Here is a 72,089-nt window from a genome sequence, read left to right as displayed (position 1 = left end):
TAGTCACAGTTCTTCAAAGGAGATTTTGGGACTTGCAAGAAGCTTCAGAGTAAGAGAGAATATGTTGCACCATTATGACTATTCTACTGTTTGACACACAAAATTGAATTTTACTCCTGGTTTCTGTTCATATATTACAACTAAAGGAGTCAGAGCAAATTAATATTCAACTATGTATATTACTATGTAAAAGCAAAATATTGAGGCAGCGTGTTATTACCTTATTCTATCGCACTAAAAAGAGTTGAAACCAATGCTTTTCTTTCTCCCCCCCCCTTTCCCCTACACGAGTGTTTCTCAGTCTTGGGAGCTTGAAGATATGTAGACTTCAACTCCCAGAATTCCCCAGCCAGCCAAGTTGGCTGAGGAGTTCTGGGAGTTGAAGTCCACAGATCTTCAAGCTACCAAGGTTGAGAAACACTGCCTTACATTTTTTCCTGTTCCCCTTTTTCCTTCCTTACTTTCCTATTATTTTCATTTTTCTTTGTATTTTGTATGTTGATAAACTAATAAAAAATTTAAAACAGGAGAGCAAATTAACATTCAGATAAAAATTAGACACTGGTATACAAACCTAGGGACGTGGTGGCTCAGTGGGTTATGACGCTGAGCTTGTCGATCAGAAGGTCGGCAGTTTGGCGGTTCGAATCCCGAGTGCCGCGTAACAGAGTGAGCGCCTGTTACTCGTCCCAGCTTCTGCCAACCTAGCATTTCGAAAGCACGTAAAAATGCAAGTAGAAAAATATGACCACTACAGTGGGAAGGTAACAGCATTCCGTGCGCCTTTGGCATCTAGTCATGCCGGCCACATGACCACGGAGTCATCCTCGGACAAGCACTGGCTCTTGGGCTTTGAAATGGAGATGAGCACTGGCCCCTAGAGTCGGAAACGACTAGCACGCATGTGCGGGGGAACCTTTACCTTTTTTTTATACAAACCTAGATCCTGTTGCAATCTAGGGGATATATGGACAATGTGCTAAAGAAACAACTTTTTCAGAACAGGCTGTGGATCTGGGATAAACTTAGAATACATTTGGTAGCATAATGCACATTTATCGTGTATGTTTAAAGGGTAATTGAAAGGACTGGCAGACTATTCTTATTCAAACTAGTTTTAATTATCATATGCTTTTTGTTAGCAAAATGCACAATAACAGCACTTCAGGGCAATGAAGGCAATAAGAGCACAGCAAGAGAATGCAAGATTACATACCACAAAAAAAAGTCAAGAGAATTAGATGTCTATTGCCTGCCATGCTTTAAGCTGAAACCTTTTGAGAGAGACGGTGATTCAGAAAAAATAAAATAGCGGGGGTGGCAGAGTCTTAAAATTCATTTGTCTGGAGATACTAACAATTTGCTTCTTATGCAAAGGCATTCTGGGGGAAAAAGTAGACAAGGGAATTGAACAAATATGAAATCTCATATAAATGAGGAACAGCAAATTGAGCAAAAGAGGATTTAGAGCTAAATCTTTTGTTCAAAGAGTGATTAAAAAGCATTATGTTGGATGAAGTCGATCAGAAGCTTAGCTAGACAAATTTCCTGTTCTGCTGATTTCTCTGCATCTCTTTGTTTGGTTGCCCAAGAAAGGAAGAGAAGAGCAGGGGACTTTGGTGTCTTGAGGCTGAGAAGGACACCACAACAGCCGGCAAAGATGACAGCACGTGAATTTTAGGTTTATTTCCTATCACCTTTGTTCCAGACCGTTACCTCATCCCTGTGGTTCCTTCCTCTCTCCTGTTAATGAGAGAAGAAAACATCAGGTAAAGGCAGGGCTTTTTTTTCTCATAGAACGCTCAGAACGGAGTTCCGGCACTTTTTTTGGATGGAACCTTGTAGGGTAGGCAAGGCGGGTTGTATGACACGTGTGAGTTCCGGCACCTTTTTCTTTTACAAAAAAAGCACTGGGTAAAGGTAACGGTAAAGGTTCCCCCGCACATGCGTGCTAGTTGTTTCCACCTCTAGGGGCCGGTGCTCATCTCCGTTTCAAAGCCAAAGAGCCAGCGCTTGTCTGAGGACGTCTCCATGGTCATGTGGCCGGCATGACTAGATGCCAAAGGTGCACGGAATGCTGTTACCTTCCCACCGGAGTGGTCCCTATTTTTCTACTTGCATTTTTACGTGCTTTCGAACTGCTAGGTTGGCAGAAGCTGAGACGAGTAACAGGCGCTCACTCTGTTACACGGCACTCGGGATTCAACCCGCCAAACTGCTGACCTTCTGATCGACAAGCTCAGCGTCCTAACCAACTGAGCCACCGCGTCCTCTCTCCTGTTAATGAGAGAAGAAAACATCAACCCAGATGCTAAAAACTAGATCTGCATGAAGGCAACTTAAATTCACTTTGACAGCTTTCTCCTTACAAAGGCAACGTGATTTCCTTTGTCAAAGCAAAGATGCAGCACAATTTCTCTTAACACATGGTCCCTATCACCCTGAACATGCTGCAGGTCTCCTACCTGTCACTTGCAAAAGCCAGTGCTTGGACAGAAGCTATTCCAGTTTTGGCAAATGCTTCTGGAGAAGGCTGATAGGGGAACACTTCCTCAGCATCTTTCTTCCATTCTCTATCAGCACTTACAAAAGAGGCCTCCATGCAGGTGCTCTGCTGAGAAGGAGCAAGAAACTTAAGGAAACTCACAAGAAATCCAGGAACTTCAGTTAAGTGATGTTAACTGCATTCCTTGTTAGCAAATATGAATACAATATATGAAATACTAGCAAATGGTGAGACTTAAGAGCAAGGCCTATATAGAGACACAACACCCAGTCTTTCTTATACTGGGGTTCCTTCCTGCTCTGTGCAACAGACTATTTGATTCTTCTTTTCTGTGGACAACTCTTCTGTTTCAATCTGTGGTATCTTTCTGTAGCTCCAAAAAGCAAAGTATCGTGGTCTCTTTACCTTTCCTCTTTGAAATGGATTTCTAGCTTGTTTCTTGAAGCAGCTTTGAGGAAGTGCTACGTTTGAATTCTCAGCAGTATTATGTCTGTTGAGGATGTGCACAGCCCTGCTAAGAGTCCAGCCCAAGAGTCCAGCTTGAGTACTATAATAATTGTCTTATGAAAGCCAAGACCTTAAAACTAGCACAGTGATAGAGCCACTGCAGGAAAAGCCCACTTCAATTGTTAAAAACAATTTAATATTATACCATATTCTGGTTTCCAGTTTGCACAATATCTGCCAGAATTGATTGTACACAATCGAGTCAAAGTCCAAAACATGTGTGAAATAAAGTTAAAGTCACCTTGGATTCTTCTGTTGAAGTTAATGGATCCTAAAACTGTTTCAGGATTGTTTTCTATTTATTTCAATATATGAAACGTAACTTTTATTATGAAAGCCAACCCATACCCAAGTTAGCAGCTTCTAGTCAGTGGATATTGTGAGCTATTTTACTTTTCCACAGGATTCCCAGATTTTGGAATTTCCAATAAGGTGGTGATGAGGTTAATTTTCCCTTTCTCTTGCTCTGCAAAAGCAACACTTATGGGTTATTTCTGAAGAGTATTGGAAGGCAGACAATTCCTTTCCTTCTGAAAAGGTTATGCAGCGTTTCCATTTGTGAAAGAAGAGATACAAATGTCTGCGTACAAATATTCCAACCCGTAGGAATATGGCATTTTTTAAAATTAAAATTAAGACATTCTGCATCCCAAATACAATATTGTAGGCATATTTGTCATCATATTTGTGGCACATACTGAACTTGTAATAGTGAGAAACCCAACAGTGGGACAGCTGTAAATAAATTACAAGTAGATACACCACTGTTTTGCTCATATATCATTGTGTATTCCCTATGGCTGCTCTTTCTTCAAGGGATGAGTAATAGGGATTCTGGTTAGTGAAAGTACAAGAGAGAATTATCATGGTGACAAAAGCAGAGCGTGAATGGAGCAAAATAGGAGCCCCCTTATAATATTACATATTTACCACCACTTCCATTGCAGCCTTCATCACTGCTGCCAATTCACAGCTTGTCCTTTCACTTGTCTCTTTGTTTTGAAAACTATTAGCTTGGGGGCATGGGGAGTGCTTTTTCCCAAGCTGTTTGGATTTGGACATAGTTATAGTTGAAGTAGACTGAATGAAATCAGTTTAGGAGATCAGTAGAAAGGTTTGTGATAAGTCACTTTTGACTGATTGACTGTCAGTCCTCAAAGAAAAAAATTCTCCACCATTTCAATATCTTCATTGACATTGCTGTAGCTGTTCTCATTAGTTTTTTCCTCAAATTTTAAAACCACTCTCATCTTCCTCTGCACAGAGATGTAGTTTGCCATGGAACTATGAGTAGGTGTATTTCTTGTTTCCGATTTAATTGAAGAAAAGTTTAATAAATTGATCAAGGTAAATGGAGCAAAATACTTCCTAATCTGTTCAGTTTTAGTCTTCAGAACGTAGAGCTTATTCAGATCTTGCTCTTCTGGGCGAGTATGTGGGCCCAAACCAATCAGTGGCATCTCAGCCACCTACCTTCTCATATCAGCCACTTTCCTTGCATGGACTGCCACCTTTGCCTTCATCAGGTCTCTGCTAACACAATCTTCCTTTACACCCCCTTATTGATGAAGGGATTCCTGGAAGAGGTGAACGAAGAACACCAAGGGTATATATAACCAGCAACGTCACCATGAATACAGGTGTCCAGCTAAAGCAAGCAGACACCTATATTGGGCAGCAATATAGGAAGATGAGGGAAGCAGAAAATCACTTGTGTAACAATGGCAAAGACACCACTTCATACTGCATAAAACATAAAGAATAGATGGGAATACAGATTTATACCGAGAGCAGTTAGCTGTGACAGTGAAATTTAAATTTTCCTGGTCATCTCCAACCTGGCCTTTGCTATTTGGAGCATCATAAGAGGATCCTTAGATGTTTATGTTAATAGGTACACAGGCTCATAAAGAAAATTATTCACAACATGAGAACATACCCCATCAATCAACCTAAATCTTCAAAAAAAAAATTTCAGGAGCTCAGAATTCAGTTTCAAACATTATGGGACACACATGATGCACACCTTTCTTACCTGGAATTAAAATCTAGTTTTGGACCCTCATTTGAAGCAGAGCATATCAATGGGCTAATCAGTGTTCCTGATTGCTTTCTTTACATACCTATTGCCTACCACATATTAATTAAGTCTCCCTTCGAAACTAATTACAATTTTGAAATGACTCACCTATTTTGAGAAGGATGAAACAGAAAACAAAGAATTAGATCCAGAGAACTTTGATGTGATTATGGGCTTCTTTTGTATACTATTTTTCCTTCTTCACCAGGCCCAAGGTCTATAATAGGAAAGAGATAGCACAGGAGCAAAATCTTAAAAGACTCACAATGGAACAGTAGTAGCTATCCCATTAAAATCTAAAAGGTATTGTATAGGGTGCATAAGCAATAGGTAGTTTGTTTGCCTTATCTTTCCCTTATTCTTCTTTCCCTGTACTTCTAAACTTTGTAGGTTATGTCAAAAGAGCAAAACCCGCTTTCAGGTAGTTTTTGCAGACCAACAGTATTTGTTATATTCCGAAATATAATAGGAATTGGAGATATGTAGGCCAATATGAGCGATTTATTAATTTTAAATTTATAGCCCCAAAGGAATCAGCAGCAATCCTAATACAAATATACCAAGAAGAAAAGTTACGAAAAGTTAAAGTAGAACTCAAATTCAACTCCAGAGGGAGTGAATTATAGTTCAGGAACTATGCAGGTTTCCTATGGCCAAATCTCCACAGTGTTTGTGTGTCTGCATACCTAAGTGTTCAACCTAGGTCATAGCTTGCTCATAGGACACTGTTGAGTACCTACCTTCAAGCACAATAACTTATAAGACATATTTCTAGGTATCATTGTTTTTTTGTTTTTTTTGACATGAGCAGAACTCAGATATGTTTAACTAGATAGTACCAGGGTCAAGCTTCCGAATGATGTTAAAACTATAGTGCTGAGCTGTTAAGCACAGCAGCCTCACTTTTTATGATCAGAGTCTTTGCAGAATATGAACCCAGGCCTTGACTATAAGGAAAGAGCTTTCTGAAGCTGCTCCTCAGCCATAAAGCAACTTCAGCTTCTAGAAGGCTCAGTTCCTGAAGTTTCTGTGTACACATGGGCCACCATGTTTTGCCAGATTGAGTGCTTATAGCAATAGCAATAGCACTTAGACTTATATACTGCTCCAAAGTGCTTTACAGTACTCTCTGAGCAGTTTACAAAGTCAGCATATTGCCCCCAACAATCTGGGTTTTCATTTTGCCAACCTCGGAAGGATGGAAGGCTGAGTCAACTTTGAGCCTCATCAGGATCAAACTCCAGGCTGTGGGCAGAATTTGCCTGCAATACTGCATTCTAGCCACTGCGTCATCATAGCTCCAATGCTTATGCTCTATGGCTTTGATAGGTAGAGCGGAGTTTCATACTCAAGAGAAGCAATTTTTCAAGCCATTTTTCTGCACCTCTTATTGGTGTTCCATACAATATTAATTTGGACACTTTACTACAGAATCATAGAAGGTATCTATGCATAGAAGTAAAGTGTTGGACTGCAACTGGGGATCCCTAGATTCAGATGTAAATTTAGCCATGAAGTTTGTACCTCTACTTTTGAATTGCTTATATTTGGCATGAGAATAAATAATGTCTCAGAAGCAATATTATTTATAGTTTAACAATATTTTCTAGACAACCACTTGCACATACAGTTGTCTCAAAAATGTTGTAGAATTTCATATTACACTGTTAACCTATTCATTCGTTATTTTAGCTCTGCTTTCTGCAGACATTCATTACATATTTGCCATCTAAAAAACATAGATGGCAAAACTCTGTGAGACTGGTGGGCTATATAAATATTATGACTAAATAAAAAGTTAAATCAATAAAACTTTTTGCAGACTGCCCAGGAGAAAAACTGCTTTGAAAGGTACTACATACATTTTAAAATAATTATAAGAATAAAAAGAAAACCGATGCTTGGAGAACTTACTAGATATTATGGCTCTGTTAGCTGGGAATTCTACGATTTATATTCCTACTGTATCTGGTGAGTACCAAGTCGTAATAGCCTGTGATAAAGAATATATTTGTAACAATAATATATTCAAAGCTAATACTTGCTTTACACTTCAAACTAAGTAAACCAGTTACATTAGTATTCCTTCTATCAAAACAAAACAAACACGGCTTACTTAGTGTGATGTAGGACTCCAGTCAAAGACTCATTCATTTGAACTCTGCGCTGTGAACTATTTGATATAATAATGCTATGACATAGCTCTGCTCATAGATAAAACTACGCCACTAAGTTAACCATGGTTTGTTGAAGCATTAACTAAACTATGATTAGGGATTCATACATCATGACAAGCCATAAACAAATAAACCTTATTATAAATTATACTAAGTGTTGCCTGAGTACTGGTGTCACAGTCATTCTTAAAAATTATGCAAGTGTAACAGTAACACAATGTGTAGCATATAAAGTAAACATTTGTAGAGTGTCCTTTTTTAAGCGCTACACTCACTTTCTATCATTTTACAGCTTCCCGAATAACTGCAGGAGTACTGTTTTCTTTTTCAGCAAAACAAATGCTGTGCTGTGTAATTTATTGATTTGTTTTCAAAAAGTGTTTTTGCTAAAGGACTCTAGCTTGTGAAGGAGATGACTGTGGGTGTTGTGCTGTCATCTTCATTTTCTTCCCAGGCTGCAATTATATTTGCTAGCATGTTTTACTTTCACCGCACACTAATGCTTTTAAAGATTTTTCGTGAGCACTGTAAATAGCTTGATAATGTACAGAGAAACAACTGGATGGAACTATAGTAGAATAGATAAGACCCAATTAATGGGATGAAGTGGGTTTTTATGTTAGTTGGCCTGGAACTCAGGTATGATTCTAGGATGAATAACTGCACACTTCAATACACTGCCTGAACAGTAGGCTATGCCATCTGTGACACTTTGTTGTGCCATCACAGTAGTTTATTTTCATTCTCTCTTGAACAGACATGGGTGTTTGTAAGTAAGTTGTACAACTCGAGAACATATGGCAAGAAGGTCCAAGGAGTCCTAGGAAACATGAGAAATCATGCTTGGGATGAACTTAAAGACCAGAATGATTGACCTTGCCTGATTTGAATTCAGTCAAGCTAGACAGCAGCACCTAGCCAACCTTGGCTGATTTTTGAAAAGCTTAATCAGAACAGGCTCGGTGTTTGGACTAGAGACCATGAGAAAAATACCAAAAATATAGATATACCAGGAAAATCAAAATAACCTCCTGAAAGCAGGCAATGGCAAATCATTGCCATACAGTTTAAAAAAAAATACATGGATGTACCTGTGAAATTAAGATTGGCTTGAAAAATTGCTTATTTAGGATTGGCATGGCTTTTTTGGTATCTGTGTTTATTTGGTGACAACCCCCCCCCAATTATTCTAGAGGGGTAGTGCATTATCTTGAGCTCATCTGGGATTGGGGGTAGAAGGAGATGTAAGGGGAATGAAGGAGGCTTCTTTGTCTTAGTAAAAAATCAGCATGTCTGCTATAGCCAATTTATTCAATGTATAGTTTTCAAAGAAACTAGAAGCTTGAGTCAGAATTATAAAAGGATCACAGACTCACAACTAAACTAAACCAATGAAGAACAGGACACACATCACCTCAATAAATGACATGCTATTTGGGCAGCAGTTATTGCTGTGCAGAGTGTGCATCTTTTTAAAGGATCTTGGTGCTATGAGTGTTAGTGTTAGTGGCATGAATATTATTGAAAGTGAAAAGTCCACCTTTTTATTATGCTAGCACTGAATATGAAAGGTCCTATTGTGTGTTTTTTATTTTTTATTTGAAGCTCTGTAACACCACATATTTATTTATTATTTATTTATTAATTTAATTTCTATACCGCCCTTCTCCCGAAGGACTCAGGGCAATGTACAGGGCAATAAAAATACAATAAAAATACAATATACAAAAGTTAAAAATAAGATTAAATAGAACTAGCTCATTACAATAAATAATTAAAAATTACTAATTAAAATACCCCAAACCCATTAGACCAGGCCGGCTTGTTCAAATAGGTAAGTTTTCAGATCACGGCGGAAAGAGCGAAGGTCAGGAGACATCCGGAGCTCAACCGGTAATTGATTCCAAAGGGCTGGCGTGCCCACAGAGAATGCTCTCCCCCTGGGGGCCGCCAGCCGGCACTCTCTGACCAGCGGCACCCTGAGGAGGCCCTCTCTGTGGGAGCACACAGGACAAAGGGAAGTTGACGCCGGCAGCAGGTGCTCCCATAAGTAATCCGGACCCATGCCATTTAGGGCTTTATAGGTCATCACCAGCACCTTGAATCTCACCCGGAGGGAAATGTACATATGGCATGTACATTAAGGGAGGGGACCCCAACCTGTGGGTTGCAGCTCACTAGTGGGCTGTGCGGGTTTGCAACTGGGAGGTGGAAATGGACAGCAAGCATGCATGTGCATGCACACTCCATTTGCAGGAGCAGAAGATATTCGTGAAAATGGAGCTGCGCGCATGTGCTTGCTAGCCACTTGCACAAATAATCTCATACACACAAACACACACACACACACACACACACACACAGAAATCAAACCCTAAATCAGCAGATAGCTATGAAAATCTCTTACCTGAAACCTTGTTGCTTAGTGTGATCTGAAATCCTGCTACTTAGTGTTCAATAAGCGGACCAATGGTCTGATTTGACATAGAACAACTTCTTACGTTGTTTCTTAAATGTTCATGTCCTTTCCTCCAAAATTACTCTATATTGTGGGGTCCTTGGTGCTTTCTGAACTTGGTTGTTTTCTTGTAGATATTTCATTATGCAACTAGGTAACATTATCAGTGCTGGAAAAGAAGTGGGCTTTGCTCTTCAGAGGGAGATCCAAGATCCCAAGGTTCAACCCTGAGTTACAAATATTCTTTTTCATTGATCAAATATATCTGTTAAATAGGGACGCGGTGGCTCAGTGGGTTAGGACGCTGAGCTTGTCGATCAGAAGGTTGGCAGTTTGGCGGGTCAAATCCCGAGTGCCGCGTAACAGAGTGAGCGCCTGTTACTCGTCCCAGCTTCTGCCAACCTAGCAGTTCGAAAGCACGTAAAAATGCAAGTAGAAAAATAGGGACCACTCCGGTGGGAAGGTAACAGCGTTCCGTGTGCCTTTGGCGTGTAGTCATGCTGGCCACATGACCACGGAGACGTCCTCGGACAAGCACTGGCTCTTCGGCTTTGAAACGGAGATGAGCACCGGCCCCTAGAGTCGGAAACGACTAGCACGCATGTGCGGGGGAACCTTTACCTTTACCTTTTATCTGTTAAATATTGAAGAAACTGCCTGAAAGAACCTTTATTATTTATCTCTAAGGAGTTGTGGAGAACTGAAGAAGTTCCAGAGGTCTGAATAAGAGCAAATCTGACACTTATCTTGGGGGGGGAGAGAGAGAATCCCAATAATTGTCCAATAATAATTATCTAACATCAATACCTGAAAAATATTAGAGCAAATAATAATGCAACTTATATGTAAACATCCTGAAGACTCAATATTGCTGAGTCAGCATGTTTTCGTCAAAAATAGGTTGTGTGCTGTGAAATGCTATAGATATCATCTATCTTGATTTTAGCAAAACTTTTGACAAGTTTCAACACAACAGTCTTATTGATAAACTTAATATGTAATTGGATGGTAAGGTTGATCCATAATTATACTCAGATCAAATCAAATCTTCATTATGCTCATAAACCAGCATAAACTACACTCAAAGTATCAGCACTGATAGCTGTTGTGATTCAGGGTCAGCCTGTGGGTTCGGCAGTTGGGTCGGACGATTCAGAGGAGGAGGAGGAGGGTGTTGGAGAGCCTGCAGAGAAAAGCCCTGAGGCTTTGCAGAGCCCTCAGCCAGGCCCCTCCCATCTGGTTACGATGCAGACACAGCTGTGGGAGCCTGACAGCGTGGATGAAGATGACCCACAGCTGGCCCTGTTCAAGGACGCCCAACACAGGAGGCAGTCAATCAGGAGTAAACAGAGGAAGGCAATGGGGCACATCGGAAGGAGGCAGAGAGAAGCCACGCCTTGAACTGTTTAAAAGGGGAATATGTGGGAGGGCTGGTTTGCTGAAGGCAACCGTTTGAATAGCTCCTGTTTCATGGTTCGTGTTTTTGTTTTGCTCTGTTTGCTCTGTTTTGTGTCAATAAATTTGGCAGGCTTAGTTCCAGCCTCTTGCCTTTTTGTAAAGGGGTTGTCCCTGCCTTTTCTGCAGGGCCAGTAGTAGGCTGGTACAGAACAGTTTGCCTTCAGCCTCCCACCCCTTATTATTATTATGGAGCAGCTATATGCTGAGAATGCCCAGTTCACCCAGCAACTCGCTTTGTTGGCAGCTCAGGTGGCTCAAATGCAAGCTCAGGTCCATGCTGCACCCCCACCATCACCCCCACCCAGGTGAAAATGCCAAGTTGCGATGCCGGATAAATTTACTGGCAATCCAGAACTGTTTCCTGCTTTCCTGGGACAATGCCAGCTCTTTATCAGCGTGAGAGCAGCTGATTTCCCCACTGACCGGGAAAAGGTGGGGTTTGTGTTAAGCCTTCTTTCGGAAGATGCAGCTCGTTGGGGCACACCTCTGCTGGCTCAACCTAGTCCATTGTTGGACAACTTTGTGGGGTTTTGTGATCATATGCATCTGATGTATGAGGACCCTATAAAGACACAGACTGCTACTCGACGCTTGAAAGCTCTGAGGCAGGGTCAACGCCCCCTACAGGGCTATATCAGCGATTTTCGGCTGCTTAGCCAGGATTCTGCCTGGAATGAGACTGCGCTTGTGGATGCCTTCCAAGATGGATTGTCGGAGGAGATGTTGGATGAGCTGGCCCGTGTGGATATTCCCTCAGACCTGAATGGGCTGATCCATCTCTGCCTGCGGATCGATGCTTGGTTGCAGCAGCGAAGGAGTCACCATGCCACCCCACAGACCCCTGCAGCCCCTATTGTGCGTGAGACCCCAGTTCAAAGGGAGGAGCCAATGGAGCTAGGTGCCGCCAGGTCTCGTTTATTGGTGACTGAAATGAACAGACGATGATCGGGGGGGGTTGTGTTTTTACTGCGGGGACCCTGGGCATTTGGCTGCTTTTTGCCCAAAGAAGCGACAGCGGGCATCAGTGACCGAGTCTGCCCTGAGAAAGTCCCCTACTTTTCTGTCGGGAAACACCCCAAGCCCGATGTAGACGGTGTGATAGATCGGGCATCCCACAACAACACTGAGCGACATCTTTCCGATGCTGCCTGTGGACCTCCACAGCATCTGATATTGGAGGCACGTCTGATCCTTCCTGGCAAGCCAAAGGGGATTCCAGTCCATGCCTTAATTGACTCTGGGGCCACCACAAATTTTATGGACTCAGCATTTGTGGCCAAATGGGCTGTTCCCCAGTGCCCGGTGGATCTGCCCATGTTAGTAGAGACTATCGATGGTCGAGTGGTCGAGTGGTCACCTTCCCAAGCTTGCAGTGCGTGGACCACACCCGCCATATCTGTGCCGGCCAGGTGGAGGGTTCCCCAGGGGTTTCCTTGCCTCCCGAACTGTCCGACTTTGCTGTAAGACAGAGGCGGATCAATTACCCCCACACAGGCCCTATGACTGCCCCATTGATTTAGTCCCTGATACGCCTCTCCCAGTGGGGCATTTGTACTCCATGTCGGACCCCGAGTTGGCTGCATTGCGGGACTTTCTGGAGAAGAATTTGGCTCGAGGTTTCATCTGGCCCTCGTCCTTGCCAGTGTCTGCACCCGTGCTCTTCGTTAAAAATAAGTCCGGCGAATTGCGGCTTTGCTGCAATTATAGGAAACTCAATGCCATCACGGTGCACAATCGTTACCCACTGCCCCTCACCCCCGAACTCTTGGACCAACTCCGGGAGGCTAAGATCTTCACAAAACTGGACCTGCGTGGAGCTTACAACCTCGTCAGGGTTCGGCCGGGTGATGAGTGGAAGATGGCATTTGGTACTCATTATAGACATTTTGAGTACACGGTGATGCCGTTTGGCCTGACCAACACCCCCGCCATGTTTCAGCATTTCATGAACGATATTTTCCGGGATTTTTTGAATCATTTTGTTGTGATCTACTTGGACGACATCCTGATCTACTCCCCGTCGTGTGAGGTGCACCATCAACATCTCCATCAGGTCCTGCAGTGACTCCGAGAACATCGGCTGTTTGCCAAGTTGGAGAAGTGCCAGTTCTACCGAGTGACCATCGATTTCCTGGGTTACCGCATTTCTCCTGAGGGCATCACCATGGAGCCGAGTAAGGTTGAGTCTTTGCAGAGTTGGCAACCCACACGTCGTGTGAAGGATGTTCAGCGACTTCTTGGGTTCGCCAACTATTACTGAGCTTTCATCTCTGGGTTTGCTGCCTTGACAGCCCCCCTCACCCGGCTCCTGCAGAAGAAGACTTGGTTTCAGTGGAACGCTCCAGAACAACGGGCTTTCCAGACTTTGAAGGAAGCCTTCATGAAGTAGCCCATCTTGAAGCATCCTGACCCGCAACGGCCATTTGTCGTGGAGGCAGACGCCTCCAACATTGCCATTGGGGCGGTGTTACTCCAGGCAATGACGCCCAGTGGTACCCTCTTCTCTTGCGTGTACCATTCACGAAAACTGAACCTGTCGGAGCGCAATTATACAATCTGGGAGAAGGAGCTGCTGGCCATCAAAGTGGCGTTCGAGGCCTGGAGGCATCATCTGGAGGGAGCGCGGCATCAAATCGAGGTCCGGACGGACCATCAGAATTTGGAAAGCCTGCAGACCGCTCGGAATTTGAACCAACGCCAGATCCGGTGGTCTCTTTTCTTTGCAAGGTTCGACTTCTGAGTTAAGTACTTTACCTAGTGGGCACAATCAAAGAGCGGATGCTCTGTCCAGGAAGCCCGAATATTCCCGAGTGGAAGACAAGCTTCTGCCCAGGACAGTGATCCCCGTCAAGTCTTTTGCTGCAGTGCGGGAGCCGGTTGATATACAGGCTCAGATCCGGGAGGCACAGCAGCAGGAGGTGTGGGTGGCTCAGCGGAAGGAGGAGGTGGGGCCAGATTCTCCTTGGACAGTCACAGATGGACTCTTGTATTATTGTGACTGGCTCTACGTTCCGGGAGGGCCACTTAGGGGACTCATCCTCAGCCAGTGTCACGATAACCTGGCAGCGGGGCATTTTGGCCTGTTCAAGACCCTGAACCTGGTCTCCCGTACCTTCTGGTGGTCCCGAGTCCAACACGACGTCCAGTCCTATGTCACTTCCTGCATCCCATGCAGGCAGGCCAAGTCAGCGACAGGGCCCCCGCCTGGATTACTGCAGCCCTTGCCGACACCCAAAAGACCCTGGGGGGCTGTGTCCATGGACTTTCTGACGGATTTACCCCCGTCCTCTGGTTTTACAACAGTGTATGTGGTGGTAGACATGCTGACCAAGATGGCGCATTTCATCCCCTGACGTGGCTTACCGTCAGCCCGCGCCACTAGTCGTATTTTCATTCAGCAGGTGTTTCGGCTGCACGGCCTCCAAGATAGAGTTGTCTCTGATGGGGGGGCAGTTTACAGCCCGCTTCTGGCAGGAGTTGATGCATGCATTGGATATCAAGATTTGCCTCTCGTCCGCGCATGATCCTCAAACTGACGGGGGAACCGAGAAGGTCATAGGTATTCTGGAACAATATCTGCGCTGCTACGTCAATCTGCAGCAAAACAATTGGGTGGACTATCTGGCCATAGCTGAGTTTGCATTCAACAATTCGCAGCACACCTCCACACCGTTCTTGGCCAATGTGGGATATCACCCCCGGTTTTTCCCCCTTTCTCCCGTGGACTCACCGGAGCTGGCAGCGAACGACTACATGGCAGAGTTACAGGTGATCCATCGATTGGTGCAACGTCAGTTAGAGAAGGCCAAGGCCGATTACAAAAGGTTTGCTGATTGGTCAAGGCGGGATACGCCTCCACTATCGGTGGGAGATCGGGTCTGGTTGTCCACCAGGAACCTACCATCAACACGGCCGGTGAGAAAGTTAGATCACCGATATTTAGGACCGTTCCCAATTGAGGCTGTCATCAATCCGGTTGCCTATCGCTTACCTCTGCCACGTTCCCTGCGTGTGCATCCAGTTTTTCATCGGTCTCTGTTGGTCCCTGAGCAACCGGCGTGTCCACTCCACCGAGCGGAACCTCCCCCATCAGGACCTCGTGATGGAGACAGCACCCCTGAATACGAGGTGGGCAGCATCAGGGACTCCCGTTGGCTGAAAGGTCATTTTTAGTACCTGATTGAATGGAAAGGCTATGGACCAGAGGAGTTCACCGGGGAGGACGCGACCGCCATTCATACCCCTGCTTTGGTGTCCGCTTTTCATGAACAATTTCCTTCCCAACCGCATCCGGATCAGCAGACCCAGGGGAAGGGCCCTGCGGTGTGGGATAGTGTTGTGATTCAGGGTCAGCCTGTGGGTTCGGCAGTTGGGTCGGACGATTCAGAGGAGGAGGAGGGGGGTGTTGGAGAGCCTGCAGAGAACAGCCTTGAGGCTTTGCAGAGCCCTCAGCCAGGCCCCTCCCATCTGGTTACGATGCAGACACAGCTATGGGAGCCTGACAGCGTGGATGAAGATGACCCACATCTGGCCCTGTTCAAGGACGCCCAACGCAGGAGGCAGTCAATCAGGAGTAAACAGAGGAAGGCAATGGGGTACCTCGGAAGGAGGCAGAGAGAAGCCACGCCTTGAACTGTTTAAAAGGGGAATATGTGGGAGGGCTGGTTTGCTGAAGGCAACCGTTTGAATACCTCCTGTTTCATGGTTCGTGGTTTTTTTTTGCTCTGTTTGCTCTGTTTTGTGTCAATAAATTTGGCAGGCTTAGTTCCAGCCTCTTGCCTTTTTGTAAAAGGGGTTGTCCCTGCCTTTTCTGCAGGGCCGGTAGCAGGCTGGTACAGAACAATAGCTCTTTATTAAGCTGGATAATAGTGTTATAATGTTTTGTATCTCTTTGATGTCATCTAGAGGTCATCCAGATTTCTGAGACCAGATATGAAAATGTATAAAGGGTCGTACAATTTAGAGTTCCTACTCATCTCCAAAAATATGACCAAGCTACCATATTGAAAGTTCTTGATGATCTGGTCTCTTTAGTAGCCTTGTCAACTTAGGTTATAAAAGTTGTTTTTTCTTGTTGTTCAGTCACTAAGTCATGTCTGAATCTCCGCGGCTCCATGGACCACAGCACAAGTCCCCTGTCCTCCACTGTCTCCCAGAGTTTGCCCAAATTCATGTTCATTGCATCCATGATACTATCTAACCATCTCATTGTCTGCCGTCCCCTTCTCCCTTTGCCTTTAATATTTCCCAACATCAGGAACTTTTCCAATGAGTCCTCTATTCTCATTTGGTGGCCAAAGTATTTGACCTTCAGCTTCAGTAATTTGTCCTTCCAAAGAACAGTCAGGGCTGATTATCTTCAGCATTGATTGATTTGATCTCCTTGCAGTCCAAGGGACTCTCAAGACGAGTCTTCTCCAAAACCACAATAACAGTACCCTTAAATTTATATCTATTCATTTACAAAGCATGAGCTTCAACAACCCTCCCTCTCTTTTTAGCTAATTACAGTCTCTCTCTCTCTCGCTCTCTCTTTTTCCCAATTTTATCACAATTAGCTAGTTTTCAGTTCTGTTCCCTAACATAAATTGTTGGGTAATAGTGCTGAGGGGTCTTAAACAGCTGTTAGATTTCACTCCAGAGCATGTAGCACCTCTGTGTAAGGTGAAGTGGTTTTCACATTTCAAGACTCTGAGGTGTTTGAAAAATGCAATATATATTCAAACTTCTTATATGACTTGTGGTAAAAATATATTATGCAATCAATGAAAACATCTGCTGTATTTTAAGACTCAGTGCACTTTATAGACATAGAAGCTGAAAAATAGTTACAGCTGGTGAAGAATTCTGTTAAAAATCTAAGGGTTTATATATGTGTGTGTGTGTGTGTGTGTGTTTGTGTATATGTATATGCATTCTTCCTCACCCTCTCAAAAAATGGTTTTACCTGAGGAAAATTTAATATTTAAATGGCTTCCTACAGATTGGCAATATTATTAAAATAATATTAAAACACTGAAAAAGTCTTTGCCAATAGAAGCAGACCAATAAAAATAAAAGTGCCATGCTTGATATGTAGCTTTGAAAAAATAAATAAATAAAGCAAGCCAATAAACATATCTAGATTTTATGCATTAAAATGCATAAAAGGCTGGACATTGAAGTTCTCTTTGTGTTGTGCACACATGTGAGTGTTCCAGAGAACAGGAATCTGATTTGAGAAATTATTAGAGAATCAGGTTTTATAACTAGGAGAAAAGAAATTTATATGCAGGACATACACAATAGGTAAAGTCTAATATCTACACCCCACCCAATGGGGTTAGAGTCCAAACTGCATGTGCTTTATTGGTGCCTGGAAAAGTAGGCAGGTCATGATCTCATCTTTTAGAATATGTGGAGTGATAAACAAGAGTACAGACTAGCCTTTTTTGGTCAGTAGATCATGAGATGCTAAGGAGTCATCATTGACTAAGTGCTATCATTGGATTTGGAAATCCAAACATAAATGAATAAATAAATATTTCATATTGCTTTATGTGCCTCATCTATTTGTAAATCTCTAAAACTGACATCTTAAACCAGTCTCCAGACTAGGGCTGGGCAATATTTCTGTGGGCTGGGATCAGCTATTCACTGATAGCTTTTCAGTGACATAGTGGTGTTGCCTCAAAATGAGCCTGGCATTTTTCATCCTGTTGCTTGGATATTTGGGGAAATGTTTTAAGGGGAGGGACTTCCCTCATCCTAAGAATTTCATCTCTTGGAAGCACTAAACTCCTATTTCAAAATATAGAATAATAGATTTGGAAGGGACCTTGGAGGTCTTCTAGTCCAATTCCTTGTTCAAGCAGGAAACCTAAATCATTTCAGACCAGACAGTATAACTCAATGAAAATGATTTTAAAACAAATATTTATTATCCAAGAATTTTAAGGAAAGACTTATGTTTGCACTAGATACGTCTGATCATAGCAACATATTCATGCCCATATTTGTTCATTCTCATAGAGTAAAAAAGGAATAACTTCTCCATCTCAGCTAAGCATTGTTACAGATGCTAATCGATGCATGCATGATGGTTGATTAAAACAAAGGGCCTTTTTCAACCTGGCACGTAGCCAGGATCTCCTGCAATAAACTTTGAAGCTCTTTCCACTGACTAGATAAGATATAGGACTGACTAACAACTAGACTACATTTCCCAAAAGCCATCTCTTAAGGAAACAGCATTTAACCCTTTAAATGCTAAATGTTCTTACATACAGTTCTCTTAAGGATACAGCATTAACCTTTTAAATGCCAAATGCTCTCACACAGTTCTTAATTCCTAAGCTATCTGTATAATTGACCAGATAGCTATACACTGGTCCAGCACACTCCCCACTTGGAAATATACAATTTCCACTATTCAGTAACCATAAACTAGAATAAACAAAAAAAAACATAGCCTCAAAGGATGAAAATTTCACTATTAACTAAAATAGGTGCAAAACATGGCATCAAAACATGTATAACTATAACTGAGATAAACAAAGGCATTACATCAAACAATGCAATCATGAGATAGACACAATATGCATAGTTCAAGGTTCAATGTTCAAGTTCAGTCCTCTTCAGCAACAGGACCAAGTTGGTGATCGGTCTGGTGTAGAGCCTTTTAGCGAGAGTCTATGAGTCGTGACCTGACTCTTGTGGCTTCACGATCCATTGATGAAGCACCTACAACTTCTGAAGGCAAGCTGTTCCACTGGTTAGTTGTCCTCGCTATTAGGAAATTTCTCCTTAGTTCTAGGTTGCTTCTCTCCTTGTTAGTTTCCATCCATTGCTTGCCTTCAGATGCTTTGGAGAATATGTTGACTCTCTCTTCTTTGTGCCAGCCCTTTAGATACTGGAACACTGCTATCATGTCACCTCTAGACCTTCTTTTCATTAAACTAGACATACCCAATTCCTTCAATGATTCTTCATATGTTTTAGGCTCCAGTACTCTAATGAAAGAATTTCAATTCTTTCTTTGCTATATTTTAAAGCTTAAATGTTGCCACAAAAATCCAATCATTTTATCACTTCAAGAATTTAGAGCAGCACTGGTTGGGTGGGCATTATGTTAAGTTCAAAAACACAGAGTCTTACTGGCAATAGTAACATGAATCAATATAATTGTTTTCTTTATTGCAAATGAAGAAACTGAGGTACAAAGTAATTTTAAGTCAGAAATATAATTCATTCTGCTTTCCTTACCCTAGAATCAGAGCGAATTTTGCTTGTCCTTCTCTGATTCTACCTTACAATACACTGTGAAATAATTATTAATATTTAAACCTAACTGCCCAATCATTCTTGCATTATATTAAACTGAATGTTCCTTGTTTTTTTGCCCATGTATTTGTTCTCGTTTCCTTCTTTCAGCTGTACTCTTCCCCGTTTTTGATAACCATTACACTAAGGTTTATGTTTGTACAGTCCTAACCTCAAACCATTTTAACCAAGTGCGTCCTCCTATCCTGTGTTTCAAATGAGTTCACAAATCCTGCTTAAGGGGAAGCGACATTAACCATGGCTGAGATAAATGCAAACATAAAATCTGTAAAATAGTAACTGAAATACATATAGTGCTACAGAAAATTTGTGTGGACAGGAGGAAGAGGCTTAGGAAATACAACATAGTGTTTCTCAGCTGGTTGCCAAACTCTTTAACTATTGTTTAAGTACTTAGAACACTGAGCCTTAAATTCACTGCAATGGCAATGTGTTGTTATTCATTAAATGCTATTTTTAAAACCGAATGAGTATACACTAATACAAAGCAAAGAGCATCCCTTTCATTTACCAGCCTTCTATTTGTGTAATTTAACTAGGGATGAATTTAGGCTTTTATCGTTTTCTTTTCTTTTATTTATTTTTTCCTTGTCTTTTTTTCAATCTCTTGCGCTAAGTCCTTGTAGGCCAAATTTAAACGGGCTGCAAATTTTTATAGTTGAGTTATAACTCACTGGAAAATGGGGCTCTTTAAAATGGAAGGCCTGACAAAACTTTAAACTACAGTGTTGCAAATGGCATCACAATAATTTATAATCTACAGGCAGCTCTTGGGTTTATTATCGCAATGACAAATGCACTGTCACTGTTAATAGGATATTCCCAGCAAGGGCTTCTTGTTATGCAAGCCAGGTTCACTATGTCATGCAGCATGATAGCAATAAAGCCTACAAGAATTGGTAATGAACTTCAATTACTAATAGATTATGGTTAATGGGAAATATGTGCAGTAAAGATATGGGTTTTTATATGTGCCTTCTGCTTCTCTACAAGGCAAAGATTTATGCTACAATTTATGTTAACATTCTCCAGACCGGAGAAAAGGAGAGTGAAAGGAAACAGGAGCCTAAATTGGTAGAAAGCTCCTCCATCCATAACAAAATATTTAAGACAATTTTGGCACGTTGTACAAATGAAGATATAAAATTAGATATTCATCCTTTTCATGAAAATGTGTATATTCTTATGAAACATTAAGTCTCCACCCTAGTAATATATTGATATAGGGTGCAGCGGCCTATAAAAGAAAATTCTTGCTATAATAAACTGGGTGCTGCTAAGCTCAGGAAAAGAAAAATAGAAGTGATGACGGCATTTGAGAAACTGATTAGTTTGTTCAATTCACTTGTAGGAATTACTCAGTGAAAGAATAGATGTGACATGTCAAAGTTTACAATGAGTAACTTAATGATTTCCAGTCAAATGAAAACAGCATGGAGGCAAAACCTCGGATACAACTAGGAACTCTACAGCTTGATAAATTGAAAATAAAGGTTTTTTTGTCCACGATACCTGAGGGCTAGCTCCAGGGGGAATTGCTGAGATAAAGGGAAAAGGCTGAGATTCAGGAAGAAAGGCTGGGGTTGGTGATTGGTCTAGGTTGCCTTCCACTTAACCATCCTGTGGACAGCAGGGTCCACAATTAGGCAAAATTAAGGAACCACCTCAAGTGGGACCAAAAATATGTTATTTCTCCAAATATGGGCTTTTGAGGGCACAACTTCAGGGTTAATAGGTTCTCTAATTCCCAATCTAGTCAGGCTTTATGGAGGGAATGGAATGAGATCTATCCACTTATTCATTGGCTCATGTTGTAAAATACCTTAGGCTGTTCTACACAAGTGTTCAGCCTAGCCTGAACACATCTAGAGCATTATATCCAGTTCTGGGCATTAACTTTTAAGAAGACTATTGACAAACTGAAGCCGATCCAGAGAACAGAAACCATTATGATGGGAAGGTTGATCCAGTCCTGTTAGTAGTTGAAATATCTGCATCTATTTAAAGGAGAGATACAGTGCCACTCTTCCATATTAGAAATCTGGGACGGAGAAGATGAGGGACAAAATTAAAACCAGTGAGTAGAATTTGCAAGAATACAGATTTCATGTAATGTAGATGCTAGAAAAAGCTTTCTAACAACAGAGCTATTCTACAGTGGAGCATATGTGTCAGGTGCAAGAAACCAGGAGCCAAGATAGGATTCATAAGTACCACAAATTTATTTCATGCTATGTATACACAAGAATATGAATTATTAACGGTCAAGGCAAATTGGTGTAGGTAAGAGTCAATGGAATTTGGGGGGGGCTGGACTTAGGTCTCTTGTGGGAGCATAGTGACTCCAAACTGATGACTCATTTGACCCCACCCTTGGGCTCAGCCTGGTCATCTCCTGCACATGGCTCCAAGAGGAGTGGATAGCAGTAGCAATAGCACTTAGACCACTTCACAGACCTCTTTATAGACCTCTCTAAGCAGTTTACTGAGTCAGCATATTGCCCCCCATCAATCTGGGTCCTCATTTTACCGACCTCAGAAGGATGGAAGGCTGAGCCAGTGAGGATTGAACCACTGGCAGTCAGCAGAATAGAATACAACACTGCATTCTGACCACTGCGCCACCATGGCTCCTGGATGGATTCTTTTATAGATAGCTCTACAAAGACTGCTAAGCTATAACTCCTGGGATTTATTAGCTTTGGCCATACGTGCTGGGGTTGCCAGGAGTTATAGTTCAGCAACTTCTACATGTTTCCTTTGGATTCATAAGGAATGATTAGCCAGTTAAGGTTTATGAGCCATGGTGGTGCAGTGGTTAGAATGCACTATTGCAAGCTACTTCTGCTAACTGCAGGCTGACAGCAGTTTGGCAGTTCAAGTCTCACTGGCTCAAGGTTGACTCAGCCTTCCATTCTTCCAAGGTCAGTAAAATGAGCATCCAGATTGTTGGGGGCAATAGTCTGACTATAAACTGCTTAGAGAGGGCTGTAAAGCACTGTGAAGAGTGGTATATAAGTCTAAGTGCTATTGTTATTGCTATTATTGCAAGGCAGAAGATGAAAATGACAATAATATAACATTAGACAGCAATCAAAGAATAATTGTGAGTATTGAATAATGAAGTAAGACAAAGAAAGACCCCCTTGGCTCTTCTGCCAGTCAGGAAACCCCAGAGGAGCACTATACACACAAACAGTTGAAAGTCTCCATGGAAGTTTCTTCCCATGGACGATCCTAAGTAGCTTATGTAGGGCTATGAAACATAATTAAGCATATCTGCTTTTCAAAGATTTCATCTTACTACATTTTTCCAATGGCAAGGAGGACAGCTCTATTTTATTTTGGTGTGCTTGGTCTTCTTGCCAAGAATGAGAGCATCATAGTTGAAGAGTCCTTGTTTATATCAAGGGGCAATGAGACCATCTTCAAAAAAATTTTAAAAAAATCTCTTTCTCCAGATTAATTGGATTGAAGGTGAGAAAGATCATCCTATTCTACACAGATGTCCCACCAAGGGCAGGGCAAAACAAAATATGACCTTTAATGGCTAAAATAAAGCTTTGTTTAATTCTGCAGTATATAGCCAACCATTACATGAAAATATTAAGTTCTATGTACTTTGTGCCTAAGGAAATAAGGCATACGCTATTATCCAATGCCCCCTCACCAATGGAACCAGCAGCACTTCACTTTCAGATCTATATTAATGAGAGAAATACAGAATGAAAGAGGACTATGAAAGTGGTCACCAAAATTTAATTGGAAGCAGAATTATTAACACTTTCTCTGTGTGTTTTGTGCTTGTGTGTGCACATTTTTTTTTATTGAAAAGTTTTAACATACAATTTTCCTTTAAAACCCCCCCTCCCCCTCCCTTCTCCCTCCCCCCTACCTCTCCCCCCTCCCCCCCTCCCCCCCCCCGACTTCCCAGAGCTAAATACAAGGTATATAAAAAAACAATCATAAACAACCATATACTAACAACCATAAACTCTAAAATCCATCACTCTCTAGCTTATATAGGATAAAACAAACCTTAGTAATATTGAATATATATAAAAAAAACTAAAAGAAAAAAAGAAAGAAGACTCATTCAAATGCTACATAAAACTTCTTAACCCTATACTTGTGCACATTTTTTTGCATCCACAGCGATAGCAGGACATTAAAGGTGGGAAAATAGTAGTAAGATTTTCTTTCATCCAGAAAAAGGAGAAATCAGCCTCTCCTCCTGTAGATTCTGTGTTACCATCTTGTTGAAGGAATGCTTATTGTGTGGCTAAACAATATTTTGTTTCTAGCCTCCCTTGAGTTCCTTGTCTATTCATTTCCAGGATAAAAAAATGTCAGCCACATAGGAAACGTCACCTATCAGTCAATGGCAGGGCATGAAAATTGGCATGCAATCAATTTTTTTCCTTTCTGGAAGAGAAAATTCCCCCCCTCCACATTTTATTTGTGAACTAATCCACTTTGCTAAATCCTCCAAACAACTGGAGAAATTTTGTATACCCTTTAGGACTCAACGTTTCCTACAGGAAGGCTTTTAAAAGTATAAACCTTCTCCTGACAATTTTAAAACTGTATCCTTTGAAGCTAATAATGTTGACTGCTGCACTGGATGGGTTCATGATCTCAGATCACAAGATTCAAATGTCCCAAGATGAATCTGAACCTGAATGAGTGGTAAGTCATTCTTATCTACCTTAGAACACAACATCCTCCATAAAGGATTGAGCTAAAACAAAGAATACCAACCAGCACCATTGGAGTTAGAAGGCTATATCAATTTGGAATAAACATATGATAAATACACCAACTGCAATTCTTTGCAGTCCTTGGAACCTCATTCAAAATGGAAGGAAGGAAGGAAGGAAGGAAGGAAGGAAGGAAGGAAGGAAGGAAGGAAGGAAGGAAGGATGGATCTATTCCTTTGACCAAACATATAAGGAAACAGAATAAATTCAGGGCAGAAAAGGCAGCCCTAAAAACAAATGATCAAACCATCATTGTCCTCCCAACTGCCCAACCACAGTTTTCAAAAGGAAAAAAAAACCATTTTGCATCCAAAAAGCAAAAAAGGCGCTGAATGACAAGGAAACCTACAATCTTATAAATACAAACCCTTTACAGAAACTAGACAACCAAATCAGAAAATCCCTCTGTGACCTAATCATAATGTGATAAGTCAGAAAAGAAGAACAGTTGCTCATGAAAAAAGAACATATCCATGAACATCAACTGATAGCCAAAAGACACAATGAAAACTCCTTAATTTCACAACAAACTGATAATTTAAACCACATTTTCAATTGGGAAACTAGACATCTTAGACCAAAAATGCAAGGAAATTCCTAGATGTCTTACACTCTGTGAATCAGTCATTAAGAGACACGCTGAGATAAGCTCTTACTACAAACCATTCAAGAAAAGAAGCAGGAAAGGTCAAGGAAAGAAGCAAACACTACCTTCCTCATCAGATATCTATCGACCAGCACCCAGACAAGCAGCAACCAGCAATCAGATAAACAAGAACAATCAAAGAAGAAGCAATATTTCACCAAAAAAGCAATCAAAGAAGAAACAGTGTCCCAGACAAGACTGATAAGACAAGCTACCATATAGAAACAGCCAGAAAGCTCACTCCCCCATGCACTGATAATGTTTCCCAAACTGGTCATGAAATATCTACAAGAACAGAAACAAGGTCAGAGAACAACAAGACCTCAACAATTCAAGTATGATTTATATACTGTATATATTCTCTACTATGGCAACATGTGCCTTATTTCTGTAAACCTATAGGAGTCATGTCAACAATCAATCAATCAATCTATCTATCTATCTATCTATCTATCTATCTATCTATCTATCTATCTACCTACCTACCTACCTATCTCTATCAGTCTAACTATCTCTCTAGATAGATCGATAGAGATAGATAGAGATATAGATATGATATAGATATAGATATAGAAAGAATCCATTATCTTTGCTTTAAAGTAACATAGATATCTTTCAGAAAATACTTCTCTTTTGACATTCAAAAGATGGTGCTGACATGGTGCAAACACAGAGAGACTGGTAAGTGGGTAGATTTACCCTAGCAACCTGCAATCTTCTGTCTCCATTGACTTTTTTTTTTTAAATTCCATTTATATCCCGCCCTTCTCTGAAGACTCAGGGCGGCTTACAAGCTTAGCAGTAGCCTTCATTCTATGTATATGCCTGCTTATTAGGGCTTTCATACACCCCCCAAGCAGCATTATTACAAAGTCAGCTTAATTGCCCCCAACAATCTGGGTCTTCATTTTACCTACCTCGGAAGGATGGAAGGCTGAGTCAACCTTGAGCCTGGTGGGATGCGAACCTGCAATAATTGCAGGCAGCTGGTGTTACTTAAGGAGGCATTAGCCCACTGCTCCACCAAGACTTTCTGGGGAAGCTGGCAGGGAAGCTTGCAAATGGTGTTTACACATGGTGATTAAACAATTTCAGGCACTGAAACCAGTTGTCAAACCAGTTGTCAAGCACCCAGTTTGTTGTGACATGACTGTGGGATGCTGGCGTGGCCAGAACTCTGAGGATCAATTGTAACCATCATTTATCCAGCACAGGATAAGTTCAAATGGTTGTTAACCAAATGATCATAGAGCAAAGACTATCTCTACTTAAAGCTGTGAGTTCAGTATTATCAATGCATGGTTGATACACAGCTTTACATTGCTACTTTGGGGTCAGGCTGACAATGCTGTTGCCTGTGTTAGGTGATACAGGGTGAAGTTAAATCTTATCAAGATGGAGGAACTGTTTTCCATCAAGGTTCTCTATTTGCTCCAGTGTTGACACTTGATAGGAAAACAATACTGCTGGAGGAATTAATTAATTTATTAGAATATGGCAATGGTACAATTAGCCAGGAGACTATAGTACAGCATAATAGTACAGTAGTTGTTTGGCTGCTGAACAGTGCTATTCCACTAGTTCGTGATTGTGTGCTATCCAGGGTGCACAACAGGTGACAAACTAGCTCCACACTAGAAAGATGAGTGATGTCCTCTGGTGTCATTTGGGACTTTCTCTCACCTCCAAAGCTGCTCCAATAATGATAGGCAGCATCGGCAGAGGTCTGACCATCCCCACATTTGGTACCTACTTATCTACTAGCATGTAGCATATTTTCAAACTGCTAGGTTGGCAGAAGCTGAGGCAAGTGATGGGAGCTCACTCTGTCACTTGGTGCTAGGATTCGAACTGCCAGAACAGAGAACATCTCCACCATCTTTAAGCCACTAAACCCCTGGAGGAAGAGGTCTGTGATTTGAAGTTCCAGCAATTCCAGTAGTTGAAGGTAGTGGCCATGGAACTGATCTGTCAGCTTCAGTCTCACCTGGGAGGAGAGAATCTTGCTACAGTGATTCATGCTCTTTTTATCACCTACAGTATCTGGACTACTGTAACAAGCTGTTTATGGCCCTGCCCTTAAAGACTACGTGGATTCAGAATGCAACAGCCAGTTTGATAGTTGGAGTTCATCAGTAGGAATACATTACCCCCTGGGTTGAGAGTCCAGCACTGATTACCAACAGGCTTTTGAGTACAATTTAAAGGGCTCATCATTCATGTCTTGGCACCAAGTCAACTTAAGGAATATTTTGCACTTCTCACTAGCTTATTGTCCTGTAGTTATAGAGACCTGGCTTGCTTCCTAGGTTCTTTTAAAAGAGTCAGATGCTTAAAGGTAGAACCAAAGTAACTGCATAATTTTAGCATATGTGTCATACAGATCCTTAAAGAAAAGAATCTTAAAGTAATCATCATTTGAAAGACATTGAGGCACTTTTTCATTAGATGTATGAATGAATCAACCATACCTTCTTGATAAACCAGATGAATATAGACTTTTGCCTTTTCAACATCTGATTCATCATCTCAACATAGGACCTTCACATAGGAATAATGATAGGCAGCCCAATAAGGTAAGTTTTAATTTATTAATAAGGTGTCCCACTGCAACATTGCAAACACATATCTATACTCTTAACAATTCTAATGTGAGGCACAAAATACTATATCTCACTTGAGTGTTGTCTTTATCTGTCTCAGGTTTCACATACAACCCAGTTATTAAAATACTAAACAAGTTCATAGTGATATTAGGTGTGTAAGTAAGCCTCTCCATTTTAATGTTCAATCATTATTGCACTCAGGGTGTTATTAAAAAAATACTTGTCACCTCTCCTTTCACTGTATTCAGGCTTTTTAAGATCTTCAATGAGTTCATTTTTTAGATCAAGAGGGGCAGTTTTACTGAAATTATAGGTTTCTGTCAAAAAATCAAGCAAAAGTTCACCAGTTTTGCTTCCTTCATTAAAGCAATCCGTAATGTCCAAGTGTGATGGAAGCTCATATGATTGATATTTCAGTCCAGAACCATCAAGCATCTCTTCAACATCAGCAGAAGAAATATATAAACAAAGATCATTCGGAGGTAAATGAGGACCGTATTTCCTCCACAATTTGGCCCAGCCACTGCGTCCTGCCAAATAAACAGTATCACAAACATGTAAGTGACAAATTATTTGTATTATACATGTTCCAGTAGAAGAGAATGTTTATAACTCAGGGTTCAACTGTAGGATCCTTGGTGCTCTCTGAGCTTGCTTGTTTTCCTGCAGACATTTCATTACCTAACTAGGTAACATCATCAGTTTTAGAAGAGATGGGGGTGGGTTGCTGTCTGTTTGTATACTTGAAGCTTGCCCTGTCAGTGTCGTTGAGAATTATTTTGGTGGTTCCTTGATTAAGCTGTTATTTATTGTTTCTTTTTCTGGGTTATACATGTAATTTGCAATGAATGGATTTCCCACATTTTAAACCCAGGGCTTGAAACAGAAAGAAAAACCAAAGCAGTGAAATTTCATTCTATCAAATCCAGTTCAGGTTCATTTCCCTCATGTTGTTCCTTCCAGATGTGTTTGCATTGTAAGTCCCTAAATTCCTGGCAATCTTATTCAGTGGCCATGCTCTTTATGGGTTTTTAAGAGTGATTATAGCCCCACAGAAGAGAGAAAAACTGAGAAAGTAGCAAATAGCATCGGATCAGGCAGGCATCTTAATTCTTAACTGGAAAAGATCAATTTTGTGGAGAAATCAGAAGAAAATCATGGGTGCAGGAGTACCAGAGACAGTCTGCACAGATTTAACGTGAGGCAAAATATGGGTGGAATAACAAGAAAAAGAAAAGATTTTGGCCACAAGTTATTGGGGAAAAAGGAATGTGCCAGGCTGAAACCAGAGAGGGTTTTAAATAAGAAAGTTGCCACATACCTTGTCTTTTTGACACTTGCAGGCACAAATCCCAAATCTGGGTCCAAGTTGGTTCAATATGCAAACCAATTAGAGGGCCTTCTTTATGAACATTATCCCTAATGAACAGGGGTGGCATTACATGTTCTGGAATTGGGATGGTTATACGTATATTTTCAAGGAGACCTCTTCCTCTTTTCAATCTCTCTCAATGCTGCTGAAGCTTTGTACATAATTTAGAAGCTGACATTTATTTCCAACCACAAATGATCATCACTGAGGCCAGAGATGATCTCATGATTGACTCCTCACCACCCCATAAAAATAAATCAGAAACTGGTTGATAAATCTCCAAATTGTCCAGAAGAACAGGTTTAGAGCTGGGCTGAACAGCCACTTTGGAAGCAATTGCCTATGGTGGCTAGTGAAATCATTCTAGTGGTGGAAGGCTTTGATCACCACACATAACTACTGTAAATGTACATTTAAAATAAAATGCTTTTATTAAAAGAGGGAAAAGGATTTGGGTGTTTTCACACTTCTCTCTCTCTCTCTTTCTCTCTCTTTCTCTCTCCCTCCCTCCCTTTCTCTCAAGTGCTCTTGACTTTGCCAAAGATAAATGACTTTAGTTTACATTTATTCAGATTTAAAGTCATCTTGATTGAATCTGCAATCAAGTTAGATGTTGAGGGAAAGATTTTGGGATAAGTGATTATGTAAACAACAATTGCCTTTTCTTGGGTATCTCATCAAAATATATCATTTCTGAAGGATGGAAAATTGATTTCTTACAATGATGGCTATTTATGTGTCTGGAAGAACAACAAGAACATGTGGAAACGGTGTGTGTGTGTGTGTGTGTGTTTGTGTGTTTGTTTGTTTGTTTGTTACAGGAGAGAACCTGAACTTCAAAGCTGCATTCCCATTTCTATTTATAGGAAATACAGGTAGTCCACTCAGTGACCATTTGAAGTTACAATGGACCTCCCTGGGGGTACTCACAACCCAGATTCAAAATTCCAATGGTTGCTCCCCCACATCATGTGACTGTACCTCAGAAACTTGGCAACCAGACTGCATTTACAGCAGTTTGTAGCATCCCACAATCACATGATCACATTTTACAATGGTTTTGCCAAAAAACATTTATTTCCATTTTTGGCAAAACCACACCCATAGTGAACCACTGCCTCACTTAACGATCACTGCAAAAAAGGTCATAAAATTAGGTCAGTATCATGGGTCAGCCACTTTATGACTGTCATGACTTACATCTGTGATGGGCAGGTGCCTTCATGGTCATAACTCAAGGACCAGCTGTGATCCCTGTTTAACATAATTTGAAAATATCAGCTTTAAAATGGAGTCTGGGGACTGTGTACTATATTTCAAAATTTGAGGCTGAAATCGTATAAACAAGTATTTTGATAGAGACAATGTCAGCTTTCTCCTGCCTGATGTTTTAGACTTTAATTCCCAAAATTTGGTAAAGGTTCGTGAAAGTCAATTAAAGCAGGAAAATAGTACATTCAGCCTAATCCTGGAGGTTTACTGGAACAGAAGTCCATTTAGTAAATGTATACATCAAGGTACAAATTCAGTAATGATTAATTGAAATCTAATTAACTTTTGTATGATTTAGTTGAGAGATCGACTTAAATATGCTCCCTACGTAGGCAATTGTAATTAATTCAGAAGCCTCTATGGAGACTGGGATGCAAGATGATACCAATCTTCTAACAAAGGATCATCTTGATTTAGAGTAGGCCTAAAATAAGCCGGCTACATGAGACTTTAATGTAGTTTTCATGAAGTTGCATAGAATGACAAGATGACAGGATAGGAGGCCTCCATCAAACTCATGAAATTTTAGTATAAACATGTCCCAAGTTATTCAAAATGCTTGGCAATCTTAGATCACCCAGCTTGCAACCCCTTGCAGTGAAACGTGAGCTATTTTTATTTTTAAAAAATTGGCCGCATGTTAGGTATACATATGATACCACAGAAAAAGAGAGACAAAGAGAAAGAGAAATATATTAGCAGGAACAGTAGGAAGGGGCACCAGGCTAATTCATTTATTTGGTACCCTTGGTGGCATGATTCAGCATTTCTGATGTGAATCATTTATAAAAAGCCAAAGCTCCTGGCCCCTTTGGATAGGAAAGCAATAAATTCAGGACTAATGAGGGCCTGCTGAGAAGTATGACTGCAAATCCCCAATGTTAATAAAGCTACATGTCTGCCTTTTTTTTCTTTTTGAAGGAAAACAGTCTGTCTTGAAAGAGTTTCTTTTGGAAACATAAACATTGTCAGCTTTAAATGGATGCCACACAACAAATTTGTGTTATTTATTCTTTCCCTGTCTCTCCCTCCCTCCCCCAGTGGTGGGAAATGAATGCCGAGCACTAATTGCAAGGAATGCGCTGGTGTCAGTGTTGTGTGACTCAATGCCATTTCTGAAATGGAGCAATTATACACTACCTGACTGGCACATTATTATAATCACTCCCTGTAGATGCAACATATGGCGCTAGACTGGTGTTTTTTAAGACTTTGTGGCAAACTGGCTGTGAGAGGAGGATATTATCTTTAAAAACAACCCTATAACTTTCTTCATGGCTGGCCTGGTTTCACAGACAATTGAAATATGGGCGGATCTGATGTCCCCCGTGTTTCTTATCAGATTCCTACTCTCCATTTCACATGGTACTGTATACTATTTTGTCAGACGAGGAGGCAAACAGCACACTGAGCACAACTCACTGGGAACAGGTGAATCGGTATGAGTAGCACCAGAGAACTTTCACATAAAACTTGGTACAAAGGTGCTAGATGTTGTTTTATTGACTACATTCAGGAAAGTCTTATTTTAGCAAAGGCTTCTTCTGTTCCTCTGCTTGTTCACCTCTTTTGGTGTTTATCTACTCTATTGAACATCACACTATTCTTTCTGAATGATGGAATCTCACATCTTTTCCTTAACTGATTGTCTTTGGCTGTTTTCTTTCTTTTGCTATTTTTTACTCAGGTGAGGAACTACTGGCAGAAAAAAAATTACACAAGGGTGTAACTCAGTTCCAATGGATGGCCCCATAAACATTTTCAGATAGGTGCCCTAGATTCAATTAGCTGAGAGCAGAGGTGTCCATGCTGGCTGGGAAATTCTGGGAGTTGAAGTCCACAGGTGTTAAAGTTGCCAAATTTGGACACCCCTGACTTAGAGTTTATGCATACCTGCCTGTTGCATTCCTTGTGTATGCTAAGTATGCTGGAGAAGAGAGAAATGGAACAAGAGTGCCAAACTTGGAGCAGCAAAATGTTTTGAGTTTTTAAAAAATCTATAACTAAAATATTCAAAATTAGGTCAGGGTAAATTTACCCATTTTTTTTTCTTTTTCCTTTTCTAATTTCTTGTAAAAGGTCCCCTTTCTCTTCAGGTGCTTCAAGACATACTAGCAGAAGGTGGATTATCAATATAAAATTTGGCTTGTATAGATATGTTTTGCACCCAGGTACTTACTGTATAACTAATTATTCTGAAAACAGCTTTAATACCACATCTCTCTCGTAAGTATAAAGTCAGCACTTGATATCTAATATGGTCTTTTCCCTGATGAACTAGCTTTTTAACATGCACATATTAAGAGGAAAGGGTGTTCAATGATGTATCTTCTGTCCACAAAGATGTGGCCCAGGCATATGTCTGGTCAGTGCTTTTTTTGTAAAAGAAAAAGGTGCCGGAACTCACACATGTCATACAACCCGCCTTGCCTACCCTACAAGGTTCCATCCCAAAAAGGTGCCGGAACTCCGTTCTGAGCGTTCTATGAGAAAAAAAGCCCTGAGTCTGGTGCACAAGATGTCTTGTTTCTTTACGGTACCTCTTTTGTATACATGTCTCTGTGGTTTGAATATAAGGATGCCCTTTATCATTTCTTATTCTGTGTATATATGTATGTGATTTTTTTTAAAAAAAGTTTTAGACTCATATTTTTTCTTTATTTACAAGAATAACCATATGGCTGAAGTTAGGGAGATGAGAAATAGTCCCTAATTTGGATATTCCACCTTAAAGGGCAATGTTTCACTACAACAGGTTAAGCATTCGACAAAAATCTTGTTTTTTGTTTTCACTGAAAACATGACCAGATAAAAAAACTCTTTCAAAAATCTAGAGAAAGTGTGTATTTGTGTTCATGGGTAGCCTGGAATTCAATTGAGTTGGGTTATGTAGATGCTGCCATGATAATTCCTCTGTATTAGTAGGCTGCTATTTTGTGAACGGTATTTGATAACCCCAACTCTCTTTTCCATCCCTGCCCTCATTCCTGTGTACATATTGTTCTGTTCACAACATAAACCCGAGAGTAACAGATGCAAACTGTCAAATCAATGAAACCTGAAAGTGCTTAACTTTCACTGGTTGTACCCGTAAGAGTTGCATTAGGCACTAATCTTAAAAATATTATTTGCTTTATTCACCCAGGGCTAGAGGCATAGAATCAAGATCACGCAAAGTAATATTATCGCTTTATAAAGCCGTAGTAAGACCACACCTGGAATACTGCAGCCAGTTTTGGTCACCATATCACAAAAAAAAGTTGAGAGTTTGGAAAAAATTCAGAGAAGAGCAACCAAGATGATCAGTGGCCTGGAAACTAAAACATACAAAGAACGGCTACGGGACTTGGGTTTGGCTAGTCTAAAGAAAGGAAGAAATAGGGGAGACATGATAGCAGTGTTCCAGTATCTGAGGGACTGCCACAAGGCAGAGGGGGCCAGGTTGTTCACCAAAGCACCAGAGGGAAGGATGAGAAACAATGGTTGGAAACTGATCAAAGAGAGAAGCAACCTGGAATTGAGGAGAAACTTATTGACAGTGAGGACAATCAACCAGTGGAACAGCTTATCCCCAGAAATCATGGGCGCTCCATTACTGGAGATTTTTAAGAAGAGACTAGACATTCACCTGTCTGAGATGGTATAGGTTCTCCTGCTTGAGAAGAGGGCTGGACCAGAAGAACACCAAAGTCCCTTCCAATTCTATTCTATTCTATTCTATTCTATTCTATTCTATTCTATTCTATTCTATTCTATTCTATTCTATTCTATTCTATTCTATTCTATTCTATTCTATTCTATTCTATTCTATTCTATATAAAAACAAATGCTTCATTGTCACAATTTTTGGTATTTCATTTTTCAGATAACCTGAATACATCTTTCTTATTCAGGTTTCAAGCGTCACCATCCTACTGTGGGCTTTTTACCCAGCACCACAATCTTGGATGAAATGAGGAGTTATAATATGGAAATGAGCCAGCCAAATAGCTGGAGAGAACTTTCTAGCTATTTGCTTAATGCCACATGCAGTCAGGTGTTATGGGTGCCATTCTGAAAAAATCTGTAAACACATGAATGAATTCATTAATGGAAATTGGATTTCCCCCTCCCCACCCCCCCGCTGAGTTAAGTGTTTCAGACCCTGTGCCTTTCCTCTTTTTCCTCTGGTACTCAATAAATATATTTTGAGTTCAATGGGGCTGATGAATTATTTGGGGTTATCTTTATATTGATACAGTCACTTTATAATGTTATTTGTAGGTCACTCTTTATATCCATAAAATGAAAGATCAGCAAATAAACTAATATTTTAATATAATCTGGTTTTCACTATCTACATGGGGAGCACCATACCTGGCGACATATCTGAGTCTTACTTTCAAAGAAACATGACTAAATGTACTATGGGACAGAGAGCACATGGGGAAAAGCTGGATGGTGGTGGCATAGTGGTTAGAATGCAGTACTGCAGCGTAACTCACTGATCACTCCAGGAGTTTGATTCTGAGCGGCTCAAGGTTGACTCAGCCTTCCATCCTTCCGAGGTCAGTAAAATGAGGACCCAGATTGTCGGAGACAATATGCTGATTCTGTAAACCTCTGTAAAGCACTATGAAGGGGTATATAAGTCTAAGTGCTATGGCTATGGTTATGGCTTCATATGTCAGTTTCTGGATCAAAGTTTAAACAGTTGAAAAATAACTAGGCTAGTTTTTTTACATATGTGTGTGCATGTATGCATGTTTATCCACCTGGTTAGCCCTCCACAATTAGTCCCAGTTTCTGATGTGGCCCCTTGGGAAAATTAATTCCCCACTTCTGCCATAGAATAACATCTTGCTACACACATCTGTTAATTTCTTCCTGGTGTCCAATGTAATCTTTTTATATAGTGCACCTTATGGACTAGTTCAATACTACATAAAAAAATACGGGTAGTCCTGGATTTACAACCACAATTGAGCCCAAAATTTCTGTTACTAAGTGAGACTTTGTTAAGTGAGTTTTGCCTCATTTTATGACCTTTCCTGCCACAGTTATTAAATGAATTATTGTATTTGTTAAATGAGTACAGTTGTTAAGTGAATCAGGCTTTCCCAATGACTTTGCTTGTCAGAAGGTCGCAAAAGTTGATCACATGATCACACGAGACCCTGAGACCGTCATAAACATGAACCAGTTGCCAAGTGTCTGAATTTTGATCACGTGATCATGGGGATGCTACAATGGTCATAAGTGTGAAAAATGGTCATAAGTCACTTTTTTCAGTGCTGCTGTAACTTTGAACAGTCAATACACAAACTGTGGTAAGTTGAGGACTACCTGCAATATAACTACACAAATCGGATATTTTAGGACTCAGGTTTGAACTTACCTGAAACAAGAATAATGAGGAGTTTGGCCCCAGGTTCCAAGAGGCCATGAAAGAACCTAATGGTAGCTGGCATGTCTTTTACATAATACAGCATCTAACAATGAGAAGAATCATTTCAAGGTGAAATGGGTTTGCAGACATATTCAAATAAGTTGCATATTTAGTAATTTAAACATTTGCAAAATTTTCCTCTCTGTATGTTGAGTTACGTCTCCCCTAATACTACAAAGCAATATAACTATCAGGTTGGGAAGCTAAAACTACATACAGAGAGAAAATAGTTTATAAATAAGAAGAGCAAATTTATAATGGTAAAGTAACACACCATGCACGAAAAGTAGACCATTAATGTAATGTCTGGCCATGCTTCATTCTACCTGGATCATATGGATGAAATTCCATTTTCCCATCTCTTTGCTGTCCATAATTCGATTTTCATATTCCAGGGATGTCTCCTTGTGCCAAGTGAACTTTATGTTCTTGAGATCTGATGCCTTTGCAACACATTCTGAAATGTGATAGCTCCACAGTTTATCTCATTTGCAAATATGGAATACATTTTTATTTCAGTCTTTTTTAAAGCAGCTGAAAGTCATATATTTTTAATATGACATTGATGCCATTAGTGAGACCAGTTCTGGGCTGCTCTCTTCAGTTCGTTTTAATATAGAGGATGTACATTTTGCTATATTTCTAGAATCTGGTCTAGATCTCTGATACCTGCATGACTTCAATATAGACCAACAATGTATTCATATTATCTCCTTTTGAAAAACATGATTTAAAGTAAATGGAGGTGAAAATGCCCAAAAGGTTTTACCATAAAACTACTAATATTTAAGATGAGATAAGATTACTACACTTCAGTATTTTTATATAACCTAAATCTGGCTTTAAAAATTATATATATTGGAAGCTTGGTTTGACTCTAGAAAGATGAAAATCGGAAGTCTTTGTGTTGTTATGAAATTACAATACCTAGTATCTTGCACAATTAGCCATTGTGGTGTAGCTAATACAAGTTGTAATTTCATAAAAACTGAAAAAGCCACAGATTCCCTAAACTTGACCTAGAGCTTAATCCCACTATGCTATAATTTGACATTTCCTTGTGAAATCCGTTCTGGTTTCAGGGTCATCTTGAAAACTAAGGGACATTGAGACAATTGGAGTATTCTCTTGATTGCAATATTCTCTTGATTTCCAGTGCAAGGGGACAGTGCTTGCTTGCTCTGTCTCTGAAAACTCGTAAAGGACATGGCTTCCTTCTCGCTCCGAAAGCAATAAAGATCTCCATCACTGATGCTGCAAGGCTGTTTCAACCGCGATTCCATTATTTTGGGTTCTGTTACGTGATCTGAAGTCCTGAGTCCATGCAGAGAGCATTCAGAATATCACAGACGCTGACTTAATGCAGAAAATGAAATATTACTTTTCTCAAGGATCTGATTATGAAACCTCCCTGTGAAGATGAGAAATGTTCTCTATTTGCTTATTCCTCCCCTCTAACCTACACCTTTTTTATTATTTCCTACTGGACACCACATTACTAAAATGTGCTTTACATGGGCCTGCCTTTGAAGATAGTTTGGAAGGCTATGGGGAATGCTATTGCCAAATAACCCAGGTCTTGGACGTGCTTTTATAGGCTTCAATGAGCTTCTGGATTCAATATAAAATGCTATTTTTTACCTATAAGAGTGGACTTTCAGGTTTCTCCAGGAAACCTCCTTCAGGAAGAAATAGCCCATTCCATTTACTCACCCCAGGAAAGTTTGCCTATTTGTAAAGTGCCACTATTTGTAAAGGGGCAAGATGGGATGGGCCGGAGATAATGTTTTTTTCTATGGCAGGTTCTTTCCTCTCTAGTACAGGTAGCCTTTGGCTTATGACCACAAACTGAGCCCAGAATGATGCTAAACCAAAACCTTAAGTGAGTTTTGCCCCATTTTACGACCTTTCTTGCCACAACCATTAAGTGAATCAATGCAATTGTTAAGTTGTTAGTGAGTCTGGCTTCCCCATTGACTTTACTTGTCAGAAGGTCACAAAAGGGGAATCACATGACCCTAGAACACTGCAGCTATCATAAATAGGCTCTAGTTGCCAACTGTCAAAAATCTGATCAGGTGACCCTGGGGATACTGCAAGTGTGGAAACTGGTCATAAGTTGCTTTTTTCAGTGCCATTGTAACTTCGGACGGTCCCTAAATGAACTGTTGTAAGTTAAAGGCTACCTGTAGTGTAAAGCAGTGTTTTCTCATTCAGAAAGGCTATTAAAATGGGGCAGCATTAGGGACATTGTCAAGATTCAGCAACAGGGTGATGATTTTGTTATGTATCTCTGGTTTCAGCAGTGCTTTATTATTTTTTCTTGCTCGGTAGTAATTACTTTGGGTTTAGTAGCGTATGTGGTGTGCATTATAGATGCGTGTACTGTCTAGGTGTGAGTATTTCTCACTTTAAAAACTGCCGCAGCTGTTGCTGAGTCCTCTTCCATTATCCGTTCCTGGGTTCTATGCCCACGGTAAACTCAGTGTGCATTTTAAGCACAGACATCATTCTACAGTAATCTATATCAACAGTGAAGATAATATGCCCCAGACTGCTTTTTATTTCATTATCAGACAGTTGATAACAAGGTCAGTGGGAAAATGAAGAATGAGAAGAAAACTAACGTCTATCAAGATGTCAAAAATTCTGGGCTGTCTACCCAAGATGATTTGAAAACCAACAGGAGAGGAACTCTTTCCCTAAATGGAAATGTGAATTTTGCTAAGTATGTAGCCAACCTTAATGTCATGTTATGGGTAGCCTTGTAAAACGAAGACAGAGTTTGTAGCAGAATAGGAAATGTGATCCCTAGTGGCACCCACTGTGTCTGTGGACACCGCCCTTGGCACCTACCAAGCTCCGCAGTGCAGAAGGCTTTGCAGAAAATAGCATGTGGCAAGGCATATGCCAGCTTTTAGCTTCACTTTATTTCTAAGAAAGCCTTATAGGCATCCTGACAAGTTAAATAGGGAGCATTTTCCTTTGTTTGGCTGCTACCTACCTGCTTATAAAAAGTCAGAAATCAGTTGGAATGGAGTTGGGAAGGTGGCAAGAATAACCAGCTAATATGTTTTTCACTAAGTGAGGATTTTCAGATTGTAGGACATAATAGAATGTCAGACAGCATAGCAGCCTATTTGGAGGATTTTCAAAATTCCAAGAGCGCCAATGGTCTCAAGAAAGCAGCCTCGTCCTGGCTAATATCAACTCATGGAGGAAAACCAGTATTTGTGTCCTGGCTTGAAGTTTCAGAAAGTTAATCCCCCCCCCCTTTTTTTCAAATAACGGGGCAAAATTTCCCTTTTCATTTCAGTAGCATTAATACCGCATTGTGTTTGCTGTCGCATAATCAGGGATTTGCACCTTCTGGCTTGCCATCATGCTGAGAAACATCATGCTGTATCTCTTCCTCCCTTTCAGTGGAAATGTGATAAATGGATGTTTCAGAGAAACATTTCAATAGCATGTTATTTCTGTAACGAATTCTAGAACACCAAGAGGCAAACCGATCAATGACGTGGTGCTCAGCAGAAGCTGCAGCATTAAGCATACCTTTATAACTGTTTATTTGTTCTGCATTTGGTTCTATCACATCAGTATGAATGATCACTCCAGGATATTCCGACTGTAATCTTGCAAGAATCTCAAGGTCAATTTCTCCTAAGACACAAAGAAGAACAAAGAAACCAAGTGGGTTTAATTGGTTCGTGTACAAATGTTAGTTTCGAAATGGCATACAGAGAATGAAAAATAAAAAGCAATGCTCTATAACTATTAAGTTACATCCTATCATTATTAGGACAATTCTACTATGATGGCTGAATATTAGAACGACTATATTGGGCTAAACTAAAGATGTAGTTAGCCATTCTTTTGACAACTTGTATGAATCTGGCAAACAAAAGGTGAGTAAAATAGTACTCTATCACTGGTGTTACACCAGCAAATGGAATTGGGAAACAATCTGCTTCTGATCCTGATGGTGAAAAAGAACCACCATGATTACTACTCATTAATAGCTGTATACTAATGAACTTGTTTAATGTACTTTAAAAACTATCCCAAGTCTGCTGCCATCACATATGATGGCAAATGTATTTTTATTATATTTTGTGTATAGAAGTATTACCTTTGTTCTACTTTAATCTCTCACTATGTGCTTCATTAAGAGGAGGAGAAAAAAGAAATCTGCTTTTTCCAAACCAGACATCAATTTTTTTCCTACCTTGTCCTTGTTTACTTAGCATTTTTATTCCTAGACAAATTATTTTTCATCATTTTCGCTTACATGTATTCTTACATGTATTCTTAGCTCTATAAGATCTTTTTCAATGTGTTGGGATCAAAATTATTCATGATTCCCAATCTACGTTTGTTACATCATAGATGCATACAAAGGCTTAACAAAATCTATCATTTGTGTCACTTTTAGGAGATACTTTACACTATGATCCTTCAATAAGGATCCATCGACCCATCCATCCATCTGTCCATCATCTCAACCTATGTATACAATTCTTTACAAAGAAGTAGAATGGATCTATTATACCCAGAGGCTGAAATAGGTAGACAGATAGACCTACTCATAATTGGTAGCCATTCAGTGCTACCCAATTCTAAACAGAGGCTTAAGGTCACAATGCAATAACAATTCATTATAACAGAAAAGAAAAAGAAATAAAATGCTGATGGCACTGCATGTGATAGCATTATATTTATCTTGGATTTGGTCAAAGAGCCTCTTAAACTTACATGCAGAAGATGGAAGCAAATGCCCGATTCAATCATTATTGAACTATCTTAAGGCAGCCATTGCAACCTAGTGCTCTTCAGGTGCATCATTCCTAGCCAATATGGTCAGGCTGACTGGGGATAACTGAAGCTGTTATCAGCTCATCTGAAGGTCTTATATTTTTATTGATCGACTGGATAATGTATTCATTCCCTTTCACAAGAAACTAATCCATTGCCCTCGGTTATTTTTAAAGCTCCTCATCACCTCAAATTCTCTGATTTGTAATTTAATCCTCTACCTTAATTGAGTTCATTTAGTTATTTATATGGAAACAAGGGCTTTGGGGCATTTCAGAACCAGTTCCCTGGCAGCCTGAAAATCAATTGACAACTATCAGTTAAAGCTCTAGAAATTATTTAAGGACTCTGATACAATTACCTTTAAAGGGCTACCACTATGTTCACTATTAAATTACCAATTAAACCTTTCAAGGAAATACATTGTTTAGAATAGAGTCACTATTTTACCACATGGTAAATGTCTCCTGTGATTAGAAAGGGATGGAGTTGGCCATATTAATAAGCTGTAAAAGGAACACACTTTCTTATAGATGGGAATGACACTACCTCACTATTTATATGACCATTTAAAGCGAGACCCCCTATATCAGGGGTCTTCAAACTTGGCCCTTTTATGACTTGTGGACTTCAACTCCCAGAATTCCTCAGCCAGCGTGCTCTTGCAAACTTTTCCATACTGACTGTAAACACTAGTATAATGAACACCTGAGAAGGACTTCTTCAGTAGCAGAGTTGAAATTATTTTAAATCATTCAAATGAATAAGAAATCTGTCAAAACTCTGGAGCATATTGAACAACTAGCATCCCATGTTCTACATGTGATCCTCAATTTTCTTCTTTGCTGCCCAGACACCTTGCCACTAAAAAATAACAAAGGACCTAGGAACTGGGCTAAATTATCATATGTAGGTCTGGTAACTCTTAGCTTGACTTCTGCTGCATACAAGTAGCTTCACACAGACATTAATAGTTGAATGGGGATCATATAATGGAGCTCATCGGATCCTATAAAATAGCCAATTCTGGCTAAATTCTTAGTCATCTGAAATCCTGTTACTTGCTTCTTATTTTCCAGTTGTCAGCTACAAGCTTAAAAATAAATATCACTGTTTTCATGAGTCATGCAATCTTTCTGCTGATGGTATCCAGTGAATAACATAACAAAATTGGGGTATGGAATGGTATGGTATGGATTTAAAGAGCCCATTTCAATGATTATCATTGATTTAAGGACTATTAAATATTAGAATTATTAGACTGATTTTAAAACTACAGGCAAATATTTGTTTCATAGCAAGGAAGGTTTGACTTTACATGGGTGATTTACTTGGGTGAAAAACAGTGGCCTTTCTTGATCAATATGGCAGCTCTCCAAAAGGGTGAGCCCCCCTTTTTTGATGAGGGGGGCTAGTGGGTAAAAGTCTTGCAGAGTCTCTGGTACCCATTTCATTCCTTAACACACAGATACCTCAAACACTGGGTCCTGGCTCTGCCACTTGCAGAATGGGATCCTTGATCTATTACACAAAATGTAATGTAGCTCTCTTGAGCCAAGAAAGTTTATGCATAGAATTATGGTACCCATAGAATAGCAGTTAACATCCCTTCTCCATTTTGCCCTATGTCTTTGTCTCAACCCAGTCTTCATCTTGCTCTTTTTACCACAAAACTCATACCATTCCAAAAACAGAAGAAAAAAAGTGAGGTCAATCCTTATTCACAAATAAGGATGCCAGCATCTCTTTTTACTGCTACAGTGTGGACTGAGTTCTTCATCATGAGTAAGGGAAGATGGTATAAGGTTTAATTGCTCTTATTCATTTTTTTGGCTTTAAATGTTTCCATAATTTATGACTTAAGCCAATGACTCAATCACTTGAAAATGAAATAAAAGAAAACTAAATTCTAGAAGTAAAATAGATAGCAAACTCAAGCATCCATGAATTTCCAATAAAATGCATAATTTTGAAAAAACAAATGTAATTAAAAACAATTAAAACAAAAAAGCCACCTAATATCAGTACTGCTCAAACCCCTGTCAGAACAAGAATGTTTACCCTGTTTGGAAAGCCTGCAAGATGGAGGCTAAATGAACTTTAGGGAGTGTTTTGCTTCACAGTGTTGGGGCCACCACCAAGAAGATCCACTTCCAAACTCTACCTCCTACCCCTTATTTATTTGTTTCTTTGTTTGTTTGTTTGATGGGTTGGGGACCCTAAACATTTGCTCTTGGGATGATAGTCCAGAATAGGAAAAGTCTAGTTAGAGGAAATGGTCCTGGAGCTGTGGCATGTAGATGAGCACCAGAAGATTATTTAGAAACCTACTGGCAGACAATATCATTGGTGCTATGTGCTAAAGTGACACATCACCTTCACTGTCTGGATCCTTGCTTTTTGTACAACTGCACTTTGCTTTCTAGACTTTATTCAAAGACAGCCTTGTATAAAGTGCACAACACTAGTCTAAACCTGGGGTCATAAGGGCATAGGTCACTGTCATAAGGGCCCACTAGGTCAGAAAGGATTATAACTATTGTACCAACTGAAGCTGGGCAAACGTTCCCTTACTCTTGGCCTTCACCAGTGAAATGTGAGTCCTGAAGAACCTACAAATCCCACAGAATCTTGTTGGCCACCCTGAGAAACTAAATGCTAGACTAAGATGAGTTTTGGCCTTATCCAGGCCTTTCGTTAAAGTCATTTGTCACAAAAGAAATGAAATACAGAATCAGAAATGGAAAAGCCTCATCCTATTCTTTTTTTCTTATTGGCTAGCCAACATCTCAGGCGTTTGCAGAATAATATTGAACAAACTCATTGTGTCTGAGAGTGTCTGGTTCTATATATATATTTAATTTTCATGTTATTCTCATTATCTCTTTTTTGCTCATTCATCCCCACCTTGTAGAACATCATTTTGTCAGGAGGTCTATTTTAAATCATTTCTGAGCTCCTCCAAGTATAGGCAGTGCTTTTTTTCTAAAAAAAAAAAGGTGTCGGAACTCTCATCTTGGAGGGTGCAGGAGGCGGGGGGTGGGGGGGGGGTGCTGCTGCAATCACAGGTGCGAAGGGTGTTGGCAGTGGGCTCCCCTCCCTGGGACCAGAGCCAGCGCAGCTGGTGCTGTGGGAGCAGCAGAGCCCACTCTATATGACGGGGCTGCGCAATGCGAGCAGCGGAGGCGGTGCGGGCCAGGCGATGTTTTACTCTTATGATTTTAAAAATATATTTTTTCTATTGTAAGTTTCCCCAAACCTCGCCATGTGGATTGCATACAAATATTATATAATTGGTAAATAAAGGTAGAACATATGTTAAATATACATCAAATGATAATATGCTTCCCTACAAAGTCAATTCTTGCTCAATGACAGACCAAGGAGTTAACTCGGAAAGGCAAGAGGAAAATCTAGAAAAGGTCTGTGCAGCTCTTCAACATCTTCATCAATGATTTGGATGAGGGGATAGATGGGGAACTCATCAAATTTGCAGACAACACCAAGCTGGCAGGAATAGCCAATACTCCAGAAGATAGGCTTAAGATACAGGAGGATCTGGACAGACTCGAACACTGGGCACTATCTAACAAAATGAAATTCAGTTGTGAAAAAAGTAAGGTTCTACATTTGGGCAGGAATAATCAAATGCACAGGTATAATATAGGTGGTACCTTGCTCAATAGTAGTAACTGTGAGAGAGATCTCGGAGTCCTAGTGAACAATCACTTAAATAAGAGCCAGCAGTGTGCTGCAGCTGCCAAAAAAGCCAACACAGTGTTAGGCTGCATTAACAGAGGGATAGAATCAAGATCACGTGAAGTACTAATACTACTTTACAATGCCTTGGTAAGGCCACACCTGGAATACTGCATCCAGTTTTGGTCACCACGATGTAAAAAAGTTGTTGAGACTCTAGAAAGGGTACAGAGAAGAGCAACAAAGATGATTAGGGGGCTGGAGGCTAAAACATATAGGGAACGGTTGCTGGAATTGGGTATGTGTAGTTTAATGAAGAGAAGGGTGAGGGATGACATGATAGCAGTGTTCCAATATCTCAGGGGCTGCCACAAAGAAGAGGGAGTCAAGCTATTCTCCAAAGCACCTGAAAGCAGGACAAGAAGCAACGGATGGAAACTAGTCAAGGAGAGAAGCAACCTAGAACTAAGGAGAAATTTCCTGACAGTTAGAACAATTAACCAGTGGAACAACCTGCCTCCAGAAGTGGTGAATGCTCCAACACTGGAAGTTTTTAAGAAGAGACTGGCCAGCCATTTGTCTGAAATGGTATAGGGTTTCCTGCCTGAGCAGGGGGTTGGACTAGATGACCTCCAAGGTCCCTTCCTCCTCCTCCTCCTCCTCCTCCACCTCATTATTATTATTATTATTATTATTATTATTATTATTATTATTATTATTATTATTATTATTATTATTATCTTGTAGAAAGGAAAGGCCCACACTGATAAATTAAAAATCTTTGTGGTCTGCAAAGGAATGCTGGTGGGCTAATCAATGATTTGGTGACTAGAGGAGCATCTACAGTGTTGGAGCTTGTGGTCATGGTAAGCCATGGAGGCACTAGGCAACATGACTTTCAGGGCAGTGGTGGTGATTTTATTACTTTAAAAAAAAAGTCTGTGCTCTGTCCAAGGGTGCTTGGTAGGCTGCATGTACAGGCCTGGTCTAGAATTTATTTTGGAGCATTCACCTATCTAGAGCAGGCATGTCAAACTCATTTTGTTTGAGGCAACTTTTTATAAAAGAATTGCCATTAATTTGTTTTAATAAAATAATTTAAATCAATTTTTCACTTGATTTCAAATTAAACGAATGAGATTTTTTTAGTAAAATTGCCAAATGCAATAAACTGGTTTTAGGTATATGTTACTGGAAGGAAAAAGCAATCCCTGTTGTGTTACTGATCCCAGAGAAACATTTGCATGTATGCAGATATCCTTAGGGTGCCATAGTTATGGATGAGAAATATTGGTTGCAAAGTTGGCATTTCTGGATGTAATACAGATATTTTGGACTTATTTTTCTTTCTTTGCATGTTTGATATTTTTAAAAAGGCATATGCTACTGACTACGCTTATGCACATATGTAACATGATCACTGCTTGTCCAAAATTTTACTATACAGATAATACCCCCAGAAATTATTTTAGCCTTTTTAATAAATGTTGTTATTGATGTTAAGCTCACCAGGGAAAACATCATATATTGTTATGTATATACTAGGTTAATTATTTAAAGACTGAAGTGCAACATAACTAGATTCTAAATAATCTATTTTTCAAAACACACAACAGTCCAAACAGTAAAAGTAAAGTCCAAATTAAGAATATTTCCTTCTTAAGAATTGTTTAGATTCAAAATAGTTTTCAAGAGTGTACAAAAGATACTATTTTTTTCTAGAATCAGCTAAATTAGACATATTGCATTGAGAAAAAATGTTTCTCATTTCTTTCCTGTTACCTTTGATTTCATTGCAGAGATGTTAACATAAGAAATAGATTATTTTGTTATCTAATTTTACCTTCCAAAAGACAGAAGCAGATGAAAAATCTGAGGTTCTTTCCTTTTGGCTTTTCTGAATTAGGTGTTTTAGATTCTAAAAGTTTAGTTCCTAAAGAAGTAATCCTGTAAATAATTTTAATGTCCTCCTCAAGTGCAGGCTCTTTTATGACTCAAAGACTTCAACTCCCAGAATTCCGGAGCCAGCATGGCTCAGCTTGGAAACCTCTCCCTTTCTCCTCAGCATGGCTGGCTCAGGATTTCTGGAAGTTGAAGTCCACGAGTCATAAAAAAGAGCCAAGATTGCTAGTCCTGCAATAGGCTTAGGAAAACCAATAAGGGAGCTGGGTTGGGTTTTTTTATTTTTTTTTTTTTTTGCAAAAAAAAAAAGGTTCCGGAACACCGTTCTGAGCGTTCTATGAGAAAAAAAGCCCTGAGTATAGGAAACCTAAACTGAATGTAATATTACATCCTGCATATGTGATAGCATCCATAATTCAGAATGCTAAATAACATCTTTGTATTTTGACTCACCTGAACCACCACCAACGCTTAGAACATTGATTTCAGTTTTTCCATTACTGATGCTAGGAGGGAAAGACAAATTCATAACTTCAAAGCTGTTCAAGAAGTCCAATGACATGCGTTTCTATAAAATGTCCTCTAGGCATTTCCCAGTCTTTTGTGTCAGCCTCAATGTGGCTCATAAATAGCATTCAAGATGGGGCTATGCAGATGGACTGCAGACTTGTGGTTATGAACAAGTTTAAGTGTCAGTGACTTGCGCTATCAGAAAGAGAGAAGCATGTACTGCTTACTCCTAAACTCAACTACGTAGCAGACAAACAAGAGCACTGAGGCCTTTCAGCTCCTTTAGATGAACATGTCAATTAGCAAGCAAGCAAACAAACAAACAAAATGCCAATGGGATATATTGATGAGAATTTTGAATACTGCTAGAGAGATCCATTAGTGCTGGGGGGAGAAGTTCTCCTGTTTATTTATTGTTTTTCTCATTGAATGTGATGGAAGAATCTGATGGTTGCTCTCTGTATTTCTTTTAAAGGAGAAGAGATTTTGGGATTCTTTTTATGGGTAAAGTATATTGTGCTGATTCAGGTGGCCAAAAGATCTGTATAACAACAATCTGATGTTCATTGTACAATGATTTCTTCAGTAATATGTAGTCTTCTTGCCTTCCTAGACTTGGATAACTTTTCAAGAGAATGAAGGGATTTGCCCCACTGGGCTTTTCAGTAATTCTGCCTTAGGGAGTTCTTCTTCAGATGGGAAATTTGCAAGCATCCTCTAACCAATATTAGTGAGGAATCTAGTGAGGAATTTGGAAGAACTGTCTGGGCTCAGCAATTCTCAACCATGAAATTCCTGGATGACTTGAGCAGGTTACTCTCCCTCAGCATTTTTTTTATAAGATTAGTGTGAGGATATAATGTATTAGATATTCTATTCAGAACATTTGGGGGAAAGCAGGATATACTTATTTGTTTGTTTGCTTGTTTGTTTGTCCCATGTTGGGGACAACAATATGACTTGTTTTAAAACATGCAAAGGAAAGAATAAGAACATTTATGGCAACACCAAACAGACTTTTGTTGAAGGTAAAGCCGATTGATTAATAGCTACAGTGTTATCAACTCCGAATAACTATAGAAGTTGTATATTACACGTGAATGTATGTATGTATTTAAGTTCTGTTTGCAGATATAGAAACAATAAAGTCTGTCTTTTGATGGGCAAACTCTATTTTAAAGAGAAGTTTGAATAAAGTTCTATTTCAAAGAGAATATAGGAATAAGAGGAGGAAGATGTATTAGGTATATTTGCCGCCTTGAGTTATGTGTAAAAATAATAAAGGCAGGATACAAGCAAATAAATTAACAAATATAAACACTAGTTTTTGTTTAAAAAAGGAAAAGATCGGGTGAAGTGGAATGAAAAGTGGAGTTTCACACAACTAAATACATTAAAATGCTCACTCACATTTTTTTTATATTTATTTAAAATGTTCATATAGCCACCAATCTTTCAACTAATTCTGGGCAGCTTCTAACCCAAAATTAAAAGATGCATAAAGTTCATATTTTAATATAAAACTCAGCCAATTGAAACATTAAAACCAACAAAAACCTGAAACGGGAACAATGTTACTCTGCGATTATCTAGTCTTTTCCCAATGATCTCATGTATGAAAGCATCTATCAAACATTTCTAAGAACATATCTGCCTTTTTGTTTTACCTGGATATTAACTGGGGCAGCTTCTTATTGATGAAGTCCAGCATGCACTGATGCTCGGTTGACTTCTTGAGGAAAACTTGAAAAGTTTCAACATAATGGCTGGGATTCGAGAACAAACTCCTCATGGTCATGGTAACCGCCAACCTGCTTAAAGATATAGGTCAAAGAACAGAAAGTAGAATTATTTTGGAAAGGCAGGAGACAAGGAAGAACGATGGGAAAAGTAAGAACAGTGTCATTCTTGCCCCACCTTGGAGTGGGTGGCAAGGTTGCAAGTAAAGAAAGCTTTTGCTGAAACAGCATATTGTCATTTTTATCAGACTTTGCCACAAGACCTTGGCCGCCTGCAGCACAGAGTGCCCAGCTAGGCTCTGTTGTTAACAGAGGCAAACTCTGAGTAATGATCAGGAATTTCTACCTAGAAATATTTTGGATCCATCTCTGTGGTGATATTATGGGACTTTTCTTTTGGACTAGCTAGAATTCTGTTTCATCCTGGCAATCCCTTGAGAGTTTAAAAAAACACATATAGTTCAGCTTAGGGAAGGAAAGTTCAACTTAATACCGTGTCATCTTCAAACATTTTTTAGAGGGGAAAAACTCCATTAAAGAGTTTTAACAGAGCCTGAGGCCCTGTTCTGAAGTGATTGTTGTCCATCCTATCAGAATATTATATTAGGAACTACTGGACAGCAGGGCTGTCAAATTCAGATAGAAACAGGGACCACTAAACCCCACATAATGATCCTGTATGTTGTATTTTGACTTATAAAACTAGCCAGGTATATTTGTTTATATATTCCAGTTTGGAGTAACGAGTCAGGTGCTGGCTGAGAAATAGAAAACAGTGAGTTCTAGACCTCTTTCAAGGGTTAAATGAAATGAAAGCCAAATGGGTGATCTTGAGTCAGTCCCTCTCTCTCAGCCCAGCCCACCTCACAGGATTGTTTTTGTGGGGAAAATAGGAGGAATATTAGGTAAGTTGGCTGCCTTGAGTTATATATCTAAGAAAAGACAGGAGAAATATATCATCATCATCATCATCTATTGTTATATTAATACATCAAAACAACAATTGGATAGGCTAGATATAACCAATACATTAAAAAACATTATTACATTTATCATTACAAATTAACTATTTGTTTTCAATATTTATACATGTTAAATGAATTTTTACAGTATGTATGCATCTATGTGTGTTCCCGTATTTACACACGCAGTTCGCACTCTGAGCTTCTTCCCAGCCGACCGTTAAATTATTGTGCAGACTTCCCCTTTACTTCCTAGCCCCGCTTGTCACCGCCCAGAAATGTCCATTCTGATTTCTGATATCCCATGTATAGAAAGAAAAAAATATTTTAGGTGGCTTTCCCCAAACCAAGTTAAAATGTGTGGGCTACAAAACAAGAATATTTTTAAAAAAGAAAAGAAAGAAAAGCATTACAGTCAATCCTCAACTTACAAACATTCATTTAGCATTTTTTTAAAAAGTTATGATGCCACTGAACAAATGATGACTGGTCCTCTCACTTATGACCATCATAGTGTCAGCCTTTGTGATCTTCCCAGCCGATTTTGACAAGCAAGTTATTGGGGAAGCTGGCAGGGAAAGGCGCAAATCTCGGTCATGTGATGTCTGACTTCATCAGTGGTGATTTGATTAACAACTACAGCCAAAAGGTTTGTGAAATCAAGTGTGATCACATGTTGCCTCACGTAACAACCACAATGCTTAACGATGAATTCTCTGGTTCCTACTGTAGTTGTAAGTCAAGGACTACTTGTATACAAAAATCATTTAAATCACCCCCTCTCTTTCATTTATCCCTCACTTTTTATTGTATTCTACACTTATTTACACTTTAATTATGAATAATTGCAAAAACTTTGCAACTTTATAAAGTTAGTAATGAACCTAGACCTGAAGCAGACTGAAACTCCACAGTATCAATTCAACTTATTTTTGGAGAGAAGAAAGAAAAAAATTCAACCTCTCTTGGAGGGAGGATATATAGGCTTTTTTTTTTTTTAAGAAAGATGAGGAATTCATTCCAACTGTTTTGGAGAGGGTTAATCCTTCAGGCACTGGAAACTCTGTATTCTGGAGCAGATCACCTAACTGTGCAGGGCTGTCTGCCTGCCAATCATCTGGGACAAAAGTACAGAGAGGTCACAATTAGTGTGAGTTTGAGTAATGCAATGCTCAATTTAATGTGAACTGCTTCTTTCCAATTATCCATGAGCTCCTTTGCCTGCTTGGATATCTAGTATCTCATATCTCCTTAACCCTAACCTTTCTTCCGCAATTTAGCTTAGGAAGCAAGTTTATGCAGGACATTTCCTGAGTCACAATCCTGGAGTTTGGGTGATTGGTCATTATATTTATTCTTGCTGAGCTTCAAAATGTAATACTATTGCTATTTTGTTCTATTTTTATTTTATTTTCCTAAATATCACCCAGTTGCACTTTAATCTGATTTGGGCCACACCTGGGTGTGTTGTGGGTTACATGTTTGACACTTCTGCTGTACAATGTTTCAGTAAAGGTATCTGGAACACTGGAGTGGGTGCCATCAATGTACCGGTGACTCCAAGCTCTACTTTATCCCTCTTTTTAACTCTAAGCGAGCAGTCATTATTCATCATTCACTAAGCTTGATGATAGGCTACCAAAAAAAAAATAAAATCAACAAAATGGAGATCCAATAGGAAACCAGGGCTGAATGAGAGTACTTTCTCATAGCTTGGGAAGGCCCCTTAATCCTCACCTATTATCGGATTCCTAGAATCCAGAGGGCCACCATAGCAAAGAATCCATTTCCACCCATTATAAGTACTGGGCCAACAATTCATGGACTGATAGTTACCTTTTTCTTCAAACTTCAGCAGGGAGTAGAATCGAGCAGATTTTGAAAAAGGTAAGCAGGGTTGGACCTGATATAGGAAATCAATTTCATAGTAAATAGTAGGGAGCTTGGTTTAAGAGAACTTTTTAAGTCACTCTTGTTATGTATGGGGGTTTAAGAGATACAGTAAGCTGCAGCATAGCCGATACCACCAGGTGGCGCTGTACCAAAACTGCTGTGGCTGGTTAGCTTTCGGCGGGAAACTAAGGTTTAAACTGATTGGCTGAGGGCGTACCTGGCCAGGTATATAAAGGTACAGGTAACCCCTATTTCCCCAGTACAGTTTCTACCACCAATAAAGAACCCCTATGCTGTACTCATCGGCCTGGCGTCTTTCCTGCATCCCAAAACCCACTACACAATAAGCAGGGAGTAGAATCAAGCAGATTTTGAAAAAGGTAAGCAGGGTTGGACCTGATATAGGAAACCAATTTCATAGTAAATAATAGGGAGCTTGGTTTAAGAGAACTTTTTAAGTCACTCTTATTATATCATGAATGGCTGCTGCAATGTGCTTTCTGTGGAGCTACACTTTAAAGTATTTAAGAGCCAGGTTGGTGTAGTGTTTCAGTTGCTGGCCTAGAAGCCAGGAGACTGGGAATTCTGGTTCTGTTTTAGCAATGAAAGCCAGCTGAGTGACATTGGGCCATTCATTCACTCTCTCAGCCCAACTCACTTCACAGGGTTGTTGTGAGGGGGGAAAAAGAGAAAGATGAAGAAGTATTATGTATGTTTGCTGCTTGAGTTACTTATAAAGTAATAAAGTCAGTATAAAATTATTAAATAAATAACTCTCAAAGCTTCACTCTGAAATTCCTTAGTTCTCTGTTTCTTCCAACCAGCCCACACACCATAAAACACACACACACACACACACACAGAGAGAGAGAGAGAGAGAGAGAGAGAGAGAGAGAGAGAGAGAGAGAGAGAGAGAGAGAGAGAGAGAGAGAGAGAGAGAGAGAGAGAGAGAGAGAACCCTATGCTTTTTTAATCCAATATATTCTTTGATACACATTCTTGGGCATCCATCAACTTAGATCTCAATCTGTCAAGAATATTGTTTTCCTTCTCTGCTTTTGCTGATAAAATATATCTATTCATCCCGTATTTCTTGAGATCTTGAGTGAGATTATCCCTCATCTTCCCTTGGGCCTACTCCTACCAACTTTTTCAGTCAGCAGGTTCTTTGCTCATCTAAGATTTCTGAGACCCCATGTCAGCATTTTCCTCTGAACCTTCAACTTAATAATTGCCTTGCCAGCAGATCCTGTCTGAGAAGTCACAAATACTGAACTCAATATTCACAATAGCTTGAACAGCGGTTAAGACAGGTTCAAAGCAGAAGTGGCAAGAGTAATTACATTTCCATTTGCATGCCCGGAATCCCTCATACAGTTTAAACAATGCATAGACCAAATGCGAGGGATGAACTCAATATTATTATCTGCCTCAGTCTTCTCTGACTAAATGTCCATCACCTGTGTGGGTACTACAGTACAAGCTCCTGGATTCCTAGTCACTATGGCAATGGCATGACCACCTGGGAATTTGGAAATCTACACCATTAGTACATCTGAAGGTAGGGTTGCCAGATATCTGAACAGGCAAATGAGGACATGGACAATTGCAAACGAGGATAAACGGTATGTGGGGGGGAGGGGAGGACACGTTAACTATTTAACCTTCTTGGCCTCCCTGACAAAAATTACAACAAAAAACTGCAAAGAAAAATGTACTTAGGTCTACATCTACATGTACAGTATATGAAACTACATTTCCCAACATCAGAAAGACTGATTTTTCAGTCACAGGAGTGTGCTAGAGACTTAGGAGGCAAAAGCCTTCAGAGTAACTGATTATGGCCTGGTGGGATCTTTGGTTCTTTCTGAATTTGGTTGTTTTCTTGCAGATGTTTCATTACCCAACTAGGTAACTTCATCAGTGCTAGAAGGGAGTGGGATTTGCTCTCTGTTTGTATACACGTGGCTTGCTCTATCTGTTGGTGGAAGTAGTTTGGTGATTCCTTGATTAGATTGTTGTTTCCTGTTTGATTGTTTGAATTAGTAACTACTTGATTGGAGTATTGTTTTAGGTCTAGTGGTGGGGTTGATCTTGGTGTTAATCTCTGCTTATCAGGGTGTTGATTGCTGGTGAGATGTTTTGTTTCCTTTTTAGCTTTTTGATTATCTCTTTTGAATGGTATGCAAATGTTGTTTATCTATATGTGCCTGTTGATGGCTGATTTGTCTCACTGCCAGGAATTACCTAGTATTTTTTGTATTTGGCTTGGTCTAGGATACTCACAGTTTCCCGATTGAAACTATGCATAAGTCTGTCCATGTCCATGGCAATCATGGAGTTTTCATCATGTCTTCTGACTGCTAGTTGGTTTCCCGGGATAATTATGGCTTTGTCAATTTCTGGTAGAAGCCAAGCCAGCCCAAAGGTAATCATCAATTATTTCTTTATTTATTGGAATGACTCTTAATTTTTAATTAAAGTCACAGAGCTGAGCTTGTCCTTAGGGAAGTCCTGTGCCATAGAAAAATGCTGCTTAGAAAGAGACAATTTGTAGAAACTCAAAAAGGAGAACAATATTTAATTTTAAGGCTATGCCTGCCAGACATGAAGACAAAAAAGGAAGACTTGCTGTGCCTATCTGAAAGGCACAAGTTGTATCCTGTATTTCTACCACCCAAAAATGAAGCCACCTTGACAGTCAACATTCCTGCAAATGGATTAAAGAATTATTGGTTAGCTAATGCAGGAAAGAAGTGACTAGGATTGTCCAGTTGAAGTCAGTTTAGAATTCATAATATGAATTTGTAGACAGATACATATTTAAGGAAGGATAGTCCTTCCTTAAATATTCCTAATTCATAATGATGCAATCAAGTATTTAAAAATACTTAAATGTAAAATTTGAAAATTAACAAAATATTATTAAAAAAACATAATGATGCAATCACCAACATAACGAAATTAAGAGTTCTTGACTTACAACTTCAAGTGAGACGTTTTGTTAGGTGAGCTTTTTGCAACCTTTCTTGCCACATTTAATCACTGCAGCTATTAAGTTAGTAACACGCTTGTTAGGTGAATCTGGCTTCCCCATTGACTTTGCTTGTCAGAAGGTCGCAAAAGGGGATCACGTGACCTTGCAACCCTCCTAAATATGAGTCAGTTGCCAAGTATCTGAATTTTGATCACATGACTACAAGGAAACTGCAATGGTTACAAGGGTAAAAAAAATGCTCCTAAGTCACTTTTTTCAAGGCCATTGTAATTTTGAACAGTCACTAAATAAACTGTTATAAGTCAAGGAGTACCTGTACCTCAATTTTCCAGCTTAGTGGAAATAACAACAAAATAACAGGGTTGGACGAGACCTTGGAGGTCACCTAGTCCAACATCCAGCTCAGGCAGGAGACCCTATACTATTTCAGACAAATGGCTGTCCAATCTTGGAGCATTCATAACTTTGGAAGGCAGGTTGTTCCACTGACTAATTGTTCTCCCTGTCAGGAAATTTCTTCTTACTTCTAGGTTGCTTTTCTCCTTTGTTATTTTCCATCCTGGCAGTCGGCAGAATTAGCCTGCAATACTGCATTCTAGACAGGGACACGGTGGCTCAGTGGGTTAGGACGCTGAGCTTGTCGATCAGAAGGTCGGCAGTCAAATCCCGAGTGCCGCGTAACAGAGTGAGCGCCTGTTACTCGTCCCAGCTTCTGCCAACCTAGCAGTTCAAAAGCACATAAAAATGCAAGTAGAAAAATAGGGACCACTATGGTGGGAAGCCGGCCACATGACCATGGAGACGTCCTCGGACAAGCGCTGGTTCTTCAGCTTTGAAACGGAGATGAGCACCGGCCCCTAGAGTCAGAAACGACTAGCACGCATGTGCGGGGGAACCTTTACCTTTACCTTACTGCATTCTAACCACAGCGCCACCATGCCTCTTATGCGCCATCAGGGCTCTTATAAATTTAAATGCAAACATGCAAAACAATCTTTAGCAATGATCCCTAGCGGCAAGGATGGTGATGCATATTTTATTTTGTTAATCCAAATGTATATAAAATATTTTACAGCCTGATCATACTGAGAACTAAGTCACCGAGTAACTGCAATTGAGAAGTCATGGAGTCAAATATACAACACTAATTCTTTGGTCCAGATGAACACTAGGGTGGAATCTAATTTGGAAGAATTTTGCAGCTGTTGCTGTGTTTCATTTCCCAGCATAGAACTACAGCTCGAAGTACAGAACACAAAATACTGAGTTAGATCTGATTCCCTATTTATAGAAATGTACGCCAATAGCAACAGAGAGGAAAGAGAAAGTTTTAGTGAAAATGTATTGTTGATTTCAGTTTACTTTTTCTTTTAAATCCAACATTTGAAAACATTTGTACCTACCTGTACAACTCTCGTCCCTACAGAACTGCTAGTTTCAATTTGTTGAAATGTCGCAATAGTTTGCAGGAAATGAATTCTGTGTCAGACAAAGGACATTTCTACAGGCTAAATCTGTCTCCACCCACAGAAGCCCTGTCTTGGCAAGTACTGGATTTCTGCTTTGAACAAAACAAGAGCAATTGGTGACGAACTGGCCAGTCATGAATGGAGCTTAACACTGAAAACTCTTGCCCTTCTTTCATTTGCATTGGGTTAATCCTGACATTGCTTGTTTTTATGACTGTGTGGAGAGAATACAGCTTCAGGCCTTTAATTTAAAAAAGTAGAATGTGCTTACTTTCCAAGCAGAATATGGGGTGGGTTTTTTTCCTACTTGTAAAATTCTGCTATCCAGGCAAAAAGCAAAATTGGAAAAAAGCAGCATATCAGAATGATTAAGTAGTTTTAAAAAGTGTAGTTAAAGATTACCTTTCTGCTCTGTTACTTCCATCTACAATCCTTCCCTCTCCCCACTAGCCTTGTTTCAGGTAAGGGTTTACATGATTCAGTGTTTTTCTGTATAAGACAATTGGAAGTACAGTGAAAAACAAAACCTATCTGTATAAATATTCAGATAGGGGTTAAGGCATCAATCTAGAAACCAGGGGACTGTGAGTTCTAGTCCTGCTTAAGCTATGAAAGCCAACTGGATGACCTTGGGCAAGTCATTTTCTCTCAACCCCCAACCCACTTCACAAGGTTGTTCATTGTGGGGAAAATTGGAAGAGAAAGGAGTATTAGATATGAGTTATTTGTAAAAAATAAGGTGGGATAAGAAAGATATAAACAAATAAATTTGTTACCGGTCAGGCAGGCTATTTCTGAAGGCAAACAACTAGATCCTTAATCCAAAATAGCCCATCTGACAGGTCAAAGCAGCAGAGAAAGGACATGAGATGAAGTGATCAGTAAAGAGTGAGAACATCCTTGCCCAATTCTGCAATACCATAGTAAGGGCTAGCAGTCAGTGTCTGCATTTGGCAATACCCACGAGTTTGGGTAGGCCAAGCAATATAGGGAGGAGGAGGAGGAGGAGGAGGAGGAGGAGGAGGAGGAGGAGGAGGAGAAAAGAAGAAGAAGAAGAAGAAGAAGAAGAAGAAGAAGAAGAACAAGAACAAGAACAAGAACAAGAACAAGAACAAGAACAAGAACAAGAACAAGAACAAGAACAAGAACAAGAACCAAGCAATGCCCTTGGTTGTATCTTTGTTTTTAGAAGCAGCAGAAAACTACGGAAGAATTCATTTGGAGATAGAGCTGGTGCAGGAGTCTGAATCTCTTTTCCTATCTAATTGACTTTCCACACTGGACTAGTATTCCTGCAAGAGGTTTTTTTCAATTCAGGCCAGTGCTTCTTTGGAAGTAATCACCATAGCTTCCTGTTATTGTGCAAGGCCTCTCCAGTGCCCCAGAAAGTACGGGCTGGGCCATGGAGGACAGGACCCAGCAACTGGAAGGGAATAAATGTCTACCCAAGCCTAAGGTGACCAAGAGAAATTGAGCAGATTCCAGCCTCTGATCATGTCATTTGCCAGTTGGTGAGTGACATGTGCTGGGTCACCATCTAGAGCTTCCAATTTTAGTGACAGACGGCAGCTACATATGTACCTTGGCATTATATTCCTGGCAACTCCTTGAGTGTTTTAAAAGAAGTTGGCAATAGAATGAAATGTTTTTTCTTCTCTTTAAATCTGATCTGCGAGACTCTGCTTCAAAGGTTACTGTAGAAACAGTAACATAACTGCAGACCGCTCTCATTTTTGGCGGGGAATAAAAGTGCCAGAAAGGGCTAGCTTTATGAAACAAAGCAAGCAAAGGAATTCTTTCTTTCTCTGTAGGGGAAAAACAGGCAATCAGGAGTACATTCAGCTCACGTATTCCCTTTATCTCCTATTACAACCAGTTTATAGAAGAGATACGGTGGATTCGAAAAAGATAGCTACAGCCATCCAAAATGTCACTCTCAATCTTAAACATGTCAAAATAGACGCCGATGATGAAAAGTACTAGCTCAAAAACCATCAGTTCACAGGCACAGTTTATATTTCAGCCTGGTGTTGGTCTTTGCAATCATTTGGGTTGGCTGATATCCTTGAAAAGGCAACTGGAGGTGTTTGTCTAGCATCTCTATGGAATTCCCATTCACATCAACTATGTTTTACAGCTCTCAACATTGCAGTAATTACTTGAGCTGGAGTTACTTCAAGCTGCAAGGGCTTGATGTGGACAGACTTTAAAAAAAGATTGCTGTATTGAAATTTACAACTCCAGTCAATGTTTTCAATCATTTTTTCTAAAGAGCTCTCAGTCAGTATTCCTAACAAAAAGGGGCATTCTAAGACTTCCTTCTTAAATCCTAGTAGGTTTGCTACCCATTATCTTCTTTAATAATGCTGAATCTTAACATGAAATAGGGAATCATTGCTCAAAACAGGAAGCAACCTCACTCTCCTGGATGTTGGAAAATTACTGTGGGCAATTGCTTAGTTAGTTTACCCAGCAGGCTTCCAGTCAATCCTCATATCTAGATCATAGAAAGCAATCCCATTACATCAGTCTATTCCACCCAGTCAGGCAGGAAAAGAATGTTCTAGACCAGGCATGCCAAACCCGCGATGTCATGTGATGTCATGCGATGTATCGTGACTTTTTCCCCATTGCTGGCAATGGGGTGGGTGAGGTTTCACTGTGACACATGCAGCCCGCGGGCTGGCAGTTTGACATCCCTGTTCTAGACCAAGGGTGTCAAACGGCCGGTCCGTATGCCAGCTGCATCATGCAGAGACTGTCAGCTTTGGCAATGCAAAAGAAGTCATGATACGTTGCGACACATCATGTGACATGGTGAGTTTGACACCTGTGTTCTAGACTCCATCAGCCAAAGAATTTTGACTGCTGGAGCCTAAGAAGAGAGACTTCTCTCTATTGCCCCCATTCTGGGGAACATTCTGGGCCCCCCCAGAGGAGAGGGTAGGAATTAAAATGTAGCTCTGCATCCTTGTTTGGGGTTCAGACAGGATCATGCAGTTGTGGGGTTGGCTGAAGGCCCTACTCTGAAGGCCCTACTCTGGCCTTTTAATTAACCTTTAACTAATTATACCTTGATTTTTAACTTATCCTTGATTTTTAAATTTTATATATTGTTTTTATAGTTCGATTTTTTTTTCTGTTCCACATTCAGGTCCCTCTGCAAGGGAAATATGTGGTTTTAAAAAATAGATTAATAATAAATACAGTAAACACATGCCCTCAGTATAGCTAGCATAATATAGTTTAATGTTTATTTAGTAAACACCAGGAACACAGAAATGGGATAAAAAGCAGGACAAAGCAAGAAGAGGGAGATGAGAACAACAGAAAAGAATTTAGCAGTGATCATCTATATAATCTGTATCTCCTTATCTATATCACAAGGCACAGAACTTTCCAGAGTCAGTACCCACAATACTGTGGACATATAATTAGCATGGACAGTCTCAAAGGAAAGACCTTTGGTTACTCCAGCTTTAACCCTTCTGTGCACACAGCAGCAGACAGAGGTGGAAAGTAGAACACCAACAGACTTCTGTTCTGTTCTATTCTATTCTGTTCTACTCTGTTCTGTTCTGTTCTGTTCTATTATTTTATTCTATTCTACTTTACTTCTAGCCTTTCTCTTCTCTTCTCTTCTCTTCTCTTCTCTTCTCTTCTCTTCTCTTCTCTTCTCTTCTCTTCTCTTCTCTTCTCTTCTCTTCTCTTCTCTTCTCTTCTCCCCCTCCCCTCCCCTCCCCTCCTCTCCTCTTCCCTCCCTTTCCCATCCCTATTTCTTTGGTGGATTGGGGTGATGTCTTCAACAGTGGAGAGAAGAACTGCCGGCTGGCATATGAAACCAAGAGGCAGAACTACTAGGGTTTTTCCTTCTAACCTTTACTTTTCTCATTTCAATCCACCTCTATACATTGTAGTATTCTCCATGTATCATTACTTTGTTCAAGCACCATATCCTCCCCTAAGAAACTGCCTGAAGGTATCTCATCATTTTCAAGCACTCCTCTGGGCACGCTTTGAACTGCAGGTAAAGAAATAAGCAGCCATTTATATTTTGCATTAAATAAACCATAGAAGAACAACTTCGAAGTTAGCATTGCTCACACTTGTTGGCCTCCTTGGCTATGTATTTTTCCTTATTGTTTCCAAAGAGCATTTTTCACAATGTTCTCCTTAAGATGCAGTGATTTTCACCATCCTTGCATTTATGCATGCCCCTTTATTGTTCACATAGTCAGTGAAACTAAAAGAACTTTCCCTGAACAGAAACTTTGTGAATATACTATAATACTGTAATTACAAAATAATGAAATCATCAGCAGATGATGGTTTTATTTTATGCACACTCACACTATATACCAGTGGTGGCACTCAGAGCCCTTTCTGTTGGCACGCGCACCACTGCCACCAGTAGCAGGTCCATCAGGCCACCACCGCTGCCCGGAGCAGGAGCCCCACCCAGCACAAAGGAGGCAAAGCAGACAACTAGCCAGCTCGAGTAGAGGTGGTAGAGCAGAGGTCACCAACCATTGTCAACTGGTGGACTGGAAGGAAAGGGAAGGGAAAGCATTTTACATGCGTGCATCTGTGCATGGGGCCGTGAGCATGCACGCGCTGCAAATGAGGCAGGGCTAGTGCCTGTGTGATACTCACTAGCCCTGCCCCATTCTTATGTGGTGCAGCGCCTTGTATCTGCACCCTGTGGTGTAGAGGCGGCCATTTATGCACCTTGCAGCATGGTGGCCCATTTTTGTGCCCCCAGTTTTTGCGTGCCAGAGGTGGCACTCAGAGGCACCTCCCTGCCCCCTCCCTTGAGGGTACCACAATGCTGATGCAGCCCTGGCACTTTGCGATAAATAAGTGGGTTTTTGATTGTGGTTTGGGCACTCGGTCTCTAAAAGGTTTGCCATCACTGCTATATACAGTCACGGGTCTCTGACCAGAGTTACTTTGGAGAGTGATTTTTATTTGTTTATTTGTATCCCACTTTATTAGTTTTGTAAATAGCTCAAGGCTGCTAACATATCCAACATACCTTCCCCCTCCTATTTTTCTCAAAACAATAACCCTGTGCAGGGGGGCGGGAGGCGGGATTGAGTTGAGAGACAGTGGAGAAAGCAGACTAGAATTCACAGTCTCCCACTTCCTAGTCCAGGGGTCAGCAACCTGAAACAGTGAAAGAGCCACTCGGAACCGGTTCCCTCACAAAATGAAAAACTGGGAGCCGCAAAAAATATGTGCGCATGCGCATACATGCACACATGCACAGAACAGGGTTTGACTGAAGAGTGGAGCCAAGGCGAGATATGCACCTACCCTGCATATTTGAATTGATTGGTTGAACTTTTTTAGTCCCACTTTTTTTTTTTGACTGCACATGGCAGAGGACTGGGAGCCGCAGGAGACGGCTGAAAGAGCCGCATGCGGCTCCGGAGCCACGGGTTGCAGACCTGTGTCCTAGTCTGATGTTTAACCACAAGACCAAACTGGCTCTCAAATTTTACAACCTAGGTAATTTGTTGCAGAACTTTGGCTGTGTGGTTTCAGAATTCTTTGGAAGAACACAAATCCAACAGTTAGTTAAATAATTAATTAACTATATTCAGAATTGAAAAGAAATAACACAAACCCTATTCAAAAATGGCTATGTACCTATGGGTTGTTTCCAACTTAGCTCTCTAGATTGCGAAGAACTTGTGTATTTTCTTATCCAAACCAACTGTAAGATGGGATTTAATCAAGTAGTTGGGAAGGCAGGTGAGTCATGTGGTTTTGAGAATCTAAATCTAGAGCTCTCCAAGCCCATGCAACACATTAAACTCCTTATTTAATATCTATTGTTTTTTGCTGTTTCAAGCACAGGTGGGCCCTGAAACAAAGACAGATAGGGATGAAAAAGAACCCCCAAATTGGTCTAATTTTAGGTGCTCATAGTGCACACATTCACTTGATATCATAATGGTTTGTCTTTCAGCCCAAGCCATTGAAATTCCTAGTCATGTTATTCTGAGAACAGAGAATAAATTTTAATCCAGATACAAAACTTGATTTTGTTTGGTAGACCTATGATAAATACTTATATTGGGACTGGGTTCATATATGGTGCTCTGTTGTGGCTTCTTTAATTCAAGACCCATAGTGCTGCAGTGGTTAGAATGCAGTATTGCAGGCTAATTCATTGCTTACGCCAGGAGTTCAATTCTGATCTGGTCAAGATTGACTCAGTTTCCATCCTTCCAAAGTCGGTAAAATGAGGACCAGATTGTTGGAGGCAATATGCTGACTCTGTAAAGTGGGAGAGGGCTGTAAAGCACTGTAAAGCAATATATAAGTCTGTTATTGATATTAAGTTAACTATGTTCAGTGAGTAACCCACTGTTGTCTGAGTTTATATACTAAGGGATAAACCATAACATATTGTTCAATGGCTGGGTTCCAAAACACTTCAAAAGCTATTAACCAGATTTTAGGTTTAGCATGTTGTGTGAATAAAGCCTTATTGGGTTATTGACAGTCCAACTTTGTTCCAAGTGACTCAGACAACATACCTAGTCAATAATTCTCTTCCTTCACCATGATGTACTCATAGTAACCTGGTAAAGGAGTCTAAGAGATTAGTCATAATCAACCAATGACTTTCATAGTGATGTTCTGGCTTCCCATCCTTTCCTGGCATTCTAATTAGTATGCTACAAAAAGTCTAATTTTTTATTTTTTATTTATTTTTATTCCATTTATATCCCACCCTTTTCCGAAGACTCAGGGCGGCTTACAAGCTTAGCAGTAGCCTTCATTCTATGTATATGCCTGCTTATTAGGGCTTTCACACACACCCCAAGCGGCATTATTACAAAGTCAGCTTAATTGCCCCCAACAATCTGGGTCCTCATTTTACCTACCTCGGAAGGATGGAAGGCTAAGTCAACCTTGAGCCTGGTGGGATGCGAACCTGCACTAATTGCAGGCAGCTGGTGTTACTTAAGGAGGCATTAGCCCACTGCTCCACCAAGGCTCTTTCATAAAATAACTTTCATAAAAACTTCATAAAATAACTTTCATAAAATCGGAGAGTAAGAAAACTCTTCTATTTTTTTTAAAGAAGATGTTAGTTTGAAGAGTTATGGTAGGAGATCAAAGGAGTTGGTAAAATATTAGTGGCTGTCAGCTCACTTAGTGGTTCAAAGAGAACAAGTTAGGGGATGTCTGGCATTACTGTGGGAAAGAAGAGAAAGAGAAATACAAACTTAATGAACTCTACCATCAAGACCTAGAGATAAAGGAACTCTTGCGGTCCACACTATGTTTTTATAGCAGTTCCAGTAACATACTAAAATGTTGATGTAATTTCTCTAGTCCAGACCTCTGGGTCTTTGCACCCTTTGCACCCTGTCTCCACCTTCTGCCCAATGAAGTTTGCAACTTCTTACTATGTAAATTAGAGGATGGATAGATGATAGATAGAGGATAGATGGATTGCTGGATGGAGAGAGACAGAAAGAGAGATGATTTATAGATGAGAGATGAGAGAGAGAGGAAGATATATATACCGTATTTTCCGGCGTATAAGACGACTGGGCGTATAAGATGACCCCCTACTTTTCCTGTTAAATTACCATATTTTTCGGACCATAAGACACACCTGACCATAAGACACACCCAGTTTTTAGAGCAGGAAAACAAGAAAAAAAATATTCTGAACCAAATAGTACTGGTATACTAAAACAGGGCTTTTCAACCTTTTCATCCATTGTACCACTTTTAGGACAAGGCAATGTCGGAGTATCACCAGTCGCCCAACAAGGTGTCAAAAATGTGACCCACCCACCCCCAAAAAGGAAAAAAATGATAAAGTACAGGTAGTCCTCGGCTTACAATGATTCACTTAGTGACCGTTCAAAGTTACGACAGCACTGAAAAAGTGACTTATGACCATTTTTCACACTTATGACCTTTGCAGCATCCCCAGGGTCATGTGATTTACATTCAGATGCTTGGCAATCAATTCATATTGTTCCAGGGTCATGTGATCGCCTTTTGCAACCTTCTGACAAGCAAAGTTAGTGGGGAAACCAGATTCACTTAACAATCATGTTACTAATTTAATTTCTCTCTCTCCTTCTCTTTCTTTCCCTCTCTCCTCCTCCCTCTTTCTTTCTCTCTCCTCTCTCCTTCTTTCTCTCTCTCTCTCTTTCTCTCCCTCTCCCTCTTTCTCTCCCTATTTTTCTTTCCCTCTATTTGTCCCTCTTTTTCTCTCCCTCTATTTCCCTCTCTTTCTTTCTCTTTGTCTCTCTCTCCCTCTTTCTCTCCCTCTATTTTTCTTTCCCTCTATTTCTCCCTCTTTCTCTCTCTCCCTCTATTTCCCTCCCTTTCTTTCTCCTTCTCTCTCCCTCTTTCTCTCCCTCTCTATTTTTCTCTTTCCCTCTATTTCTCCCTCTTTCTCTCTCCCTCTATTTCCCTCCCTTTTTCTCCTTGTCTCGCTCTCCCTCTTTCTCTCTCTCTCCCTTTCTCTCCCTCTCTTTCCCTCTCCTTATTTCTCTCTCTCCCTCTATTTCTCTCCCTTTCTTTCTCCTTCTCTCTCTCTCCCTCTTTCTCTCCCTATTTCTTTCTCCTTCTCTCTCTCCCTCTCTTTCTCTCTCTCTTTCTCTCTCTCTCTCACTCTCCCATTGTCCCTTCCTTCTTTCCTTCCTTCCTTTCTTCCTTCCCTCCCTCTTTGTCCTTCCCTCTCCACGTTAGAGAAGTACCTGTGGAGGCGGCCCTGCGGCCCGGCTTTCTCTTGCAGAAAGCAAGCTGAAACAGAGCGAGGGATATTGACAGGAATGCGAATTGGCCGATCTCACGCTCCTGCAATCTCCCTTGTTCGGTTTCAACTTCCCTTGCTACAAGAGAAAGCAGGCTAAAACGGAGCGAGGGAGATTGCAGCAGCGCAAGATCGCCAATTCGCGTTCCTGTCAATATCCCTCGCTCCGTTTCAGCCTGCTTTCTCTTATAGCAAGGGAAGCTGAAACCGAGCGAGGGAGATTGCAGGAGCGTGAGATCGGCGTTTCTCAGCACGTGCCAATTCGTGCTCCTGGCAATCTCCCTTGCTTTCCACTTGCGGAGGTTGGGGCTGCCATACGGATCAGCTTCGGACCATAAGACGCACCTAAGACTACCCGTATTTTCCAGCGTATAAGACGACTGGGCGTATAAGATGACCCCCAACTTTTGAGAAGATTTTCATGGGTTAAAAAGTCGTCTTATATGCCGGAAAATACAGTATTTGAAGTTAGTAAAAATAAAAATGATGAACTCCGGGATACAGTATAAGAGAAAATTCTTCTTTATTGCTGAGCATTCATCAACAAGCTGTTGACATCATCAGAGCAAGGGCTTAATGATAAGGGAGTCAGTACATACACTTGTATGGCAGTTATAACGTTCAAATTGTGGAATGTGGGTGTGGCCTGTTTGTGACAAGCTCGCTCGTTTATAGTCACAGTGGTTCTGGCTTTGCTGGAAAAGGCTGGTCTCTGGTTGATTTTTAAAAGTTGCGCCTAGCACCTGCTTGGTGCCTATCAGCTGTTAGGCGCGTAAGTCTCATCACGCTGCGGGTAGTCATGCGCTGGCTGACAGGCTCTTCATTCAAAGTAGAGTCAAGGAGGTCGTCTCATTCCCTTGCATGTGGTCATTGCAGGTTTGATTCTGCTGTGGAAGGGAGCAGATGTCCTCGTGGAGTGTGTAAGCAATTCGCTCTCCTTCATGTTTCTTTGCCTGGTTGCTGTAAAATCGGCTCTGTTGTGTGGTTTGACTTGACGGATCTTAAGACTCTTTTAGTGTGTGGTTGTTGTGTGTGTCCGTCTTGTTTTGCATGGTTGTTTGGTGTGTTTGAATGAAAGTAAGTGTTGTGGTTGTCAGTTGTGAGTGATTTTGTGGGATGTTTGATCTGGCTTGTTATTTTTTGTTTTATTGTGCATGGTGGGACAGATTTCAGTTTTGATCATAGTCTCAATATTCTGTTGTTGTTTGGGTGTTGTGTGTGTTTGTTTTGTTGTGTGTGGTTATTTAGTGAAGTTGCAAGATTTGTGTCTTGGGTGTTGTGGTCAGAAGTGGTGTTGTCTTTATGTGTAGAAGTGTCAGATGGTGTGTTGGTTATGCAAGTTATCATTGTCTGAAGTTATGCAAGTTATCATTGTCTGAATTTTGTCTGTTGTTTAGTTCAATTGGAATGGATTGTGTTATAATAATCTCATCTGTTGTGTTGATATGGTGTTTGACAGGTGGGTGGAGTGGTGTGTTTGTGTCTTTGTTGATTGTATTTAAGCATTTGGATGTTTTGTGTTGTTGTAAATGCCTTCTCAGAGTTTGGTATGGTGGTAATAATTTGATATGTCTATTAATTGAATTATTATCAGACAGCCGAGCCTCTTTCAATAGACGGCCACCTTTAGTGGGGTCTTGAGAGATGACTATAGCTCCTTTGAAATCAAAGGTATGGATGGCCATGTTCCGCTATATGGGCCCAGACTTGGGAGCGTTGTTCTTGTCTTTTAACCGCTAGAAGATGTTCATGTATCCTGGTTTTTAGTCTTTTGGATGTTTCTCCGATATAATTGCAAGAGCATTTGTTGCAGTTGATTTTGTAGATAATAGATGATAAATTGTCCTTGGATAATGGTTCTTTGAAGCACATTACTTTAGAATGTAAAGTTTGGTTGGGTCTGTGCGCAATGTTGATATTATATGGTGCCAGGATTCTAGCAGTTGCTTCAGAGACCCCGTTGATATATGGGATGGTTGCCCAGGTTGAGGTATTCTGTGAATCACAGTTTGAATGTGATGTATTATCCTTGCAACATCGTTGGACAAATTTAGGTGGATAGACATTTTGTTTGCTTACCATTTGCAAACAAAATGGCTTTGTTGTTGTTGTTAGCTGCGAAGTCGTGTCCGACCCATCGCGACCCTATGGACAACATTCCTCCAGGCCTTCCTGTCCTCTACAAAATGGCTAGCCACCTAAATTTGTCCAACGATGTTGCTAGGATAATACAAGTGTATGTATTGACTCCCTTATCATTCAGCCCTTGCTCTGATGATGTCAACAGCTTGTTGACGAAAGCTCAGCAATAAAGAAGAATTTTCTCTTATATCCTGGAGTTCATCGTTTTTATTTTTACTAACTTCAAATGTCTATACCCGGGATTCCAGTTTTTAAATTATATATATATAATTTAAATTTATATATATATGTCAAGGCTTTTTGAAAGGCCAAAACAGATAAAGGGTATGACTGACTGATGAGAACATAAAGTTTGAAATGGCCATCTCAGCCTCCCAAAAATTCTTTATTAGCAACTTGAATAATTTGCACAAATAATGAGCTGTCATAGTTGACTATATCCTGTGGATAAGCCTTGAAGATAGGCCAAAACAGGAATGAAAGAGTTAATTAGCAAGGTGCTTTCAAAAAGCCTTGACAAATACTTAACATATATTTGCCTTGCCTTCGAGCTAATAAAAAAGAGAGAAAGAACCTGTGGCTCAGCAAGTTAAAAACAACTGCCTAAGATACAATCAGCCCAGGTTCGAATCTCAGATAAAGGGTATGACTGACTGATGAGAACATAAAGAGTTCGAAATGGCCATCTCAGCCTCCCAAAAATTCTTTATTAGCAACTTGAATAATTTGCACAAATAATGAGCTGTCATAGTTGACTATATCCTGTGGATAAGCCTTGAAGATAGGCCAAAACAGGAATGAAAGAGTTAATTAGCAAAGTGCTTTCAAAAAGCCTTGACAAATACTTAACATATATTTGCCTTGCCTTCGAGCTAATAAAAAAGAGAGAAAGAACCTGTGGCTCAGCAAGTTAAAAACAACTGCCTAAGATACAATCAGCCCAGGTTCGAATCTCAGATAAAGGGTATGACTGACTGATGAGAACATAAAGAGTTCGAAATGGCCATCTCAGCCTCCCAAAAATTCTTTATTAGCAACTTGAATAATTTGCATATATATATATATATATATATATATATATATATATATATATATATATGTGTGTGTGTGTGTGTGTGTGTGTGTGTGTGTGTGTGTATGTGTGTGTTAAGTTTTGTCAAGTCTTTTGAATGCACCTTGCTAATTAAATCTTTCTTTCCTGTTTTGGCCTAACCCAAGGCTGTCCACAGGATATAGTCACAACTTATGACAGCTCATTATTTGTGTAAATTATTCAAATTGCTAATAAAGAATTTAGGGAGGCTGATATGGCCATTTTGAACTTCTTATGTTCTCATCAGTCAGTCATACCCTTTATCTGAGATTCGAACCTGGGCTGATTATATATTAGGCATTTAATATATTATATATTAAAGGCGGTGGCTCAGTGGGTTAGGACGCTGAGCTTGTCAATCAGAAGGTCGGCAGTTTGGCGGGTTGAATCCCAAGTGCCGCGTAGCAGAGTGAGCGCCTGTTACTCGTCCCAGCTTCTGCCAACCTAGCAGTTCGAAAGCACGTAAAAACGCAAGTAGAAAAATAGGGACCACTATGGTGGGAAGGTAACAGCGTTCCGTGCGCCTTTGGCGTCTAGTCATGCCGGCCACATGACCACGGAGACGTCCTTGGACAAGCGCTGGCTCTTCGGCTTTGAAACGGAGATGAGCACCGGCCCCTAGAGTCGGAAACGACTAGCACACATGTGCGGGGGAATCTTTACCTTTACCTTTATATTAAAACAACTGCCTAATATATAATCAGCCCAGGTTCGAATCTCAGATAAAGGGTATGACTGACTGATGAGAACATAAGAAGTTCGAAATGGCCATAGTATATATATATATATATATGATTGATAGATGAGAGAGAGAGAGACAAACATGAAGTCATTCCAACTCAGGTTTAAACTTGGTAATTTCCTTTGTCAGGTTAAATCTAATGTACTTTGACTGAAGTTAAATATTACAATCCAGCCATTGCACTTTATTCAACAAGACATGACTAATGCAAATCATGGCTTACTCTGATGGGTAAATCTAATTTTTCCTACTCCTCAACTATGTTTACTCAGGCAGATATGACAGCTTCTGATAGGACTCAGTTTATTCAATTGCTTCATGCACAAGACTTAAAATAAATTAGTAATTAACTCAGTTTAAATCAGCACTTTACATTTTTCTGCATCTATGAAGAATTAAACAGAAATTTTATTACTGCACTTAATATTTTATATTATGTAAATACTATTGTATTTAATATTTCATCTGTGGTGTAGGAAAATCTCCAGTTGACTCAAGCAATCAATATGATTTATTTCACATTATTATTATTTTTAAGAATATGTCAGAAGGACATATTTTAAAATGTTGAATTTTAGTTATTTTAGTCTCGCTTTTAACTGTTTTATTATAATTATATTTGGTTCTTACATCTATTTCTACACTGCCCAGAGTCACTCTATGAGTGAGATGGGTGGTTTGTAAAACAAGAGCTGAGAATAATCCACATTAAATCAAGTTCATAAATCAAATTATATGTTTCCAACACTGTAGATACAAGTGTTTCTCCCAAATAGACTTGATATAAGCATGTTAGTCCCACCTTTAACTTCACTCTTTTAGATATCAGGGCTGCAAAACCACAGAGACCATTAAATGACAGCTAAGAGACAGATTAGAATAATAAAAAAAACACCAGACTTGGAAGGAATTTTGGATGTCTTCTAGTCCAACCCCTTTCTCTGGCAGGAAACCCTATACCATTTCAGACAAATGGCTGTCTAGTCTCTTCATAAAAGCCTCCAGTGTTGGAGAACTCACAACTTAGAATACAATACAATGTTTTTGAGAATAGAATAGAATAGAATAGAATAGAATAGAATAGAATAGAATAGAATAGAATAGAATAGAATAGAATAGAATAGAATAGAATAGAATAGAATAGAATAGAATAGAATAGAATAGAATAGAATAACAGAGTTGGAGGGACTTTGGAGATCTTCTAATCCAACCCCCTGCTCAGGCAGGAAACCCTATACCATTTCTGACAAATGGTTGTCCAATTTCTTCTTTAAAACTTCCAGTGTTGGAACATTCACAACTTCTGGAGGCAGGTTGTTCCACTGATTAATTGCTCTAACTGTCAGGAAACTTCTCCTTAGTTCTAGGTTGCTTCTCTCCTTGATTAGTTTCCATCCATTGCTTCTTATCCTGCCTTCAGGTGCTTTGGAGAATAGCTTGACTCCCTCTTCTTTGTGGCAACCCCTGAGATATTGGAACACTGCTATCATATCACCCTAGTCCATTTTTTTCATTAAAATAGACATACCCAATGCCAGCAACCAAGTCTGGAGGCAAGTCATTCCAATGATTGTTCTCACTCTTAGGAAATTTCTCCTTAGTTCTAGTTAGAATGTCTCTTAAATGATCTTCAACCCTTACTTCTTGTCTTACCCTCAGATGCTTTAGAGAATAGGTCAATCCTCTCTTCTCTGTGAATTTCCCTGTTAGATATAGAAATGTGTGACTTTTTGCTGTTCGTGTAGTAATTGTTGTGGCTCAGATGTCTGGGCCTTTGCACCACGGACCCTCCTTCTGCTTAACAGAGTAGCAGCTTGGTAGTTCCTGCTCCCACTATCTGCACTTTGCCTGACATCTTTCCCCTTATCCTGGTGTGTGAGAGAGATAGGGTTATATATCATCCTGTGTTACCTTTTGGAAATGACTAGGAAAAAGAGAAAAAAGAGAAAAATAAAACCATTGCTACAGTGCCACCTTCCGGCAATAGTTTGATATTTTCTAAGGAGTTTGCATTGCTGCTTCCATCAGCTCAAGCCAAAAAGCAAATAGCAGGAGATTGTTGTCCAAAGCATCTGTGTACCCCATTATAGTCTCATGTGTCCTTAAGTTCTGCTGGGGGTGGGGAACCAACTGGAATTGGAGAAACGTTTCTGAAGAAAGTGTGGGCCAATAAGATCCAGTTGACCTTCTGTTACTCTATATCCTGCTGTATATGAATTAGTGACCACAATCCTAACGTATCCAGAACACCTGGACTGCATTCCTTCATAAAGTTCAGATGCTGAAATCCAATTAGCTTAAAATGGGATTTACATGGTTTAAACATTTAGGAGTCATAGTCTAGATTTTTTCCCCCCCTAACTTTTGTCAATTGCCATTTCAAGAAAACAGAACTGCCCCCCCCCATATTAGGAGTATTTGTTACTCTATTTTAAAATCTAAGTATTAGTAGAGCATACAGAAAGACACAGTCCAACATTCTAAAATTACTATTAATTGTGCTTTTCTTTCCAGAGCACTTTCAAACCTAATTACCAGACAGATATTTCAGGACTATATAGATTAAGCTCTGTGCAGTATATTCAGTCTACACTTATTTACTTAGGATACATTTTGCTGAAAGATTTGCTTCTAGCAGAGGTATTATTCAAGGGCAATAATGAAAGTACATTATTTTTATCTTCCATTCCTCTTCTAAAAAAATGAATGCACTTATTAAATAGCTATCAAGTAATTGTTACTGGGGGGAAAGATAAAATGGGAGCGAAAACACTGTTATGATTTTGGAGGAATGATGAAAGCACATTTTCTGAGTTGAAAATTACTGAATGATGCATGCTAAGGATTTGGGTACAGCTTTGTTTCAGAAAGAATCACTTTACCAAGATTTAATTAAGTAATTTAATTAGATCAAGGAAGGAAGATGAGGAAGATTCTTGGAGTTGAATATCTTATCTTCTTTCTGCTTCTACCACCTGATCCCATTCTTATTTTTGATGTCTCACCTATGTCAATAATATTGTATACCTTGTGGAGATAAAGGCCTTCATCTGGTGCCCTCTGGTATAAAAATAGGGACCACTACGGTGGGAAGGTAACAGCGTTCCGTGCGCCTTTGGCGTCTAGTCATGCCGGCCACATGACCACGGAGACGTCCTCAGACAAACGCTGGCTCTTCGGCTTTGAAACGGAGATGAGCACCGGCCCCTAGAGTCGGAAACGACTAGCACGCATGTGCGGGGGAACCTTTACCTTTACCTTTTAAACACCTTAATTCAAGAGAAATTGGGTAGGATTTCAGTATGATTTGGAAATCAAGATATCATGAAAAGATTCCTTTCTGGACTATAATTTTTTAAACAGCTTTGCCAGTTATGTACCTAAAAATAAATGACTTGAAAGGATCATCTAATCCAGCCTTTTTTTTTACAGCAGCTCCCAACCAGATGTTCCTAAGAGTAAAGTGGATTTCTTTTTTATTTACCTCAAACTTATAATTCAGCATTTATATGATGTATTTATTCTAAATAGTGAAAATTATTTTTTTAGGATAGAACTCTTTCCTAGCCACCTTTCCAGCATTTGAAAATTCAGTACAGGACAGTCCAAAAAGGTTAAAACCGTGATACTAATATGAATAAAACCATTCCCGTTAAAGCAACAACCTTAACAAAAGCCTTAAGGTCCAATATATACAGTTGCTGGCAGATGTTTCGACACCCCTAGTCCAACTGTT

The 72,089-nt window shown here is 40.0% G+C and overlaps 1 protein-coding gene across 1 annotated transcript; it reads right to left on the bottom strand.

Moving 5' to 3' along the window:
- Positions 1-27,496: 27,496 nt before the first annotated feature.
- Positions 27,497-55,527, bottom strand: HNMT (histamine N-methyltransferase). Its single transcript, XM_081315441.1, has 7 exons — positions 55,514-55,527; positions 48,186-48,329; positions 46,462-46,514; positions 39,148-39,255; positions 35,919-36,049; positions 35,542-35,635; positions 27,497-28,050 (listed from the first exon to the last, which is right to left on the bottom strand). The coding sequence occupies exons 2-7, from the start codon at positions 48,314-48,316 to the stop codon at positions 27,695-27,697; spliced, it is 873 nt and encodes a 290-aa protein (XP_081171567.1). The 5' UTR covers positions 48,317-48,329; positions 55,514-55,527; the 3' UTR covers positions 27,497-27,694.
- Between the last annotated feature and the right edge of the window lie 16,562 nt (positions 55,528-72,089).

This window comes from Vipera berus (genome assembly GCF_964194415.1).
Source record: "Vipera berus genome assembly, chromosome: 1".
Classification (NCBI taxonomy): Eukaryota; Metazoa; Chordata; class Lepidosauria; order Squamata; family Viperidae; genus Vipera; species Vipera berus.
Note: the sequence above shows the minus strand (reverse complement) of the source record. Positions and strands in the feature narration are given on the sequence as shown.

What these genes read in the sequence shown, in the direction of transcription:
- HNMT (XM_081315441.1), bottom strand. Translation starts at nt 48,316, where the DNA reads ATGACCATGAGGAGTTTGTTCTCGAATCCCAGCCATTATGTTGAAACT. An exon ending in CTGCCCCAGTTAATATCCAG is followed by an intron (nt 46,515 to 48,185) that starts GTAAAACAAAAA and finishes TTTCCCTCCTAG; the next exon opens with CATCAGTAATGGAAAAACTG. An exon ending in AAGCGTTGGTGGTGGTTCAG is followed by an intron (nt 39,256 to 46,461) that starts GTGAGTCAAAAT and finishes TTTGTGTCTTAG; the next exon opens with GAGAAATTGACCTTGAGATT.